The following is a 72,089-nucleotide window of genomic DNA, read 5'->3' on the forward strand; positions in this document are numbered from 1 at the left end:
TTACCAGTAAAAGCTAGTGCCTTTCCTTTATTAGATTATTGTTTCTTTTCTTCCTTTAAGGAATAAATCCTTGTGAAAACAAAATGCAGAGTACCATCTTTTTTATATTTAGTTTCATGACTTTAGGTATTTATTTTCCCAAGCCTTTCATAAAATGTGCTTGGTTATGTATCCTAAAACATACAGCAATGCTCTAATAGCTCTTGTTCTATTTTATTCATTTAAATAAGCCATATGTACCTGAATAGTCATTATACTATGATAAATTACTTTTATAACTCTACACACTGTAATTAATCAACTCTATTCCAGTATAATATCCCAATATAAGCAAAAAGGTTTTTTGCTCAATGTTTGTTCATAATTGGCATAATCCATTAATTACATTAATATGTCCACAATTATTCAAAGGCGAAGCCATAGAAATTCTCCCTGCACAACCTTTTGTGGTTTCTTTCCTTCCAAAAATTATAACATTGTGATTTCATGTTTATATTCCAAGAGTGCTGGTATGAAGACAGGAAGTAGATGTCTTTTATACATAGTCACCCCAGGACAGCTGCAATTTTCTATTACTTTTTTTTCCTCCCTCAATTTCTAGGTTTTTTGGCAGGATATAGAAAATTAATACTATTGACTTATTTTTCTTGAGGCCTGGCACATCACAGGTTTATAACAAGAGAATACTAAGTCATTTTTGCATTAAGTAACAGCATTTTATCACCACAAGTGAACAACTTATCAGTTGGAAGGACAAAGCACTGAGAGCCAAACCAACTCTTTCAAAGCATAATTTCCTCAAAAGCAAAAGGGTATTATTACAATAATGGATGTAAAGAGAAAAATGTAATTCAGAACAAATGGTGGGGCAAAAGACAGAAAACATAGTTTAAAAAATCAAATGTATGATGTGTCATTCTAATTGGAAGAAAAACACTGGAAATGAGCAGATGGTACCATTAACAAAATCAATTATGCGGCCATACTGATGTAATAAGGATTGTTGCCATGAATCATCTCACTAGCATTTACATTCCACACTTTTGGTAATGAGCGTTAATGACTTGGCAAAACCACAATTTTTAAGGTTCTATTTTAAATCAAGAGAGAATAAAATTTGCTTCAGTTCTGAAGAACTGAAACATAAGGTTTTTTAATTTGCTGATTTTTCCAAACATGAGGTGTAAACACGCATCCTCTTTTGATATTCAAAGCCAATACACAGACATTAACAAACTGAAAGTATGCACTTAAGCCAATACTTCCACTAGTATGTAAAAAAGTTTCATAAAAGGTCACTAATTCTTGCTCTTAATGAAATTTCGACCTGCTGAAGATGACATATCATAATTTTAGATGAACTAAAAGGGGAGTGAAGGATGATGGGAGAATATGATCTATCTTAGTGAATTTATCAACAAGAGTCCACATTGAGAAGGAAGAGGGAGAGTACACTTGAGCATGGAGAAAGGCCATGTTTATCAAAACAGGTACTTCTTTAGATGGAAATGTTAAAATTAACAAAAGTACATGCATTCCTAAATAGATCAAAATTGGTTACAGTAGAATGTGGGTAAGTTTTAGACTGAAAAATTTTATCATGTTTTTAGTGAAAGGCAGAAGAAAAAATTTATATAATTTTATAATATATTCTTTACACTGAAACCTCTATTGAAACTTTCTTCAGGCATGAAGCAAATGTAGACATTAAGCAGAATTTCATCATCTAGATTAAAAGAAATTTCTGGAAACACAAATTGTTTGTATTTAGTTTACAGCAACTACTTGTTATCTGTAAATGTGTTTCTTTAATGTAAAAAACTGTAAAGAACAGCACCCACTGTATCTTTTGTTTGTTCTTTTTGTGTTGCTCTTCAAAAATCAGCTTTTCTCACAATCTAGTCATCAAAATGAAGTAAGGACTGTAAGGTCCAAAGGTTTCCTCCCTCTAAACTTAATAAAAAATGTCATTCAACAAAATTATTTAAAATAAGATGGGGAATATAGATAAATAAAAAGAATATTGACAACAACAAAATAATATATTAATTAATAAAATACAAACATATGAGCTATAAAGCAGTAGGGTTTCTAACTGAAAATAGTGCAGAACTGAATACAATGATAAAAAGAGCGCTGAGTACTACACTGCATCGTGCAAATGAAACCTGAACTTTTGTTTGACAGCATTGAGGTGATAGTGAAGAATTTATTGTATTGGATGACACTGTTACGAGTCCCTCCTTTCCATTTCTTTTCTTCTCCTACTGAAAACCCCAAGGTACAGGTTCTTTGCTCTCCTTCAGTTACTGTAATCCCCTGTTGATCGTTTGTTCAGCTTACAAGCAGGAAAATAGGCATTATCTGAGAGACACAAAAAGTTACTTTCTATACACTTTTGACAACAGCAATGGAATTCAATCGTGTCATGTCTTGTGTGTCATACACTACCATTTATGTGAGGTTTTTCTATTATTCCTCTGATAGAATGGTGTGGAAGATAAGGAAAATGCTCCCAGGTCAAGGAACACAGGCAGTGTTTAGTTTAGTCCTCTAGAACACCATATTACTCCATGTTTTTTGCATGTTCTGAAGTTATAAACCCCATTTTGCTATGTTAAAATAGTTCCTGAGGAATTATTTGAGGAGATCATTTGCTGAATTTTTTGACATTCCTGACCAAGCTGAAGAAGAAAAAATTTGGTTGAAAAGAGACATACCACATAGAAAATATGGGGTATATACATTTATTATAATAGTCACATTCCCACTATTAACACATCAAAATGTATAGATTTTATCCTTGCATTGTCATCAATCATCATGCCAGAAATGAGATTTTAATCTCAATCACTGAGATGATGACTTTCTTACTGATATCTTCAGTCTGGGGCTAAAGCAGCTTTGAAGGTCAAGTAGCTCTGAAGGTCACAGGTGTTGTAATCCTGAAGTGTAAAGTTTGATATCTCAGACACATAAATCACTTAAAATGTTGGAGTGGTATTAAGAAACTGAATTTAATCTTCAGATAAATATCTCCTGATTATGGCTGGCTTGTCAATTTACTGTCGGTGTGTAACATCAGTTTTTAATGCATTGGTTTAGGAGTTGCAGTTTCAAAACTTCGATTAAAAAAACCCTGCAAATTGGAAGACTGTTCCTGAGAAATATATCTAGTTATACGTAGGTGTGTTTGGAGGTTTGAGCTGAGATGCTTTTGCAGATTGACCTTTACTTTAGGTAAGTGGAATCCATATCAGAGAAGGTGATATAGCCAAATACCTAGACTCTCTGTACAATAATAGAAAAGAGACAGAAAGTTCCAAGTTCCTGTAGTTTCATCTTTTTTTTTTACTCTGTATACTTTTGTATTAAACCCACAGGTGTTAAGAGATCTCTCCTCATTTCCTTCATAAAAAGGACTCTGTTCATAAGCCTCAATGCTTCCATAAGGAAAACAACTCCGCAAGTGATGGAAGTATTAAATTTTTAGAAGGTGAAGCAGCAGAATTTTCACCTTTATCGCATTCACTGATGTGAATATACTGAACAAGTGCTTAGAAGAAGTAAGAGATAGCAATTCAGTTGCTCAATATTTCTCAGAAATTCTGTGGATAGTGGAAGTAAGTGTTAAAACATTTGAGATTTTATATCCTTAAACTGTACTCTTGAGAATTGACCTTAAATTTGATTTGTAGTGTTGATAGAGTTTTTTAAAAAAACTGAAGACTCCACAGTGTGCATTATAGTGGAGTTAGAGCATGAAATTGCAACAATGAACAGTAAAATGAGATTTTTTTTTTTAGTTTTGTGTGGAAACATTGTACAGTAATTTAACCTACAACAAATTAATGGTGGTATTTACCTCAGAGTATACTTTAACTATAAAGAATTACTTCTTCTTCTGGTGCTATAACACTTTATCAGTCCAAAGACTCCAGAAATTTTCACCTTTTTTCATACTGCACAGTGTTGTACATAAAAAATTCATGGTACACATATTCCTTGAAAAGCACAACAGAAGCAAACATATCTATCTCTCTGTGTAGTTGTAATGGTTGAGATATGGAAAAGTAATTCATCCCTCTGAAAATATTAGCAAGTAATTTCAGAAAAAGAAATGTCAGCTACACCATATGTCCTATAAAAGTCATCTGTAAAATGAAGAATATTTTTATCCAGAAACTGTAGCCTACATTGCTTACCTGAGGAAATTGAAAATAGCTTTAATGTGATTAATTATCTTAAAACCCATAAGACCTTGTTTTATTTTTTTATTTAAAATACTACTCTGCAATGGGAAAATCACTTGTATTATTTTGGGGCTGTATACCTGCCTCATGCAGAAAAACATATCAATAATATATAAAGTATGAATGCATAAATTAGAAGCCCCCCTGAAATACCATATTTTAAAGAAATCAAACCTCCCAAGTTGTCTCAAGTATCTTCAAAGTTTTTCTTTCTGCAAATCCTGGCTATTGCAACAAGCCCCAAAACACATTGTATTGGGTTTTTTTTTTAAAGATATTCTAAATCAAATCTTTTTTGGCATGTCAGACAACAGAAAGAAAAAGTATTTGTTTAAAGATAATGTCTTTGTTTAAAAACATCTTTTTTGCCGTGCTGTTGTTATATTTAGACAATTGGTTGCAGACTACTTAGCTTAGTTTCAAATTTTATTATGTGGTGTATATCAGAACAGGTGTTAACTGTGTCACAGGAGTTGGAATGTGTGAATGATGTGATCTGCCATGGCATATACCATATTAGTTCTCTTCAAAACCTATTATCCAAGACTTGAGATACATGATGGGCATAAATAAGCTGCCATTAGTGCAACAATGTTATCTTCCAAATAGGGAATTTCATAACACCTGGATATATAGTATATCATCTTATCTTTAGCTAGTACAACTTTCCAGTGGAATTATTCTCTGTCCTTAGGGCCACAAAGGCTTCCTTCCCTAGGTCTCCCTATAGAAAATGAAAAAGGTGTTCAACTTTTGAATAGTCAAGATGGTCTTCAGAATTAACTGGGGACTGCAAAGGTTTTCTGTTCTATGAGGTGACTCGCCACAAACAATGATATTCTGAAGACAAAGAAAAAGTAACAATATCTAAGGATGAAAGTATTGCAACTCAAGCTGATATTTGTGTTTACAACTCAACTTTTACAATGTTACCAAACTGGTCTATTCCAAATTTCAGACTAAAATTTGTGAATAATTGTGCCTAGTTTCAAGTGAAACAATAATATTTTCTGTGGAAACAACAATGACAACAACACACAAACAAACAAGCAAGCAAACAAAAACTTCCAATGTAATTTAGTTTCAAAAGCATGGGGTTTTTCTAGCAGAAGTCATTTAATATTGTTAATGGAGAAAAAAAATCAATGTATCTCTGTCTATACCACCTTTTTTTTTTCTCCTAAAGAAAGCAGTTTGTACACAAAACCAAGATTAAAAATACTTGCAATTTTCACTGTTAAATGTTCTGAGAGCTTAAACGAATTCTGATCTTAGAAACAATTTCTTTGTGGCAGGTTATAACTCTGTATAGGCCGATTTTTCTTCTTTTTAATGGTCGAAATTGCTTTGGAAGTTCATATAATTCATGGCAGCCTGTGAGATTATCTTCTCCCAGCCTACTCCACCGTATTGTTTTAGTAGGGGAATGTTGAGTGGACAGCCTGTGGTTCTGCTTCTCTCCCACTACAGAATATTATTTTCAAGAGAAAGTAATAAAGAAAAAAAGAAGGAAAACATCTAGAATGGTGAAAATGAGTTGGCAAAAAAACTCAGGGGGATAAATTTCAAAGTGTGCTTCTTTTTCAAGTGGAAAGATCATGACTGTGTAAAAGAACTCTTTTACAAATAAAGAGAATGGTTTACAGCAAGAAAACAATAGCTTTGAGCTATCTTCTAGTGACTCATAACTCAGCTCTATATTTGGAGCATGACACCCAGAGGTAAGTGTTAACCCTTTACTCAGTTGGGGTCAGCTGTGCCTGCTGTGTCCCCTCCCAGTTTCATGTGCGCCCCCAGCACCACCCTGGTGGGGCATTGTGAGAATGGGAAAAGGCCTCAATGTTCTCCAAGTGCTGTTGGTTTTATGTTTTTAATTTCATGTTCGATAAGAAGACTATTGTACATCACAATGAACTTTGAAGGTCAACGCTAGTTGACAAAAAAGCTTTTCAAGAGAAGATGTGTGTTTTACCATTTATAGGAAAATTTTCATTTCCAATTTGTTAGGAAGTCTTAAGTTCAGGGCATAATGTGACATATTCTTGAAATATTGGTCATCTTAAGACTCACAAATTCCTACGGGATACCTTATATGGTTTGTGTGGAAGCAGGTTATACTTCAATAAACAGTTTATCAGAGATGTTATAGTTTACACTGCAAGAATTCCAGACTGAGGTATATCTAGGCCTTTAGCAGTCGGCTTGGACACTAAAGCCTCAGGACAACATTTCTTCATTACAGTCTTTAAAAATGCTAAAAACCTGAAGGATAAATTTTAAGGGGAAATCTATGCCCACAAAAAAGCTCTTTGGAAGAGGGCTTGTAATTTTTTTGTGTGTTTGTAAAAGGCCTAACACAATGGAAATATTACTCCTGACTTAGAGCTGTTTGAAAGCATCCATGACACTAAGACACAATTTCGATATTGAATTTTCCTTGCTTGATCTTCTTTCAGGAAGCTGATATTACAGATTTCTGTGGCATAACCTGTTGTTAAGGGCAGAAAACAAAGATTCCAGAAAGTGAAGTAGTAGAACTTGTAGAACTTTATCTCTTCATCCAGGCTGAAATAGGTTGAGTCAACAGGGAAATATAAGATTACAGCTGCTAAGGTTCTGTGATAAACAATTTTTAGAAACTAGTAGGCAAAAATTTACACCTCCATTAAAGCAGAGTTCACTTGTCACTGTGAGTGAGGTGCACAGGATATAAAGGCACATATCTCTGTCTGTCCCTGTAAGCCATCTCTCAAAGAAAATAAAAGGGCTTTTATACCTAAAAGGACTACTAATAACTAAAGAAGTCATATTAAAAGTAGGAAGAAATTTCAAAACGACTACTAAAAGCATAGTATTAATCAGATTTTTGTTAAAAAGTAAAATATTATATTGTTTTAGGCAAAAGCAATTCTAAAGACAGAAGTTTGAAATGGCATCCAAGTCTAGTTTCTATTCTCTTGGTCTGATAAAGATTGGCATTTATCTTTGACTTGTATGATTGACATAAATGCAAATTAACAAGTGTTGATTTTAACTGAATGAAGAAATGCTGACTGGTTTACTAATTAATATCAGGATGAAATATAGTTGAAGTTTAAATAAATTTTTGGTAGATTGTAAACTATTGAACTTTCATATGTTTGGCCTAAGATCGTTATTATCCCTTTGGCTATCATTCATACCAAGTTAATTCCTTCTTATTCTAGTCCTGGCTGCTGTTTGGTCATAAAGAGAGAATGGAACAGAACATCAAAATCTGCCAAGAAATCAATAAAGCTGGAGCCTCTTGTGTATATTTATTGGAAAGCCAACAAAGTAATTTGTAAATTTTAAAGGTTCAGTGAAGGGAAAAAAAGGATACACTGAAGTCCAGACTGGTATATAAGCAGAAGTACTTCTGCTTATATGTTGTGGTGTCTGTTCTTGAGCATTTTTTTTTTTTATTGCAATAAAGAACAGATCAAACAGAATGGGTCAGTAACTCTTCATATGTCAAATATGCTCTTGCTCATCTGTTGATACTCCAGACATCTGTTACAGTTTTCAAACTTTTGTAACTAAATCTGCAATTATGTTTAATGTTAGTTTAAGGGTTCTCAAAATTATAGTTTTTCCATTTTCCAGGATTTTTTAAAGAATATATTAACAGTAATTGTATGCTTTAAAATATTAGATTTATGCCTTTATGATACAAAAGTCTTGATGTCTCCTGATTGAGAAATATGAACCTCTTTTGATCAAAGAAAAATTATACCAGACTGCTGTGGCTAATGAAGGGTAAATCTCAAAAGTTAATTGTATGAGTTCAAATAATCATCTATAACCTGATATTTATACTGTTCAATCCAAGAATCAACCATATGAGTTAGAGTAACCAAATTGCAGGGTTTCAGATTTTCATTGCCGTTGTGTCACTCCAACTGCACAACTTCTGTTAGAAAGAAAAACAGGAAGAAACTTCTTTTTTCATTTCAGAAAATACAGATAATGTCCATAGCAGAGAAAAGAAGTGCTGAAGAAAAACTCAGGAAAGGATTTCCAGTAGCCAACAGATTATAAAAAATTCTTAGGCTAGAATAGAAAGAGAAAAATAAACTAGAGTTATCTATTTGAGCACAAGGAAGAATTAATCTGGCGGAATGGAGCTGCCTGTGGGGAGATTGAACATTTAAGTTGAACTAGGCTAGGCAGAATTTGAGAAGTGTTAGGGGAATACATGCAGGGCCAGGATGAAGTGGAAGTAAAAATTTGGCATTAAGATGTCAGACACTAAGTCAGACAGCAATTTTAATAGGACAATCAGATCAATAAAAAATGCATTGTCTGAGAGACAATATATGAGTTTATAAATGAATGGTAAACAGAGCAGAAAGCTACGATCAGTTATGTAAGAGGTAGGCATGAGTTGAAAGAGGATCCAATCAGTTTTGCAATGGCTGATTTAATGTTGGTACTGTAGGTACCAACACTGCAGCATATCCCTGTTTTGTAACACGACAGAGCAAAACATGATACAAAACATAATGCAATGCTACCTCTTTTGCCACTTCATTAGTTTACTTTCTTCTATCCATTATTTCATTATTTCCAGTTGCTATGTGAGGCTAAAAAATTGATATGTCTCACTTTAGTTTTGGACACTGGCAATGGGAAAAGGGAGGATTTTAATTTCAGTTTTTAATTTTTACTTTTTTTTCTACTGCCTGGGAAAATTCAGTTCCCAAAGCCTGAATGACATCCATCATGTGAACTGATATATTACAAGACAGTAAAACTAGAAGTGACAAGGACATTTAGTTATGAAAATCTTTTGTTCTCACAAGAAAAACCCTTGATTGTGTTTCGTCTGTTCTATTTTGCATTAAATTCTGTATTGTCTGCTATCAAAACATCTCTGAATATGAGCTGATGTTTGAAGACAAAACAGTGGAAATAGAAGTCCAGGTGCACTCTGAAATCAATGTTAATTTTTCAAAGCCTTTAATTTCCCATCTTTCATTATTTTCTTTCACAGTGAATATTGCTTCCTTTCAGGACACGTGATAATGAAAATGACTTATTTGTTTTCATCCAGTGATCATGATTGCCACTAGTAGAATTATCTTTGAAAACATCACGCTTTTATCCTCCTGCTTTCATCTTTTTGGAAGCATTAATATTCAGTCTAGGGAGAAAAGCAATATCTCAAGTCAAATCTACTCTTTCACACTATTCAGCTAGCACAGCTATTTTGGACAAAATCTGCTAAATAAATTTGCAATGCATCCTCAAGTGTAGTTAATAATAAATACAGAGTTATGACAGTGAGCAGCAGTATAATCAAACCTTTCTTTTTATTTTTCAAAACTGGCTGACAGCACTGTATATTATTTTTGTGCTTAGGATTATGATCTTGACAAAAAGAAGGGCTGGAGAATTCTTCAGAAATAAATAACTGGAAAAAAATATTTACTGTGACTTCGAAGTTCAGTGCCTTAAAAGCCTCTGATCACACATCTAAGGGATGTGATCCTGGCGTACAGAATGTATATGAACACACAAATGGTCCATAAATAAATGTAATGTTTCCTTATGATCATAGTGATTTGATTTTGCTGTGGTATGGGTATTGGTATTATAGCTATGATGGAAAGACCATGTTTTAGACCTAATTATCTGCAGCAGCCTGGCCCTGTGTAGACATGAGACAGCCTTAATGTAGATTAATTTATTTCTCTGGAAAGATCCATTTACATAACTAAGTCACTAATGTCAGAAAACATTTTTCACCTAGCGTCAACTGCAATGCAAAGCAGCTCATTTCTAGCTTGCAGTCACTCTAAGGTCATGAAGTTTAATTATGAATTTGGTACGAGAATAAATTCCTTGGACTCTTAAGTTCAAAATGTTGAGAACTAATTTTATGGTGTTTTCAACATGTAGCATTTATCCAAATCTGTCATCTATACACAAAGTATATTTTTCATTTGAACCTACATTTGGCTAGAGCTGCTTCCAGTCCAAAGCAAACTAGATAATTCAAGGTGTGCCAGAGCCAAACTGTATTTATTATTTGAGTGATGGAATATAAGAAGACATGGGGGAAGAAACTAACTACCTGACCTTACAATGCAACTGGAGAAGAATTCTCAAAATGTAAACAAAATTAACAGAAACTCATTGGTATTTTTGCCTTAAGGAAAACATAAACTCAATATGTAACTGGAAGCTTGTGAGTTCTGGTCAGTGACAGCATATTTAACGACCTCAGGGTAGCAATTAAATATCTCCCCAAAATATACTGAATCTTGATGCTCTTCAGGGTTTTAGTGACCTAGCCCTGTAAGGGTTGCAACTGCAGGGGCAGAGTACCCTGGAGGAAGAAGAGAGGCTAAAAATACTTTTTCCTCTATTATTGTTACCTCTAGGTAAACAGTCTAACAGGTGAAGAACAAGTAAACATCTTGTTAGTAAGAATTCAAAATTCCCTACTTAACTAATTCCTTGTTAGATTCCCGCATCATAGCCGGATGCTGCAAAGGTTCAAATAGAATATATTGCAGTGATATCTAATCTGTGTTTTGGAAAAAGAGCTACTTTTTTTTTTTTTAATTTTTTCCTCTACATGTACATGTAATTAGAGGATTTTTAAGGTCACTTTGAACCCAAATCATTTTATGATGCATGATTCTATGATTCTGTGGATCTGACCTCTAAAGAAACACTTTAATGTTTAATTTAAAATAAATTTATATCAATTTTTAGTAAGTTTTATTCAATTATTTTATTTTTATATATATATTTGGCGATTGTTTTTACATGTATTTGAATAAAAGCTTTGGGGATTGGTACAGGTCCTTCATACAAAGGTATATTTTCAATTTTCTATTTCTAGCAATTTTAATTTTCCAGTTTTCTCCAAGTAATAATAAAACAAATAAAAAATTCAACTCAGAATAAATACCTCCCTATACTGGAAGCACACATAATGTTTCCTTTATTTATTCCATAAATATAAACTTCAACTATGTGTGGTGGGAAAAAGAGAAAACAAATTGTTAGAGTATTAAGATTTAGATTTTGAATATTGACATCCTGCAAAGGCAGATCAATGTAATTTCAGCTGGTTTCACTGAGGTTCTCTCTTATAAGAAGATTTTCTTTATAATTTCTTTTTGGATTTTTTTAATTCCTTTCTGATATAGATACATCCTAATTCTTATTCTTCTCTAGACATGTCTGACCTTTCTCTGTTTAGAAGAAATGGGGTTGACAGTTGCTCAGCAAGTCTTGACCCTCTTTCAGTGTGTTAGAATTGTCTAGACATTATCCTTTCCTTGGAACAATAAAAGAAAAAGATCTGATTTTCAGTGTGAAAAATCTTCAACATAGACCTGTTTAGATGTTCCTTTGATGTTCATTAAAACAAACATAAAATCTCCCTTACGTTAATCTCTGAGACTGGGAAAATAGTTCTAGATAAAACCCTCTTCCCACTTCCCTTCTCACAGATTTTAATTTAATGCTTGCAAGTGCTCTGGATAGGACATTTATGTTTTTGAGATTGTCTTATAAGAATAGCACAATAAAAGAAGAATAACTAACATGTACAGTATTTAAGGTGAAAGGCTAATGAGATTGGACTGTCTCTTCCACAATGTTCCTAATGTTTCAACACACATATTTAAAGCAATATTTATGTGTGCTGTTCATTGTTGATATTCTTTGATTTATTGTGCAGAACTCATAACAGGGGTTATGGTTTGAATAGGGAATTAAACTTAATCAGAATATGTCACTCTTTGTGGTACTGAGAACCAAGTAACTAAAATAATTTTAGAAATTTTCACAACAAGGTTTTTTTTCTGAAGAGGGACTTTTATTATGTGCATATATGTGTGTATATATATATATATATATATATATAAGTACTAGTACATTGTCATCTTGAATAAGGCAAAAATTCAAGCAGAAGGAACTGATTCTCTCACTTAATCTTTTGCTCTCAATATCATCAACTATTTAAAAAGAACTAATATATTGGCATACCTACAAATACAAAAAACAAAGTAATCTTTTATGTCCATTCTTTTAGATCAAATTTTAATACACTTCATGGCATTGGTTTCTCATCTACAGTATTAGTGTTTTATCATCCCATGAGCAAAAGGATTTCTTTGCTCTCTGTCATCTTTTTCTGAAAAACAGCAGTGAAATATCTGCTATGTCACCTTTATCTAAATGGCAGTAAATAATTCTTTTGTCTTTTCTTTTTTTTTGAGTGAAGAGAAAAGGAAGAAGTGGAAACCTTTCAAGATTATTTTGTATTGTTGTTCAGTTGAAGCCAATATAATAGGATAGACAGGTGGATGGTTTGTAAGGTCAGTTTACACTGATCTCTTTTTATATTATATCTAACCCTAGAGACTCATTACAAACAGTTTTTCTCAAGTCTTGACAGAGGTACTTTTCCTGTGAGGTTCCGGATAGCTTTACTTTTAATGTATCCACAATAAAAAAGACACATACTAACGGAAATAAGCTTTTCTGCAGAAAACTTTTTGATCATGTCACCTGATATTTGTTTGTGTCAGAATATAACATTTTTTCCAGTGGCTGATTCCATTTTAAAAGGCTATTAGCCTCCTCTGATTTTCTTTTGCCCTTTCTTTAAAAGTCATAATCCTGTTAATCTAGTTATAATTCATAGGTGGAAAGAGTCCAATTTGTTCCAAGCTTTTAAGGACTGGAATTAGAAATTTGAATCTTATCTGGCAAATACCAGTAGTAGCAATTATACTGTGGTCATTTGTTCTGCTGCCAATGATTATGACTGCCAGGGAATGATTATCATGTGACAAAATTTGTATCAGGTTGACTTAAATTAACATTGGTCTAGTTTAAACAAAATATATACATTGCCTAGGAATTTTAGTTTTACAAAGACATCTCCTGAAATAAACAAAGATTAAAACAAGTCAGATAATAGGAAACAAATTAGGTGATATGAAACAATTATATACTCTGTGAAGATGTTCAAATTTATAAATCTTTATTTATAAACTATGGGGAAAAAAAGTATTAAGTGGAGAGGCAAAAAAAGATAGTCCATTCTTCTGCAAATGGGAACCAGGAACATTCACAGCCTCATGTTTTTACAATCTGTCTTGACACTGAAGACAGTCATATAAAAATACCCCAATAAAAGAAGACTTACCAATGAACTCCACAAAGGGATGTTTGGAGTGATGGGCTTTCTTCCCAAGACCCTGTTGTGATGTGGCCCTGCTCTTCCGGGGATGGCTCAACACCTGCCTCCCAATGGGGAGTGGTGAATTCCTTGATTTGCTTTGCTTGTGCATGTGACTTTTGCTTTCCTTAATTAACTCTCTCTGCCTAACCCATGAATTTTTTCACTTTTACCTTCCTGATTCTCTCCTCCATCCTGATGGTGATTGAACCTTGTCAGACATTATAAACTGTGTAACAGCATTAATCAGACTGATTTTATGATGACACCACTTTTAGAGAAAGGAGAATGTTGGATTTTTAACTAAAACAGAAGCTTTGTTGCATTCTCAGTGGAAATTATATTAAGACACTTTTGAAACAAAGCACACACAGGCAATTATTTTATAAAACCTCATAAATGGCCTGGACAAACTTATTCTAGTGTCAGTCATTTACTTGATTCAGCATTCCCATAACCTGTAAATGTCTTTCTAATTTAAATGCATTGAGGCCTCATCTACAAAAATAGAACCTTTGCTATGACCAGTATTTTAATCTAAAGTCTAATTTGTTTATCTGAATAATTTTCTTTATGGATAATGTACATTATTACACTTAGTGAAATATTAAGGACATTTAAGATGCTTGCTAATATATTAAAATTATTTAATCTAATTTTACATTGTTTGCATCACTAAGCTTCTACTCAATTCAATCTGAGCCCTGCAAGAAAATGTCTCTAGAGTTTTCCTGTGTCTTTAAAACAGTGTGGCAGGTATCCCCATTTCAAAGTACAGTCACTATATCACAGAGTCTGGATAATAATTGGATCATACTGATAGATATGAATTTTAATTACTGTGTTGACATGAGAGACTATCCTTCCTACTACTGCTTCAGCTACTGATAGGATCTGTCTCTTGCATTTTAAAAATGAAAATTTCAAAGGAGAGCATAACTCCACAGTAAAACACTTGCAATAAAGAGATTCATCAAGAGCAAGATTTACTTTACCTGGTTTACTTTATACAGTAAATTTTACTATTTCTTTTTAATTTCGTTATGCAACACATATTTTCACAATTTCTTTGCAAAATAATTAGTAAAATGCATCCTTTGGCCGCAGATGCTAGATGCCATCAGTAATATATTTTTTTCTCTAGTTGAATTGGGGGGCCTATTCCTTGTTGTGCCCAAGAATTTGGACATAATATTTGGGAAAAGTACGATAAATAAGTCTGACACCTTGGAGCTTGCTCATTCTCCAAAAACAATGATTTTGTCCTGCATCATAGTCATTGGAGTTAAAAGATTGGTCTCTCTCAAAAGCCAGAAGACTAAAAACGGAATTTAAAAGTGTTTTTTTTAGAATAAAAAAAATTAAAGTCTTTTTCTGGACATCAATTAAAAAAATATATTTACAAGAGCATTTGAAACACAAATCAGCATATAATTTAATAAAATACTAAATATAATTGAAATTTAAATTATGTAATAAAACTAATAAAGGCAAGTTATATGAAACATAACTTTAATAATTATTTGGTTTAAATCTTCATTTTAAAGTACATTTTTCAGCTTTAAAACCACTGATTTCTTTTTTATTTTATCACCTTTTTTGGTTTGTATTGAATGTAACCATCACACACTAAAAGTGTAATAGATGATCATGTCTGCCAAGACAGTTAGATGTGGATTTGATACAAATCAGCATGCATGTATTTAGATATTCATGCATCTTTCTGTCATTAACTCCAGGGGAAAGAAAAAAAGGAATAATTTTAGATTAGATTATTTCTTTGCTCTAGTTTACTGTGTGACTGTGGAGCTCATGGTGCTAGGATGAAGGTGGGGGCAACAAACATTGGGAAAAATGGCTGAGGGCATAAGAATGATTGCTTATTTGGTGGAGGAGTTGGCATGTTTCAATTCGTTTTGTGTGTGAAGCTATTGCACAAGCTAAGGAAATTTCTGTCCAGAAAAGTGCACTATCTGCTAAATACCTACTGAGGGAGGAGAGAAACACTTTTTTCCCTTATCACCAGCATGACTTGCAATGTTCAGATTTTTTTGTCAACAAAACCAAAAAACACATGCTGCCTTTTGTGTAGCAGTTAGCAAGGTCTGACTGCATGGATTACCTCAGTCTTCCAGTAAAGGACCAAGAATTTCTGTACATGGAAATAACTTAATCACTTTGCTGCTTTATCAGGTGGTTAATTCTAGGTCTATGATTATCTCAAATTTTAACAAGCTAGCCCCACTGTGATCTCCTGACTCTTTATCAATACTGAATCCCTGCTGACTAAAACAGCACATTCAGTCAGGCTCAAAGTGGCTGCTTTGCCTAAAAACATCACTTCAGTCTGTCACTGAGCAACAGGGGAGCTAGGAGTAACCTTAACAGTGAATGTTATTTTTTTGTCACTTATTTCAGAAATACTGATAGGAGTTGAAAGTAGACTACTACATTTTCAAATTTCCTATTTATTCTGGCAGTATCCATTTTAATATCCAGTCATTTTCAAAAAATATGCGGTTTATAACTGGTATTTATTACAAAGGAACAGTAGAATTAAATATTTCCGAGGCATCTGAATGACTTAAAATAAGCAGAAAGGATTCTGACTCCATTCCAGTTAAGCACTCAAGCTCGTAGAAAGCTAATAGCTTATATATTAATAAATTCATACTGCCATGTTTGCCACTCAACAGCGATGTGTGTGAATACCTACAGCACTCTAAGGTTAAGGAGTTAGCTCACAACTGCTAAGCCACGGTATTTTATGACAGTTGCCTGCAGTTATGTGTCCATGCATGTCATGTCCCTACAGGCGCATTCTTGTCCAGATAATGTCAGCAGGTGTTCTTACGTCAGGGCAGGAAGAAAATGCTCATGGTAAAGTTGCTGAAGCAACTTTAGTTGCCGAAGCAGCTTTATATTTAAAGTAAATTTGCATAAATTTTAAAAGTACAGAGAAAGAGACAGCTGTATTCATGTTGTGGAGAAAAGACAAAAAAAAAAATCCAACACGCAAGCAGATATTTGTCGCAGACATTTCTTCACAGAAATCCTTTCTTTCGGATTTCTGCGTCTTCTGGAGGGCAAAAGGCCTCAGAAGACAAGGTAAACAATTATTATCAGCTGCTGTGGAATGTAATGGCATGCACCTTGATTGGCTCATTTTCTATGTTTATAATTAAGGGCCAATCACCAGTGCAAGCTAGGGGACTGAGTCCCTGGAGATAACTTTGTTATAGATTTCTTTCTATCTATTCTAGCTAGCCTAGCAGCTCTGAAACCTCTCTCTATATTCTATTTAGTATAGTCTTAATGTATTAGATATTATATATCAATAAATCAGCTTTCTGATCAAGGAACAAGATTCACCGTCTCTCTCTCACCAGCAGCGACCCACTCAGGCGCAGTAATAGATATTAGTGTGAAAAAATGGCAAAACTGAAGAGGGAGCAGATGAGTTTTCCAGGGACTGCCAAGTCAAAGGGCAACTGAAATTGAGCTAACTGTAATAATTTCACCAGAAGATATTAACAGGAATATTAAAAGGAAACATGTATAATAACCTCAAATAACTATTCTGACAGGTTCCCATACCTGATCAATTTGTATGAGTAAAATGACCATTTTCAATGATTCCCTCCCAGAGATAATATTGTTAAAATAAATGAACACAAATCAGGCAAGGCGTTAGGCATTTTTTTCCTCACCAAGATAATACACTTTGAAGAAACTGTTTGGACAATCTGCAAGTAAATCCCAAAATCCTTTCTGAATCTGTTAAAAAAATCCATCTTCCTAGTCAATAAAATCTCTTTTTGCTTCAGCTACATTGGAAAGTTACGCATACACATTACAGGCTTTCTTGTTAGTCATGAAAGTAACTGTAGACCTTTAATGTTTTACTGAAGGAAATATGATGTTATTTGATCCTTCCTGAGCTGACTGGTGCCTTGGTTTGAAAATGTCCCTTTTTGACCTTGGAATTTTGAACAGAGTTAGCACTCTCATTTCTGCGTTAGTGTATGTTTGCAGGTTTGTGGGTTTTTTTGTTTACTTTTTTTTAAATAATGTGAGTGCAATTGTTCAGGAAAGCAGGATTTTTTGCCTGACTCCACCACAAGATAATACAAATCTGCCTAGTATATATGGAATCATTCCAGCTAGGTTTTTATAGAAGTGCTAGATAATTTCCTATACCAAGGACATATTAATTCTAAATAGGGACTATGAAAATCAATGCTAATGAGCCTCCGAGTGACCATAAATCTTCTTTTATGTAAGTAAACAGAACTCAGTTAAATAAAAACTTTTGTATCCTTTGATGTACAAATGTGATTTACCACAGCATATTTAGGGGAACTAACATTGTGCTTAGAGTCAGTGAGCTCCTGGGCCAATCTGCACCAGATTTGTGCTTCTCCCCTCCTCTTGCCTCATGTCTGCATAAAACACCATGCTCTGCTCCCATAGCAACTGCTATTGTTTGGGATCATATCTCTGTGTATTCAAAAGGCACCTTGTTTTGCACAAGCCTTTCAGAATAACCAGTAGGAAAATATTTTAAAAAATATTTTAAATTCTGTTGACATGGAAGAATGAAACAAAGCTGCTGGGACTCTAAGCAAAGGATTCTGTGCCAGGCAGACAGGGTTTGTGTTTTCCATCTTGATCCAAATCTAGCAGAGGCACACTGAAGCCAAAATCAGAGAAAGAAGCAGCATTTTTGCAGCTGCAACTGTATCAGTGCTAACTAAGGAGTAACTACAATTTTTGACAAACTGAAATTGATAATGAGAAAGAGCATCAATGTTTGAAATTACTTTCTTCTTATCCTCTATCTTGCTTGGTACTTATTTCCATTTTGGTACCAGCCTGCATTACTGAAGTCTCAAAAATAGTCTATATACAATCATGTAACTGACTGAATGAAGTGACAATTTGAAGCAGCTAGAAATGGGGATGAACCGTAAAAGTGTAGGAGAATATTTATTTCTCTGTATTGATAAAAATTAATTTCCTTTTCTCTATGATGAGAGAATTTGAAAAGTTTGTTTGTTTGTTTTTCTCTCTCATCTGTAATTTCTTGGGTTCCGCACCCAAGAAAGGCAAAGGTACTTTTGTCTTGCACATAATGGAGACTAGAAATTTTGATGAACTGGAACCATTACTGACAGATGGTCATGCATATTTTCATTTTCAGTACTCTGCCAAAACTCATTGGCCCAGCAATAATCAGCAGGCAAATTTAAGCTGGAAACAGAATAAAGAAAACAAAAATACATGCATATATTCATTTTGCAATAATTTTCTTAAAAATTTGTTGCCTATTATTACTATCCTTGATTGCTTATATGTTTTAAAAAACTTTATCCTTTATAAAAAATCTTCAGAACACTGTCTAGTCATTAGTATTTATTGCAAAGCTCTGTTTATTTTTTGTAGATGATTAGTGGGCCATCAGAAGTAATTTCTAAAATTGCTGTGTCATTATAGGTCCTAACTTCATTGAGGACCCATGACCCTGTAGCATGAAATTCAATTCAGACTGCTAGACTTGAGGCTCCAGTGTATACAGAAAATTTTAGCCAATTTAATAGGATTAAATTCTAGATCAAAATGAATAAGATACACCAATATTAGCAACCCTTAAGCCAATTTAAGACCATCTGCACAAGGGATTTCACTGGTTTAAATCAATTTAAGAATTTATTTAACTAAATTGTAACAATTTATTTCTGTACACAGGGGGCAAGTTACGTGAGTTTTATTTTGGGAAGAGTTAATCTCACCTACAATACCATGGATTTAAAATATTATTGATGGAAAGCAAGTAGTTCCTTTTCATTATAAATATTAGGGCTAATGTATAGTGTCTGGGGGATAAGCATGAGTGACAGATACAGGGGAACTGGATAATTATATATCATAAATAGATTTTTCTATCTATGTATATTTATAATAAAGGTAAGATTTGAAATTAAGAGGTCTGGGAAAGCTGTCAGATTCAACAAAGGACTATGAAGTTATAATGTAATTGATGGTGGATAGGAAGTGTCTTTACAGTAAGAAGTTATCATGCATATCAAGTTTTACAATTTTTATTCTTGACTTGCCAAGATCAAGGCTTTCACAGGTATGTTAACAGTGCAGCTCAAACCTCTGTTAATAACCAAAATACTTAGCATTTGTTGAGCAGCTGTTGTATTTCTGTTATGAATACTGGGCACAATATCTAATAGTAACCCTTTTGACAATGCCTACTCAACCTGTGGATAGGTGTTCCTTCAGAGCTAAATGTTCTTTCCCTTGGTAACACCAAATTTCAAACTAGTATTCTGTCATTACAGGTGAGATCTGAACTGATGCTTCTGTTTCACTTCACCCACATCTTGTAAGGGTGGATTGACTGATGTCAGTTGCTGTTGATACATGCCTAATAGACATGGAAACATGGAAAACTGAAACACACATTTCCATATGTTTCAGATGCCTCTATACAAACTACCTCATTAGTTACCAGGCCCCTCAATTTGATTGTTTCTCCTTTCTTTCTTCTTTAACAGAACTGTTGCAAAAATGTAGCAGTGAAAAATAATTTTTCATCAGTGTCCTTATGTTTTCACAACCATTTTCAACATTGAGCTGTGTTTAAGCAGCCATGAAAAATTAAGACTTGAATTTTTTAAAAGCTGTCGTGAAAGTGAAGATGGATGCCTGAAATACAAAGACTTGTAACAGAATATTAAAGAACTGCCTTGAAGATCTTAGCTTCTTAGAAGTCCTTGACTGTGTTACAATCATTATAGAAAAGAACTGGAAGGCAATCTACTCCTCAGGTTTAAGGAAGCCACAGTTTCCTCAAAGGTCTAAACACAAATAACTATTTTATCAATTAAACTTCCATTTTTGAAAGTGCCATTTCAAGGAAGTAGGATGCAGGTGCCCAAGAGCTGCAGGGTCACCCCTATGAAGCACTGGTTTCAGCTGGCTCCAGTATGGACCCACTTCAGGGGACAGCTGAGCCCCTCAACCAGAGTGGTGATACATTTGAGGAAAGATATTTAAGAAAACCATGAAGCAATGAGAGGTGTGAGGAAAAATGTGAGAAACAACCCTGCAAATGCCAAGGTGAGGGAGAAAGAGGTGAAGGAGGTGCTCCATGTGTTGGAGCAGAGGTTGCCCTGCAGCCCTTGGAGAGACCAGATGGGAGCAGGTTTATGCTGAAAGACTGCAGTTTGTGGATGGAATCCATGTTGGAGAAGTGAGAGAAGGAATAGCAGCAGAGTGAAGATGTTATGGAATGATCAGAGCTCCACAGCTCCTCATGAGCCTGTCAGACAGGGGATCAGAGAGAGTCAGGCATGGAATAGTGAAGCTGAATATGAGAAGTGGATAGAATCTGTTCTAGGTTTTGGTCTTGTTTCTCACTCTATAAATGCATTTAAATCAGTAATAGATTACATTGATTTTCACCAAGTTGACTCTGTTTTGACAGTAACCATTAGTGATCTCCCTGCCTTCAGCTTTGCTTCATTTTATCCCACTGTCCTTTCGAGTAAGAAAGAAGCTGGACAGGCATCAGCCAGTCAAGTTTGCCAACACATCAGCATGAATTTTAGTAATGTGGAATGTGCCTATCCTGGAAAGACCAAACTCTGGTAACTTTTTTCAGTATAGATTCTAGAATTTCAAAGTGGTTGTGAAGACAACAACAGTACTTTGACGTGTTCTGTTTTATTTTGATTTATAAGGGTTGTCAAAATAGGAAAAAAAAGTGACTGGTCTTCATACCATCACTGCAGTTAAAAAAGGAAGAACACATTTTTAACTTATATAAAATAGTTGACAAGCTGTGATAATCAAAGTGTAAAGTGCTGATCACATGCTGTCACTGTCATTTGCAACAGTAATTTTAAGAAAAGATCATTAAGGGAAAGAGATAATTAGGTTATGAAGGAAAAAAAATCAGAAATGGTTACAAAAGCTCTTTCTAGCAGGTGTCTGGGTTGTAAATGAAGGCCAAAAAAGTGCATAGGTGACTGTTTCTTTTGGTGACAATAAATCTCACTCAATTGGTGCATTTAATTTATTTAGTTCATTACTTTCAGATTTTTTTTCTTTTACCTTATGGTCAGGTATAAAACCACCTGATATCTTATTCAGTAAAATGGCATTTAACTGACAAGAAAAAAAAGAAATGAACATAATCAAATTCTTTGTCAATTTATCTTTTTTTCAGGTAAATCCTGTCACAACATAGCAACTCTAGCAACTTTATAAAAAAAAGTTTGGATTGGGGCTTTTTGATTTTTCCCCCTCACCCTTGCATTCAACCTAAACTTCCCATCTTGTAGACAAATCAAATTTTTTCAGAAGGCTATGAAAATTAATGTAAATATGAGCTAAAGACAGATGATTCATGTTTTACAGTCTATTTGATAGTAATATCAAAGTTGGAGGGTATGAGTATAACGCAGATATCGATTATTTAAGAAAGATGATGAAAAACCTGTAGAAGCTGTAAAACTTTGATATGGAAAGATTGGGATAATTTTCTGTTAAAGTTGGGTAAACAGGACATAGAAAAAATTTCTTTGTCAGGAACAGGGAAGTATATAATTTAATTCCTAAGTATAAAATTGACCCAAATTAAATGATAGTTTGTAATTAAACTACAGTATTCACTGAAGTGAAAAATTCTTGCATCTTAGAGCTTAACAAAACAATCGGCTGATCTCCTAGGTCACCTAGCTCGGTTCCACAAAGCTGCTGGTAAAGCATAAAAGTTAAACTTACAGTGCTCAGAAATTAGGCAAGCCTTTGGATCATCAATATATGTGCTGGGAAAAAGTACTACTGAATCTCAATACTGTCCAACTTTTACATGTTACACTGACAAGTTTGACTTAATTTCCATTGTTCTGTCTTCAAGGGTATCCAAATGTTCAATATTAAATACAACTCACACACTTAATTGATTTTATCTTACACATTTTTGTCTGATTCCTTAAACACCAGCTTGTTTTAGCAAGATCATTAAGGAAATATTAAATGCAATCAGTCTCAAGATATTTGTAATGACTTTCACAGTTACTCTGATCACAGTTCATTATTTTTTCTTGCAGTAAGACTATTATCATTTCAACTTTTGTCAATTGAAAAAAAAAAAAAATTAAGCTTGTGGTAAGTCCCATCTGTATGTCAAATAAAGATTTTATATTATAAATATATTAATATATTTATACATATTATTTATTATATAAACAAATATATAATAAATATATAAGAATATATAATTAATGCATAAATAATTAATATATAATAATTAATATATATTGATATAATATAATAATAATATACTATTGTATCAAATTGCCCAACATGTAAAGATTTATTATATTTAAGTCAGTGCTTTATTGGTTATGTTATCCATGGTAGATCTGAAAAAAACCCACAAATTTTTGATCTCATCATTTTCTATGGATTCTTTCATTTATTTTCCTTCATTATTTTCATATTTCTTCAGTGTAAGTTCTTGAGTTTTGAAATTTTTGAGATTCATTCTTTACTGTCTTCACAGAATGTTGTGTTTCCTTTCCTCAAATGTTATAATATACTTTTAGAAACTGACATGGCTCATGTTTTGTAAATGTTCTTTGACAATGTGACTTGAATTGCCTTGTTCTTTCACTATAAACATATCCCCTCTTTCACAACTTTTTTACCAGTATGACCTTCTACTTGTGTCTGTTAGATTTTAATTTGTCTATAGGACCTTTGGAAGTATCACTGCTCTTAGAAAAACATGTGAGAAAACTATAAGTGCAGCTTCTTTGAGTAATGCCTAGATTGCCTTTAATATATTACCCATCAAAAATTTGCCTTTTTCCCTCTCATGAATTTATTAATTTTTGCTTAATTTATGTGGTTGAGTAAACTGATCCTATTTGTTTTTAAATCCTTTACAACACTGAATCGAGATTGGTTTTTTTGGGAACTATTGCTGACCACTAAAATAAACTTTCTCTTCTCAGTCTTCTTTTTTTTTCCTTCATATTATTTGAAGGCTCAATACAACTTCTGAGACACTTATTTGCCATTTGAGTTTGAAGTATTTTACTGTAAGAAATACATATTCTAGATAAATTTTACATCTTTTACCAAAAAAAAAAAAAAAATCATCCAAATCCCAGGGTTACAGTACACCTCTCTTGATTAATTTATTTGACTTCTAAGAATTGCCAGCATTGAATTAAAGAAAAAATCCCTGATAACTTTTATGTATGTCAAATTATTTCCTTGTCGCCCAAAGGAAGATTATTTTTCTAGTAATGAGTTTTTTTAAGTGTTGGTATTTCTCCAAACCAAGGAAAAACAGCTTCCACTCTGCTTAGTTCATTGATATTCTGTGAAGAAATCTGATGGATGTCATATTCCAAAGTTATCTAAGACTCACCATAATTAAACTAACATGAAAAAAGTTTAGAACATTACTTATCAAGAACATAAGAACTATTGCAATTAAACTAAATGTTTCTGAAATTTTCTGTTTCCAATGAATGATGTATCCGAGAAAGTAATTTTTCAGAATTTAGCAGTGTTTTATTATGATATCCAGATATAACATTGCATGTTTTGAATGCTATCAGGCCTGGAATGAGCACCATCATAGTGGCACTAGGATACTTGATGTATCCATCCAGTGTTCCCTAGTAGAGGGACAGCTTCCATTCCACCCTGCTTCCACCCCAGCCCTCCTAACCAGAAGCACATCAACTTTTATTTTATACCAAGAGAAGCAGGTCTGAATAATTGCCCTGCTCTGTTGGAATGTTGGAGGACACAAGACAGATGATGGACTTTGGACCTGGTTACCATAAGAGATTTGATAACAGGATGCCGTGGCAAAAGCAAATGGAACTTTGAAAATTAGACCTAGATTGCAAGAAGATTAAATCAAACGGGTTTACCGTTAAAAGAAAATCCCATTAAACTCTGCAAGCAAGAGATGTTGTTATATGCGTAAATTTGTGTATGTGATTTTAACCCAATCACTGTAGTATATATTACTAGTCTTGTTTGTATCCCACAATAAAATGGAATTTTGATCACCCAGTCAGTCTTCCCCATCTTTCTCTATGGCCAACACAGCTCTAGCAGCATGGAGCAAGCAGCAAGGCTGCTTGATAGGACCCCTGTGTTGTCTCACACGATTTCTACCCTTTACTACTTCTCTCCTTGACATTTGACCTCCTTTTTGCCACTCTCACAGCTTACCTTCTCTGCCTCAGCATTCTCCCAGGTAGAATAGGGGATCTCCAATTATTCCCTGCAGTTACATGTGAGACTTGGCTCCTGTAGCCACCCATGAGGATGCCACCATCTGCTTGGTGCTATCCCCACCTCCCTTCCAGTGCTCACACTGTTGGATGTCTGGTCATGCCACGCGTCCAGCCAAGTCCAGAGATTTTTGTGTCACACTCCATTAGTGTACAACAGGCCTGGGACCTGGCCATTTCCTGCAGCCTTAGCAGTGGTGAGGACAGCTCTTTCCATAAAACCATAAAGTTCCATAAACTTCTGAAAAGTATTTCTGAACCTTTATCTAACATACTGGTGCAGGTCGTCAATAGTGTTACTTTTTTTTTTAATCAATTATGTGATCCAGTGTGCTAATCTCATCCAGCCCAAAAATGAATGAACCACAGCTTGATAACAAAGAAAAAAAAATTATCTTGTATTTTTTCAAGTGGATTCCTTTTCCTGAGTGTCACACATTATGATTTCCTATCTATAATGCTGCATTTATCACATTTCGTTTTCACAGACTGTAGAGAAAGACTCATCTACTGTTTTACATTCATGCACTTGAATGCTGGAATATTCAGACGTAGCACTGATAAGAATGACTTTGACTTGAAAAATAGACTCTTCAAAATACATTAACATTTGGGGAAATCAGTGTTCTGAGACTTTCTGATAAGTTTTTAATTCTATTTGAAATATTTTTAAAACTACGGACACAATCTAGGAGAACTCAATTATTTAATACACTCTTGTACAATTTAATGCACTTTATTACAATTTAAGTGTTCCTTCATACAATGGATGTTATAATATTAAGGCTTTGAGCATAAAAGAAATTATGTACATGTAATTTTGTTTTATATTAAGAATTTTCATACAGAGGAGAATCCATAACTTTATGCAGAGAAAAATGTCTCATATCATTATGAGAGCTTATAAACAGTAAATTCTTAATGAGCTTCTGTGGATATAATGAATAAACCAAAGAATAAACCAAAAACTAAACACAATATGACAGTGGTCCTTTGGGGTCCCCTTGAAAAAAATGTCTTTGGCACATTTAATCTAAAAAAATCACATATTTTATGATAGTTTATTTTTGTTGATAATAATCACATATCTCACCATACACTACAAGTTCAAAATGTTAGAAAAATTAGACATTATAATTAAAAGAAATAGAAAAATTAGAAATTATTTGATAGTACTTCTGTTCCGGTAGTCCTTTCCCCAGAGATGCCATGTGTTGAGAGTTCAGAGGACAAATCAATGAACCTGAGCAATGAATCTAGGGTGTCAGGGATAACTTGACAGTGAATTGGTTTGAATTGAACTTGACTTCACATGTACTAAAAGTCCTGATAAAGAGATTTTAGGAGAAAGAATCTCATTAAAATGGATGAACAGGCCTGCGCATGCTGGCGGACAGAGATGCAAATTACCTTTTACTGAACTTGAATGAGCTGTTGGAATTTTGTAAAAGTTCCCCTAAGAGACATGCAGAGGGCATTTACCTTTTCATTACAATTTAGCATGGAAAGAGCAGGCTGAAAAAGCAGTGTTTATTTCAGGAGAGATCGAGTTATATCTGTTTTAAAGAATGAGAATTCCTTCCCAAAATTTTATCCCCATGTTCTCTTTCAGAAAAAAAATTTATTTGCTATATCTTACTTGCAATATGAAGACCTCCTTCTTAACTTCAAAATTATTGACTTTTAATGAATAAAATAGTTGTTCATTTAGTCCTAGAGTTCTTTGCATCATTTTCTGTCTCAAGATTTTTCAACAAAAATTGATTTGGTTTTTAATTTGCTTTAGCTCAGTGACTTACATGAATATGTCCTGAATTGCTTTGACAATAATAAGGTTTAGAGCTGTATGTCGACGTCTGTGTGTACCTGGAAAACTGTCTATCCTATCTCAAACCAGGACAAAGCAAATTACACCACCATTAATAAATCCTTGCTGTTTTTCTAAGTAGTTGCTTTGGAAAGTGTTTTCCAGTAATTAAGCAGAGTTAATCCTGATTTACACAGGCATGCTAAGAAAACCACGGCCCACAGCTGTATGCCGCAGACCTAATATTTCTTGTATGCCTTTTCTGATATTGATGTATATGAGCTCTGTTATTAAGATGTTAATGAAATGTACACAAATAATGGCAAATGTTTAAGTTAATTTCAGCAACTAAATTGAGCTTACTGAGTTCCATGAGCACAATAAGGCTGTTGCAGAAATATTTATGCTGACAAAAACATTACAACCCACATGTGTCATTAAATTTAAGGAAAAGGGGTCCCCCGGAAAGAGCTCTTAAATATTTAGAATAACAATTGCTGTTGTGAAAATTTAACTAAAAAGATTAACAAAGTACGTTTTTAGAACAAGATTTTAGTTTTCCCATAAGGACAATTGCAATTGCTTAATAAATAATGTAAATGCCCTGGGATGTTAGAAGAGATTTAACTTTAGCTTTTCTAATTGTTTTATAGGGATTAATTGCAACCTCAATTTCATAAAATATAACAACATAAATAATTAAAAATTTGATTAAAGTAGTTTCTTTGTAGAAGAGGTTCTAATTTTGTAAACTGAGCATAGTCTTTTTTCATGTGTCTTTATTTTGGCTGTGATGAGGAGCAAAATTGCAATATTATACGGATTAGCAAAATAAAATATTCAAATCTGCTCCATTTTATTTCAGCATATAATTTGTATTTTGAACAGTTTGTGATAAAAGTAAAGGTAAGTTTTGATGGAAAGCTTGTTTGAAACTGAAAACCAGAAGCCACTTCTGAAGCTATATAAACTCCTAACTCCTCTATATCTCTTTGAACTACTGCAACAGAAATCTGTCCTCTCACCGTACGAGAAATATACGAATACAAAATCTTGAGAAATATTTCAGTGCTGCAAAGCTGAAGTCCCAGATTTCCAAGTGACTTTTTTGCCTATAGGTTGCTTTGAAAGTCAGTGAGACTTAAATTTACAGTATCTGGAGATTATATTTAAAAACAGGGAACGTAGGGATGGTGGTTCTGTCTACCACAATGAATTCCTATTCCTCTCTATCAGGACAAGGATTTCAGAAGTGGAAGCTTACGTCATAAACTAGATAATTATTTTCATTTTAGGTATCTAATAGGTGAAAATTCAGTTTAGAAAAGTTTCATATTTCTAAATATTTCACTTAAATGTTTAATCATCTTTGACTCATCTAAGTTTAGTAGAAAACTGTAAATTTACCTCAAGTTTAGCCCATAGCTACCACTGTAATCTCACTGCAGGCCTCTTGTCTGTCAATACAGTTACTTGCATAGCTTATTTCTAAGGAGATTACTCCAGACATCACAAAAAATCATCTGATCATCCATTGAACTCCACTGTGATTTGTGTCATGCTCATTTGTCCTGTAAATTTTGCCTCTGGAATTTTATCCCCAAATACTGTGCTGTAACTATTTTATCAAAGTGACACTCATGTGGCTTCAAGAATTAAGCCAAGAAAAAAACATAATCCATGTTCTAAATTGATTTTTTTTTAAGTCAAAACAACATGTCTCTAAAATGTTGGTATGCAATTACAGTATCACAGTTATTTTCCTTTCACAACTTTCCTTAAAAAAGCTGGAGACAAAATATTTCTTCTATTATTCATCCTTTTATCAAACATATTTGGAATACATTGACTTTGGATTTTTAGCTGTCCTTCAACACAGTCATTTTCTTTTCCCTGATAAAGATTCTTTAAAAAATTCTTGAATAGAAAAGTTCAAACACCTTATTGTATGATTTCTGTAACACGTATTCTGAAATGAGCCACCTGGGAGTGTCTTTGAAGCTGATGCTTTGATGTGTCATTCATTTTCTTTCATGTTTAGTTGAAATTGCTTCAAAGTCACTGCATTTTGTCCTTATTCTACTTTCCTGTGAATTCATTTGATGTCTGTAGAATCTGGTGTTATCACTGAACTGGTAGAATAAAGTGAGCAAAATAAACCATGACTATTTTCAGGACAAGAAAAAAAACATCAAAGTGTTTAGAGTTATTTCAATGGCTAGTAATGATTGATATTGCACGGTAACTGGATAACAAGTATATTGACTTTCTTCCATTTTATTTTGAATTCAAACTTTTCAGAGACAGTTTTAGATCTGCTTTATCGAAATGTCAGTATTGAAATAAAAGGCAGTTTCTTATTTTTTCTTCTTGACCAATATATTCATGTGGGAAAGAGGCACCCAAAAAAATCAAATCAGTTCATTCTCCACTGTAAGAGATGGATACTGCATGATCACCTGCAGTTACAAAAAAAAAACCCCAAAAAACAAACAAATAAGCAAACCAGATATGGATTTACTGAAATATTTTGATATTTCATCACTTATTTCCACTTGATATTAATAATAAAAAAGCAACATCTTATCAGTAAGATGTGAGACACCTACTGCTTGGGGAGACTCCACTTGGACAGAGGAAGGCACAGGTTCAAGACACTGATGCATATTTTACATAAACCAAGATATTTTAGAACTAGCCCATGTGTGTCCCTCTGTTGTGGGTTGACAGCCTTTATCCCAATATCGTGTGTTGTGTCTGGCAGCTGTGCCTTTTCTCTCTCCCCGCCCCAGCCGTCTTGCTGCAGCGGGGCGGGGAAGAGAGGAGGGAGTGTGTGACCAGGCACTTTTGCTTTTGGCTTTTGGCTGCTTGGCTTGGCTAGCCGCTTGCTTGCTTGCTTTCTGCTTTTTTGCATTTTTTTTTTTCCTTTTCTTTTGTTCCCTCTTTCTTACCCTCCTCTGAAGATACTGGACCGGCTCCGGACCTGACCTGAGACGTCCAGGACATCCGGAGCTTGCGAGAGAAGCTCAGCACCCTTCACAACACAGTCTGGTTTCTTCTCTTTTCTTGTGTTGGGGAGTGTTCTTTTGTTACTTGTAAATAAATAGGTTTTGTTTTCCACTTTGCTCCTCTGAGAAATTCCTTCCCGAACCCAGTGTTGGGGGAGGGGTGGTTGGAGGTTTGTTTTGTTTTGGGGGGCTCCCTTTTGGAGATTTCCCCTAATTTGTCCTAAACCAGGACACCCTCTTTATACATCAGTGCTCTAACTGATGATTTCTTACTGTTGCTGCTCTGGTCCTCATCTTTTTTTCCTTTTACGGTGAATTTCACTCTAGGTCTGATAAAGATCTGATGAATTTCATTACCAATTTTCTTCCAAAAGAAAAGAGTGTTTTTCTCAAGTTCCTCAGTGGCTTTGCTATTGACACTCTAAATATACCCAAGAATCAAGTCTTATGTATTAATAACCTACAGTAAGTAGTATATTATAAATTCTAGCTACAGCTATTTTCCTCAAGGTGACATATCTGAATAAACTTCTTTATTATTAAACATTATTAAGGATGTGTTCAAGTTGACAAACAATTTAAATGACAGCAGAATTCTCTCCACTATTTCAAGATAACACACAAATGTCAGATTTAGCAGGCCAGGATATTTCATCCTTATGAGGAGCAGCTGAGGAGCTGTTTAGCTTGGAGGAAAGGAGGCTCAGGAGAGAACTTAGTGCTCTCTACAACTACCTGGAAGGAGATTGTAGTGAGGTGGGAGGGGTGGTCTCTTCCCTCAAGTAACTAGTGACATGTCAATAGGAAATGCCCTCAATTTACACCAGGGAAGGTTTAGATTTGATAGGAAAAAGTTCTTCATGGAAAGGCTGTCAAGTATTGGAACAGGCTGCCTGGGGAGTGGTGGAGTCACCATCCCTGGAGGTAATAAAAAGATGTGTAAATATGGCACTTTGGGACATGGTTTAATAGTGGACTCGAAAGTGTTGGGTTAATGGTTTTCTTTGACAATCTTAGAGTTCTATTCCAACCTAAATGATTCTACATTTATATGACCCTGGGGGATCTGCATTTCAATCCAAGCATTCAGTATATTTTCCTTTTTTTCTCAAAACCAATCTTATTACACAGATTCAAATGTACTGATGACAGTATTTTTTGAAACAGCAGATGCTTTTTATTCTCCTTCTAGGATTGAGCTAGCAATTGAGTTAGCAAAGATAATCCAACCAGTCTCAAAACTATTCCCAGGCAGAATTTTTTTAATGATGTATGATATATATATGCATATGTTTCTAAAGGTAAAGGTAACTATGTACATATTTATGTTTTCAAATAAATGTATGTGGATACATCATATTCTGAATCAGTATTTTCACAGTGATCTTTCATTATTCAACTACACAAAAGCCTCCAACCTTTTCTGAAGATGTGAGAAATTAAAAACTGGCATTAAATGATACTTTGTGAATTTGAATATAATCCTCCCTACAAGGATTGTGAGTTCAATTTACATTACTAGCAATTAAACTCTCTTAGAATGATCTCACTACAGTTTGTTTTCATTGTGTAAGATGCTTCACTCTGTAATAAGTGCATAGAAAATAGAATGTTTTTTGATTATTCAGATATGAATGGAATAATCAAATTATTGTTTATTTGTTTATTATTGTCTAAGAATTACAGTTCTTAACATTGCACTGTAAAGGAGGTACCTTTTGCAGTGCAGGAAGTTTTAAACCTTCCTTCATTTTTAATTTTATGAAGAAGTTCTAGTATAGAGAGGGTCTTATTTAAACAACATTTTTATAGTGCCCGTGGTATGGCTTTGATTTTTATTCCTGAACAAATTGCAAATCTATTAGCATCCTTATTACATTTAGAATGGGCCAACTTTGAAGCCAGTTGGAGGGAATTCCTGGCACAAAAGAAGCATATATTCCATCAGAGTGTAGTGTAGAAAGCAGGTTTTTGTAGGTGACTTTCACTCCATAGAATGAAAGAGAGTAAAAGCCCTTGATTTTATCAAATTTCTAGAGATGTTGAGATTTAATTTAAATGCACTCCACAGTCTCTACAATGCTCTCTAATACTATAGAGCATTAAGGGACTATAAATTTGAATTTTGTATGGAGGTCTCTCATCCTCTATGTTATTTCACTAAACCTTTTCCTAGCTTTTTTTCGCATTAATACAATTACATAAATAGGATTCCTTTCAGTATAATTAAAATAGTCTGGCATTGCATGCTTCCAATGTGTATTAAAATGTATTAATTGCATCTTTATTTACACATGAAAACCTCAGAACTATAATACTATTTTTCTTTCTTTTTGTTTTTTAAAGTGTTCTAAGCATTGCATTAAGATGAGTAAAAATCAGTGTTTATAATCAATGTAACTTGTGTCAAGATATGATTTTAAACATTTATTTAGGAAGCTTAATTTCTGAAGGAAAGTTTTTGACCTTTGACATCTATTTTATCTACATTTGCTCTTCAAAATTTTGAGATCAATGATCTGTTTACTGACATTTAAAAATTGCTGTTATTTAGGAGAAAAAATTAGGAGGAAAAATCTCCAGCACTACTTTTTTACTCTTACTTGGAAGCTGAAGTAGATTAAGAATATTTAGTACTTTTCAATATTTTGTTTTATTTCAAGCTATTATATTAAAATGATATTTTGGTAGTTTCTGAGCTTCTAGGATTTAAAAGGAATTATTTTATTTTCATGAAGGAGAGTTTTATACTATTAGGGAATGATCTATTACTACACAACATAATTAAAACATGATGGGTTCTATAATCGTGTTAGCTGGTATGTTTGCAATGTCACTGTAGACAATATCTTGTCTACAGTGCCAGAATAGAGTTTATGTGACACAAATGTTTGAACAGATGTTATTAGTCATAATTAAATTATCTCATGTGCTTACATTATCTGTGGTAAGAAACACTCCTTTTTTTTCTGGTGTTTTCTGAACTATCCAATAAAGCTGAATTATCAGCAAGGTCCTTTATATTATGACAAAGTAAATATTTCACACTTTGCTTGAGGAAAACATCAGCAAATCCTGGAGGACTCTATGTTCCTCAGGGATTTTTGCTGGATCCTGTGGATGAGCTGGGAGTTGAGCTAGAAAGAAAAAAACATGAACATATTGTTTCTTAACCTACTGACTATCTGGCCCCTTTTTCCTGTGCAAACTCAAATACTGTAAAAGAAAAGGTGGGCAAAACAGCTTATGTCAATTGTTCTTTGTGAAGATTGTTATAATTTTCCCATGGTTGTCTTTAATAAGAGTGGTAACTTCCTATATTAAAAATATTAGCATTTAATCCCAAACAAATAAGTAAAACCACATTTTTATCTCAAAGTTTTCTACTTAGGTCATGAAAATCTTGAAGCATAAACCAGGTATGTAAAACTACATAACATGTGGAAATGTGATTGTTGCTTGAGGCCGGGATATTTTTTACTGAGCAGTCACTGAAAAGACTAACTGGTTATTTTATGTAAATGGGTGGGAGTGGGTTGAGGTAAACCAGCTTAAGGACACTACATGTGTGTGTGGGTGTGTGTGGGAGTGTGTGCATGCATTTTTCTGGGGAGAGAGTAGGTTTACTGAGGTAATATAAAGAACAAAGAAGTGCTTTGCTTTATCTATACAGGATCATCAAGCTCTGGTAGCCGCATTGGAGTGCTGTGTCCAGTTCTGGCTCCTCACTGAGAGACATGGAGTCCCTGAAGCAGATCCACCAGAGGGTGACAAAAATTATTAAGGCACTGAGGCATCTCTCTTATGGGAAAAGCTGAGAGTTGGGTCTGTTCAGCTTTGAGAAGAGAGACTGAGAGGGGACCTTATAAGTGTCTATAAGTATCTGAAGGGACAGTGCCAAGAGAATGGATCCAGGCTCATCCAAGCAACAGAACAAGAGAGAATGGACAGAAACTGATGTACAGACGTTACACCTAATTATGAGGAAATGCTTCTTTACTTTGTGGATGACTATGCACTGGAACAGGCTGCCGAGAGAGGTTGTGAAGTCTCCCTCACTGGAGATATTCAAGAACCATCTGAATGAAATCTGTACCACTTGATCTGGGATGACCCTGCTTGAGCAGGGAGTTTGGACCAGACAATCCACTGTAGTGCCTTTCAACATGACCCATTCTGTGATTCTGTAGTTCTGTGAAATAACATAACAATATGAGGATATCTTGAGTTGTTCTATTAAGATACAGTGAGAGGGCTTTAAATTGACACAATCAGCACTCTCATGAAGTGTGATAAGTCACTTATGGATGATGTTTTTTTTTTCTTTTTTAATACTTAACATATAATTTAATAACTTTAATAACTTTTAATAACTTTTTAAAATAACTGATAACTCTGTATGTCAGCCATAACACTGCTTAAAGTCACTGTCATATGCACAAAGCCTAGAGCTTCAGCGTGATTTGCAGACGAAGTGGAAATGGCTGCTGTCAGCTTCAGAACAGATGAGGAACAAAATCTGTCACAAACCTAGAGAACTTAATATATCACTAAAGACAGTTAATTTAGCAGCCATGACCTATGTAGGCAACAGAATTAATAGCAAGTCTGTTCAGCAATGATGTTCTCCCTGCTGTGCCATTGGGACTGCAAGTCAATATTCTGATTTCAGCAGTGTTTTGTGTACAGCCTGTTCTGGCTCTGCTTCCCCACCACATACATCTCCCTTGCTGTCATGGTAGCCAGCCACCACGTTTCTAAACTGATTGCGTGTTTATTTTGATTAAAGAAGTATTCTAACTCTGTGGTGTGAATTGACTGAAATGGATTGTGGGATTAAAACATGAAATAGACCTGGGATTGATTAAAATTCCTTTTATTGTTGAGCACTTGTATTCCATTTAGAAAGTGCTAGATTTTCTCCTGATATCCTATGTCTTTTTATGTGAAGTAAAATAAAATAAAAAACTGGGACAGGGCTTTTGTCACAGGTGTCTCATGACTGTGTAATGGTAAGGCTACTTTTGCAACATGTCCAGATTTATTTTCCCAACTCTTCTTGAGGATTTTTTTGGGGTTTTTTTCTGTGAAGAGATCTCTTTGCAATGCTGCTGAAATGAACTTCCCAAATATACATCTGGATGAAACAACAGCACAAATAAATATAACAAAAACTGAGCAAGTTTCTATTCAGACTATGTTAGAGAGCAGTTTTCTTTGCAGAGAGTAAAATTGTCAAATCCTGAAAGTAGTTTTATCTGTTTTGATTGATACCGAATCACTTTCACATATTTAAAATTCTGTAAATACGAATAGGTTATTTAACTACTGAGTAAATAGCAAGATTTCTAAAGTACTGTCTATTGCAAATGTGGCTTCATATAGTATTTGAAAATAATGACATTTTAAAAACTGTCAGGAATTTTTATAATTTAGAACAGAATTATATGTTTCAAACACTAAAATGTGCTAGTTTGAAAACAGTAACTGTAGCAAGACTATTTGAAATACAGAAATAATGCTTCACCTTATGTACTGCATGCAAGGGAAAATGCAACTCTAGCTTATATATTAAACAGAATCAAAGTAATTAAATGTCTTTTAATGCATGTCTTTAGTTGCTTAAGTGCAAATATGTGTTTAAGCAACCTTATCTCAGAACTGGAGTCACATATTGATTTAAAGTTTGGCATCCTTTCTTTCTTTCTCTTTCTTTCTTTCTTTCTTTCTTTCTTTCTTTCTTTCTTTCTTTCTTTCTTTCTTTCTTTCTTTCTTTCTTTCTTTCTTTCTTTCTTTCTTTCTTTCTTTCTTTCTTTCTTTCTTTCTTTCTTTCTTTCTTTCTTTCTTTTTCTTTCTTTCTTTCTCTCTTTCTCTCTCTCTCCCCCCCTTTCTCTCTTCCTTCCTTCCTTCCTTCCTTCCTTCCTTCCTTCCTTCCTTCCTTCCTTCCTTCCTTCCTTCCTTCCTTCCTTCCTTCCTTCCTTCCTTCCTTCCTTCCTTCCTTCCTTCCTTCCTTCCTTCCTTCCTTCCTTCCTTCCTTCCTTCCTTCCTTCCTTCCTTCCCTCCTTCCCTCCTTCCCTCCTTCCCTCCTTCCCTCCTTCCCTCCTTCCTTCCTTCCGCCACTTCCTTCCGCCACTTCCTTCCGCCACTTCCTTCCGCCACTTCCTTCCTTCCGCCACTTCCTTCCTTCCTTCCGCCACTTCCTTCCGCCACTTCCTTCCGCCACTTCCTTCCGCCACTTCCTTCCTTCCGACACTTCCTTCCTTCCGACACTTCCTTCCTTCCTTCCTTCCGACACTTCCTTCCGACACTTCCTTCCTTCCGACACTTCCTTCCTTCCTTCCGACACTTCCTTCCGACACTTCCTTCCTTCCGACACTTCCTTCCTTCCTTCCTTCCTTCCTTCCTTCCTTCCTTCCTTCCTTCCTTCCTTCCTTCCTTCCGCCACTTCCTTCCTTCCGCCACTTCCTTCCGCCACTTCCTTCCGCCACTTCCTTCCGCCACTTCCTTCCGCCACTTCCTTCCTTCCTTCCGCCACTTCCTTCCTTCCGCCACTTCCTTCCTTCCGCCACTTCCTTCCGCCACTTCCTTCCTTCCTTCCTTCCACCACTTCCTTCCGCCACTTCCTTCCGCCACTTCCTTCCGCCACTTCCTTCCGCCACTTCCTTCCGCCACTTCCTTCCGCCACTTCCTTCCTTCCGACACTTCCTTCCTTCCGACACTTCCTTCCTTCCTTCCTTCCGACACTTCCTTCCTTCCTTCCTTCCTTCCTTCCTTCCTTCCTTCCTTCCTTCCTTCCGACACTTCCTTCCTTCCGACACTTCCTTCCGCCACTTCCTTCCGCCACTTCCTTCCGACACTTCCTTCCGACACTTCCTTCCGACACTTCCTTCCTTCCCTGAACACAGTCAGGTTTACTTTTTGTTTAGACTTCCATGTATTTATTATTACTGTACGTTTACACAGCTTCCCTGAAAACTCAGTACCCCAACTGTACCTCCATATGCAATGCTGGTATCCTGCATAAGCTCAACAGTGTCTTTGAATGAATGTAGTCTCAGGTTTGAAAAAAAGCAGAGTTAGATATGTAGGGAGAAGGTTAAATGAGCTGATATAGCTTACACATGATAAATAACAAACACTAAGGGAGATTTCAGACATATCTCACCTCCGTAGAGATAAAGATCTCAAATGGGAAAAACAGGAGCTAAGTCTAAGATGAGAACAATGGTTCTTTTGGACACCCGTGGACTAGTAGAAGTATTATGAAAGGGAAAATAGCTGATATGGCGTATTCCTTCTAAAGTTTTATTTATAGCCTCTGAAACAGTGAGATTAACTAAAGATGGAGGAAGGAAGGGTCAGAAGAGAGAAACATTGTAAAGAAGAAATCTTGTGGAGATTTCTGAGCACTGGGATTGACAATAAAACAGGGAGGGATACTTCTGTGGAAAATGTTCTCCCATCCATAGGAGTTCTATGCTTGCTGGTGTATGGGTGTGTTCAGCACATTTTCCAGCCTGCAATATGGATTGTGACTTCCCTGAGGGCTGAGACAATGCTCCAGATGGCAGCCGATAAGGGTAGCAACACTGGCAGAGTGGGGCTGTTCAAAGCATTTGAGCTCCCGAGCTCCCTCTAAGTATTTGGGAATTTGGTGTTTAAAAGAAGCCCTTTATCCTTTAGTAACTAGGAGTTAGGATAGGATTTTGAAGATTACACTTTCCAATATAGGCATATGAATTTTCTGCAATTCCTTGGTGAATTTGGGCCACAGTAATCTTTTCTTTGTTCTTCTTGTCTTTGAAACTTAATGTATGCTTCTGTCAAACATACAGCATCAACATGAAAACTATAAGCAAAAGAACAATTCTACCTAAGCTTTCTTGAGGTGTTCTGTGCAGGGCCATAAGTTGAACTTAATGATCCCGGTGCCTTCTAACTCAGTGTATTCTGTAATTGTACAAACATAAAGAAATACACCTTGCCATGGCCACATACTGATAGAAAAGAAAACATCAGTGGAAAATCCAAAGTTAGGTCATCATCGTACTACTAAACTGATGTAATTCTGTTATTGTGACCCTTGTATATGGTCTCTTCTTTGTTCTTCAGCACAGCTGTTTACAGAAATACTTCAGTACAGAATTGTTTTCTGTCCTGTACTTTGTACTTGGTGGAATAGTTTGTTCTTGAACTTCCAAGTCTTGCTTTCATATTCTTATAAACCTTGAACAACATTTATTAATTATGCATCCCCCTCTCCTATATACTTTTTCTTCTGAAAATTTATGACTCTAAATTGTCAATGTACTACAGTGAATGAAAGTGTAGGTGAGAGTTCAACAAACTTACACATAAAGAAATGCCACAGTTAACATTTTCAAAGGCTTCTGGAGTAATTTATATTATTTAGGTTAGGTTATTTTCCAGATGTATCAGATATGTTTGGCTCTCCTCTAATTTTTTTCTTTCATATGATCCCATTTTTCTAGCCTTTGTCTAACTTTGACCAAGGAAGCCCACCTACAACTATTAGCCTAGATAATCACTAAGCTTGACTACTTTCCTTTAAGAGAATTTACTACATCACTGCTTTGTGAAAGAACTGGTTAGTGAAATGTAGTTTGATATCACAGAATCCCAGAATGGATTAGATTGGAAAGAACTACACTGGGTGATCCACTCCAACCTCCCTGTTCAAGCAGGTTCATCCTAGAGCGCATGGGATAGGATTCTGTCCATAGAGTTCGTGAATATCTCCTATCTACACCTGCATGGCTATGAAAAAATACATGTAATAATTGGCTTCCAAATCTTGTGTTTCACCTGTACAACTAACTCATTCAGTTTTAAAACGCCAAGGACAAGCTCACACATTTTTTAAATGATTTTTTTTTTTTTACATGTGAGTAAGTAGAGAAAATATAAGCCTCTATTCCAGGCACAAAAGGGGCAAAAGACAGTGGTTTTGGAGAGAGATTCATCAACTTTGTAGTACATCACCTGGAAAGGTAGTGTCTAAGCATATGAGCAAATCAGAGCGTTACTCTAACATCATATACCATAGCGGTATTTCTACCAGTTCTAGAGCTGAATACTAAGATGTTCATGTTAGATATTATATATATATATTTATACATACACATACTATTATTATGATGTTATTATGTTAATACATATTGTGCCCAATTTTCTCTTATTCTGATTTTTTACAACATTGTCCTAAGATCTCAGTGTTGTGAAAATAAAGTTGCATTTTCTTTTAAAAAAATTTTGCAATTAAGTTGCAGGAGTAGCAAAATATTTATTCATTATTCCACACTAAGTCAGATCTACAGCCAGAAACTGAATCAGTTTTTGCTTTCACCATTTTACATTTTACATTGGAATGTCCTCAACTTTCTTAAACTCTACTTTAGTTTATTTGGACATTATTTTTATAGCTTCTTTTCCTCCCCTTGCCCTTCAAATTGCATAAAGGGAATGGCATGAGAAGAATGATCAGAGAGGTGGCGCAGGGGAATATTTGGTAACTTTGAGCCCGTGATGCAGAAAAGTGAGCTCTGTTCTTGGTTTTTTTATAGAAGTTTTTGGTATGTAACAATAGGCTACTGATTATTGCTGTCTTATTGCTGAAATGTTCCATTTTAATCCTATTTTGCTGTTATTATGTTTGAAATGTTTGAAATTGTAGCGCACACTGCAAACATTTCTATGTAATTCAATAGCAAGATTACAAGACATTTAATTAATACTTGTTAGCATATCTGTAGTGTAAATGAAAGGGACTGAATTTTTTATAAGCAGCTGTACTTCCAATGTGTCTGTAATTTCCTCAATCCCTCACTGCATGCTTTTTGAATACTTTTCTTATGCATTAGAACAATTTCCTTTTGTTTTTTTTGTGTGAGGCAATCTCTGAAAGAAAGAAAGGACCTTAAGGAAGAACAGTAGGAAGCTATTCAATAGTATTTATTTATGTGTCTTTATGATATATAGTAACATAAATGTTGTCAAAACACTGGGTGAGCCTGGCCAAAAGAATACAGAGTTTGAAAAGCAAAATTACACTTGAAGAGGAAAAAATGAAGATTTGGCATTTGTAGCAGGCATACCTAGCAATGATTTTTAATGTTTTCCAAGAGGGAAAGATAAAGGTCCATCAACATATATTACTAAAGCAAAGGAATTTCATTTCAAGACCTTTAAAATTTGAGTTTGTTCTGATTGGTAGTGAAAATAAGCAGCAGGTAGACCCTGGGACTGACATGGCCACTGTAAGGTTTGTGCTTTCTTGGCAGGAAAAGCTCTTGTGGTTACCTGGCCTGCAGTAGAGCAGTTTGGGAGCCCTGAGCTGCTTTTCCTTAAAGAGCATGCTATCCTCATCTGTGCTACAATAACAATGAAGTTCCTCAGTATTGAGCCCAGTGATGAGTTAATACAGAGATTCAGACAACATTAGGTTGTTTCAAAAGTTATTCAGATTATGAATTTGCTGAGTAAAGAGATCTAGGATTTAGATGAGTTAGGTTGTTTCTGGAGTTGCTTGGTAGACCAGAGATAAAATGGATGAAAGCTACAAGGAGAAAATTAAGAGTTAGAGAAAATATTTAAGAGATCGAGATCCATCTGCTGCTTTTTTCTCCACAAGCATACAGTATAAAGTCAACCTTAATGTAAGAATATTTGTGGAAACCTATCCTCCATTTCTGTAAGGCAAGTGTTCATGCTATGCTATTTCTATGATAACATATATGATATTGCAAATAATAATATGCATATAAAAATGCATATATGATATTGTATTTTAATTCCCTCAAATATTTTTAAATGTAACATATCTATTTAAAACTTTCTTGACCTTATTTCAAAATTATGTCAGTATATTTTCAAACATGACAACAATAAATAATTGAAAGCAAAAAAGCAAATTCAGAATAAAAAATCTGTTTATAATTAAGCAATGGGTCTCGGAAATACATTCCATTTTTCTTGTTTTATGAACCAAAATTAGCTTAAATCTTATCTACTTCTCAATTTATTCCTTTCCTTGTATAAAATCTTCCCAAATATCTTTTTCATCTGGGCTTGCCAGCAGCAGACTTTTCTCCACGTTCAGTTTAAGATGTGCTTTATCTAGCAATGCAACATGAATCCTCACAAAGTTTTATCTGTTTTCCTGTCTCTTGTCCCAAGAAGTGTCTAATCCTTCTTCTTTTTCCTACCTTCAGTGTTTTCTTTTCCAAGGAATATTTTTAACACATTAAGAACCAAGACATTTGCTAGTAAAATATGAACGTAGAAGAATAATTTGGACTCCCTAGGAAATAGAAGATATTATGTATGAAAGAGCAAGACAAATCTGTATTAAAATATATATTATTTACTTTTCATGTCTTCAAGTTTAAAATACTTGCAAACTCCCTTTCCCATCCCAAAGCTCTATCTTGGTTCAGTTGTCTAAACACAGCCATCTGGTCCCTTTGGGGCAATTTGTCATTACCCAGGATAAATACACAGAACTGGAAGAGAGGTCATAAAACCTATGTGACCCCTTCCTGAAGGAGAGCCAACCAGGATAGATTCAGAGACCACCAGTAAGGCAACCAGTGAAAGGTCATGAGGAATACATTCAGCTGAGCCTAGGCAGTTATTCAGATTACCCTAAACTAGTGGTTGATTAACAGAGTAACTTTCCAGACTCCATATTCAGTGCTGACTCTATTTTAATGGATGTGAATTCCAAGATAGATATGTCTTGCCCATTCATCTGAATGTAGGTGTCAATCTGTTGCTGGATCTCATCCTAGGTGATGATTCCACGTGGCTTTCAGGGACATGGTAAAACTGAGGGGCTGCCCCAGATGACAGAAGACTGCAGATGGTAAATGAAGAGATTAAAAGTACTTGGAGCTCGGACTTCAAATTAGTGTAGCATGAGGCTACAGAGGACACCACCTAAAATTCAAAGTGAAGCAGGAATAGGGAGAGAAAAAATGAACAAAATGAGAACAGAGAATTCTGTCTTTAGAAAAAGCCGGTATGTAGTCTAAGTGAAAGAAAAAAGAAATGCTAGTTTTATTAAAATTATTTATCAGTATGTATACATAAAGTATCATAAAGTATCATAGTTAAGCATATCATAAAGGCATATGATATAGTTCACAGGAGATATAAACCTGCATAAACCCTTGTGTATATATACAATCCATTATATGTAGAGAAATACAAAATTCACAGCATCTAAAACACCCAAAATGTGATCACTTCTGCTTGTGTGACTTATTTTGCCATGATAATGAAGAAACAATTGCTTCCTGTTATGGTTTTTTTTTTATTTAATAATTTGAAGCACTCCATCCAAATGCCACTGCACAGTGTAATCTGAATTTCTGAAAAGCTGAAAAATTCTGAATGCTGTAGGCTCTCTTTCTTTGCCTCTCACACTCATCTATGTGTATTGTAAGAATGTGTGGGAAGACTTTTCAGAATTCACATGAAATATTTTACATAACAATATTGTAACAAATATATGACAATAACTTTCCATTTGCCTATTATAGAATTTCTCCTTAAAGAAGTAGTATTTCTGGATTAAATAGAGCCATATCACGCTCAGGAAGACTCAGCATAAAAAACCAGTACATTTCAAACTCCTTTCAACTTTTATACCTGGAGTGGTCCTGAGGAGTTTCTATGACATATATGAAGTTTGGAATAAAACTTTATTTCCTAATGAATGTTTTCTTTTTTCTGAGCTCTTGCCTCATAGTAACAGGAGAGAAGTCTTTTGAACATTCAGAATTCATCTTTATTTACCATCAAAAACACTAAGTGGGAAGTAACCTTTAAAAAAGGTAGGAACAAAATTATTTGAATTCCCATAGATAAAAAAATGACATTTTGAGTTACACCTCAAAATTAATCACAAAGCACCTCAGACTCTGAAAAACTTTCTTAATAAAATGAGAAACATTCAAGGAAGTAAACAGTAAGGCTCTCTAGATATAAGCAAAATGCAAAGGTCTATAAGTGCACATTTGTTGTAGCAAAGCCTGCACTCCACTTGAACTTTATATTTGATGAGCATTTTTAATCTTTCTGTTACAGCTGTCTGTCAGAGTCTTTTGCTTATCTCTTTCCATTTCTACATGGCTCATGGCAATGCAGAACTGCTCTTGTGTATTGTGAAAAAGGTCTCCATAGATGTTCATTTGTGAATGATTCATCTTTGAAAATTAAATCTTTAGAATACAGCTGGCCATAAACTGATAACTTTACTTCTTTTTTTAAATGCTCTTTCTGTTCTTTGCAGTTCATACTTGCAATTTAGATTGCAATTTTAAAATAAAAAATTAGCCAGCTGAACTAAAAGAATTGATACATAACCACACCTTTTTTTATGAGTTCCTTCAAGGAAATATTTAGGCAAGAGAGATATTAAGAGGCATTTCCTTAAATAAAAGACTTTATATTTGTACGTGTATGTTGGCTAGGAAGATTTGAATTATATGCAATTATTTTTAACCTAAAAAATATGTGAAATATTCAGTTAATGAATGTTTTTCTAGGCTTTTAAAAATATAAAAGTTGTATCAATTTTTCCTTTTTAGTTCTTTATGGATATTAAATTCTGTGAAAAATTAGCCATCCATAGAAATCCAGCAGGATCTCCCAGAGAAAAGATTGGTAGAGAAAAGCAATGGAAATCAGAGATGTGGGTTTTTTTTTTTGCTCTGGCTGAGGAAGATAAGAAACAGTGAAAACTTGTTTCTTACTGAAAAAAGATAGGGAGGAAGGAAAACAATGAATATTGGAGAATTAACCATGTCTGAATCTTTCTGTGAGAATAGGTGACACATTTGTAGAGGGTGTCAAGAGAGACATAACTTTTGTGGTAATGGGTCTTAAGTAGAATCAAAAGGTCTTTGATTTAGCTTTTAGAGATGTTATGTCAGTACATAGCATACAGGACAAAAAGACATTTTGGAAACTGCCTCAGATATCATGAACAGAATTTTTGTTGATAGAATTTAGAATATAAAATATTTTTAAATCCTAATAGTTTTGTTGAAAGGTTTGATAGCTCTTTCAAGAGTTTAGAAATTTGTTTTTAATGACTGAATAAGTAAAAGCATTATCCTTTAGACAGGGATAAATATTGTGGTTTTGCACCCAGTTAGCAGCAATGACTTCTGAGAAAATGGTTGTTTTCGGAAGGGTAAGGTGGAAATGTTAATGTGACCTGAGTAAGAAAGGAGCAGGTTATAGACTCTCCTCTTTACTCAAGACATTAGTTAGGGGTTTTTTTAGAGGTTTTTCACTTAGTATTGTGAATGAGGATGTGACTGAGGTCTGCTGCCATCTCAGTCTAGCTGTTCTGGAATAGAGACACGTAGATTGCGCTAAAATTGTGATGTTAACAAGGTGTGAATAGACGGAACGGTTTGATGTTCTATCAGCGGATGAATTGATGTCAGGTGTACAAGTAGTAGTGAAGGACACTATTGTATCAAACGGAGATGAAAACTACATTTTTTTTTTTCATATGTCTACTTATTAGGAAATGGAAAATTAAAGAGTGTATATTGGTTTAGTGTATTGCAATTGTACTGAAAATCCTTTTGAGTACCTTGTTCCTTTCTGTGTTTTCTTAAAGAGGGAAATCTGGACTGGGTTGAGTTTTTAGGCTTTTTTTTTTTTTTAATTTATTCTTGAAAGCAGGAAAACTGTTCTTTTCCAATTTGCTTAAAAGTTACTGTGCCTTAATGCAAATCTTAACCTTTTGCTGCAGTTCAAATATATAGAGAAAGAGATCAAGATGTTATTTTGACAACCATTTTATGTGGGAAATTTTTTCCTCCACATCTCTGTCAAGAATCTCTGATGTTTCTATAAGAGGAATTTTTAAGATGCTTTAAATTTACAAAGGACACATTTTTTTTCACAGATTACCACTATGCTTCAGGTATAGATGGCAATCAAATGTATCATATTCTACAATGAGGTAAAAGTAAATGCCTTCTACTGAAACTAAATATGTATATTTGTTTGGGTATACATAATTCAGACCTCCAAAGGACAGAGATAGAATTGTTTTGTCCTTTATATGGGGTAAGTTTTGCCTTTTAATGTTTCTACATACATGATTCATTAAATGTTACATCATTTTAAGAAAATTCCCATTATGACTCCCTGCGGAAGAGTTTTATATCTATTAAACAGTTTTATTTTTATTTCCTTTGTAAATCTGACATAAAGCTGGTTCAGACTGAATCATCCAGTTAATTGAACTGCATGTTTTATACTACAGATAAATGGAGATCAGCTAGGAGGAATCAGGACTTTTCCCCCTACTATTGTTATTTATTAGGCTATACATAATGTTATGGGAGAAATCTTTTCTTTTTCAAAAGCTAGCCTTAGAAAAAATGGCATTAAAAATTAGCCTTGAAGTATGAGTTTAGTATCTTCAGAGTACATACTTTTTTTGTAAAGAAATAGAGGTAAGACAAAATTTTAATCAACAGTTATCTCTTGCTAAAAAGAAAAAAACAAAAGCACATGACATTTTTCTTCTTATTAGGATAATGGAGAGATTTACTGTTCAAGTATGAACAGTCAGGGATGTTTCAACAACACAAAGTTTGAGAAGATATGTGTAGAACTGATTTTGTGAAGTCATCCTGGAAACTAGATGAATTTCCTCTAGAAACATGTTGTAGGAACAGCTTAGTTTAGAGATTGTTTAACTCACTAGAAGATGTGACTCTGAAATCCAAGTGGATCCCAAGTAAACCTGAAAATAAATGCAGGGCAGTTGTTTCTATGTTCACTTGCAAATTCCTGACATAAAAATTGATCTTTTATAATAGAATTTTCTGTTATAACATTCCTCATGAAAAAGTAGGATCAGTCTCTATGTTTGAGCACACTACTTTAGGAATTCTGTGGTGTAACATTCTTACATGAGCTCCAGGCTTATATTTAACACACAGAGTTTCTAGATTTTAGGTAAACAATGAGGATCTAGATTCCTATTAGATTTTATGATCTATATTCCCTTTATCTCTGTAAGCAACACCCTTAGATTGAACCTTGCTGCTTTCTGGCACTTCTGGCAAGGACAATTGCCTTTGCTTCTGTGCTGTTTATGGTGCCTCCTGAAGCATCTTAATTGCTGCTTCCTACCTTGTCATTCACTCCTCTTGGAAGACCACATGTTGGACTAGACAACATCTAACTCAAAGACGAGGAATTCAGACACCAGTTTAGGGCGTGGGAGGCCCTGAAGGTTCTGGAATGGGATTTCTGAATAGAACCAAGTTGGGCTGTGAGACTCGGGCATGGGTCTCAGTGTCTCTGGAGTGGTCCAACACACCACATGAGTGCTATGTGGACAAAGAATCCATATATTCTCAGGTGCTGGTCAGGATGGTAATGAGGAATTACAAATAGAGAGCTGGTGAAGTGCATCTTGGGATTTTACTTTGAGGAGAGAGAAGTAGCCTTTTACCACTGCATGGGAATAACAAGCAGGTAATGACTGTGTTCTATTATGTCATTAAATAGTTTCAAAAATAAGTGGAAAGAGGTCATTGTATCTGGGAATAAACAAAATGTTCTGAAGACATGACTTTAAAAAATGTATTATCAAATCACTTTAGGCTATTGGACTATCACTTAAGAAAACTTTGTGTGGCAAAGTCAACTACCTCCACAAGGAGCTTTCATGGCCCAACATCTTAATTTAGCATTTTCTCACATGTGGTAATGCTTACAGAAACTGAATTTGAGTTTAGCAATTTTTCTGGTTCAGTGATTATTAAGTTCCAGTCTAACCAATCTCATATATGCAACACTGAATTTAAAAATCCCTAAGCAATTTTGAAATTGATTGGTTTGCTGTGTAGACTTGATCTTTATTTGTAGGTGAGAGTTTTCAGTAATCCTGCAGCAAACTGGAGAGCTATCAAGAGAACTGAGATTCATTGTGTGCTCTCAGAAAAATTAATCCCAATCCTATTGGATTCAATCTAAATCTTTCTACTGACTCCAGTGAGCTGAAGAGGAGAGCTATCTTTTAGGGGAGGATAGATTAAAGAGCAGTTCTTCAGATATCTAAAGTTTCTAGGCCATTTAGATCATATTTTCATCTAAGAGAAAAAGAGAAGATAGGTTTGTTGTTGTTTTTTCCCTCCCATGAATCAAATTAGATCTATACTAAAGGTGGCAGAAAATAGACTATATATGTGATGGAGAGGTAGAGATAAAAAGAAACCTTCTCTTCCTTATTTTTCTTCTTGTCATTAAATCACTGCAGTCAAGCATGGAAATGGCAAGGTGAATGTCAGTAAGTTAAACTTCATGGGTGGCAGGCAAATTGATAAACATCTTTTATAGCACCACCTGTGGAGCTCCTTCAGATGTGAGCTTGTCTGGTGTTGCGTTAACTTCTCCATATAATACTGGAAAAGGAGTGAGAAAAGAGGACATATGAGAGTCAGAGTTTAAAATAAGGTGAAAAAGTATGGCTAAGTGTTTCTATTATGGATGTAGATTGACACATTGACAAAAGTGTTTAGCTGGTGAAATATTAAGAGACAAAGGAAACCAAGAATCAGGACAAGGAAAACATTCTGTGTATGTTTTTATGTGAAAATGGAAATTTATAATATATATATTATTCCAGAGTAAATCCAGCCTTACATCAAAGGCTGAAAGTTGTCCAAGTGACCATTAATTGGCAAAAATCACATCCTTAGAAGAACATGTCCTTAGCAGACTAAGGGTATCTGTAGGCAAAAGGAAAAAATCTTTTTGCACTATTAGTGAAACAAGGTTTCAGTTTTTCACACAGTCAAGCCTCTGAGTATCTCTCTCCAAATAAGTGGTGTGACTGAGTGATTCGATTCTGGTCATGGCTTTTTCCTCCAGAGTTCTCATTCTGATACTTCTGGCAAAGTTATTTGGTTGAGATATCTTGGCATATATAGTAAGGCTCTGTAGTGAGAAAATAATTTTCATGTGAGAATTGTCAGGTAGAAATTTTGTATATGAATTTACATTTTTTAAAATTTATGTAAGCTCTGTACATCAGCTGAAGTGCCATTTATTTATCGCTTTCTTGACACAGTTTCCTAGTGTGCATTTTTGCAAAAGGAGGAAGAATTTGCTCTTTTCCATGAAGTTTCAATTAAAGATAATTTTTCAGAACTCAGTTGTTGATGTTGGAGCTGAGACTCCTGAAAGAAGGAGGTTTCCTGTGTCATTGACTTACTGTGGAGCAAATCAAGGACATAGATTCTATAAATAAACATGATAAACAGATTTCCATGTCACTGCCTTTTCTTCCATCAGAAAACTGCCTCTAAAAGGTCAAAATACCAGGTACTGCTTCACAAAAGGGCAATAGAAGGTACTCCATAGGTTTTTGCCAGAACTTAAAAATATGAAAGCCTCAGAGGTAAATAATAAGCTGACTGGAGTAAAATGTCAAGGGCAGAACAGGAGAGCATGTACTTGATTCTACATAATGATAACCACAAGTGGATCAACCATCAGACAGATGTAGCTCGCTATTTTTATAGAGGTCATTGGAACACTGGACATCAAAGAGAGTTTACAATAAAAAACCTCATGACTCTAAAGTTTTGTTTTCTTTTTCTCTTATGTCTAATTTTATGGGTTTAGCAAGGCAGAGGAAAATATTTTTTCCTCTCGTCTTGTGATAATATAATCTAATTACATCTGGTTTCCCAAGCTTTAAAGCAAGTAGCCCCATATAAAATCTTGCTTCAAATGGCATAGCTTACAGGTTTGCTCCATCAGACCCCACTAAAGAAGAAGTTCAGGATTCTGCACAGAAAGAAAAGCTGAAGATTTCTCAGGGAAAAAAAAAAATTACAAAAGAAGATGAAGGTGTGGTGGTCACCTGTAGGTGAACATGTTGCTAGATTTGCGAGCAAGAATCTTCATGTTTACTCAAAAGTATATTCTTTCCACCATTATAAAATAACTTAATTAGAATATGTCTCTTGCTTTAACAAAAGTAAAGTGTCCTTTTATTTTTGAAATTATGAAATTAATTTAAAATGCATTTCCATCTCTTAATAAAATATCCCATTTTTCAAACTAAAGTCAATTTCCTTTACAACTTCATCTTGTAAATGACTGCTTAGAGATAAAGTTAAAATTTATGGAGTTAAAAGGCCTTGGTAGATTTTCAGTGGGATGGAAGTAAACTAGAAAAATTAGAAAAAAATCGTTTGCATGGGTCTTGTATGTAGATAAAATTTCAACCCCACAATAAGCAGCCCAATAACTTTTGACCTGGGATTTCCTTTGGTTGTCATAACAAAGACTACTGTGAAATATTTCAAGATTAAATTAGCAGAACCAGATGTCTTTCTTGTTAAAAGGAAAAGTTTGTGTAGTATACATAAGTTCAGAGATTGTTGAATTGCTACACAGACACAAAAAATTGTTTTCTTACAATAAACAGTAGAAAATAACTGCTTTTTATTTTTCAAATCAGGTCTCTTATCTATTGAGATCCAAAAACATTGCATATGTAATTTTTATCTTGATCTTCCCAAGACCAAAGGCTTCTGAATTTTTCAGGTTTTTCCAAATTCATATAATCATAGAAGTACACTGTTGGAAAGAACCTCAGAAGTTTATTAGTCCACCTTCTAGCATGACTAAAATTAATTTTTATTAAAACTAGTAATGTCAAAAATTCCTATATGCACGTGTAATGCTAGAAAATTTGAACCTGAAACATTTTCTCTAGATGTTTAAGAAAACAACTTAAAAGTTCTAATACTACCTGTGGAAAGGATGGGTAAGTAGAATTTACAATTATTTTTTTTTTTTTAATTAAGGCAGTAGTTTTGTCATTGAAAGTCTCTTTTTCTTTAGATTTTCTAGGAGATCTGAGAAAGTGAAGGTAGAACATGTCTGTGCGATACAACAGAGAATGCTGCACATTGATCCATCCCTAAAATCAAAAAAGCACAGCAGTGTTGGTTCTACAGCAGCTGCAGAGATTGAGGCTGTGATAAGCTGCATGCTGCATAAAGTTTTGAAGTTATCTACTATCTCAGGTCAAAACATTGAAATTCAAGCTCTCATGTGTCTTTTGTTCAGGTTACTGAAACCTTTAATGTAAGCTTTAGTTCTTCTAGTCCTTGCTCTTAGATTAGCTTTTATCTTATTTCAGCACAGACAAACGAGTGCCTCCTCAGGGTGCTGCACCATATTAGTGCACTTGAGTGGGTGCAGCTTCACCTAGTCTATTTCAAGACTATCCTTCTCTCCTTACAAATCAGACACTGAAATTTCTTACACATTTAATTTTATAGCAGAATTTGTCAGCCTCAGCATTTCTTAACTCCCACTTTACAACTTGTCAAATGATTACTGAGGCATTAAAATAATAATATAAAACACATCCCTGGAGCTTTATTTTTGTTTGCAAAAAGGAGGCTGAAAATTAGCTTGTCCTTGTCAATAAAAAGAAAATAAAATGCTAATAAATTAGCATGTCAAAAAGAAATAGGAAAAATATAAGGACAATGAACACCTTGCTAAAACAACTGAGTACTAAATATAGAACTATAATTTGTAGAAGGCAAAACTATGCCTGTTGTGACAATGGCCATTCAAGCTGATCTGGGACTTAAGTGAATTATGGTTTTAGGAATGAAAAGTTAAATGACTATGAAAGAGGTTGCTTAATACTTTTTATTTTGCACTGTAATGCAAAATAGCAAGACCTTGCTCCCTTTCTGTTTTAAATAAAATATGTAACTATTTATTTTTTTTTTTTGATAATTGAGAGAGTAACATCGTTCATTCTGGTGAGCCTTTCTGACTTTAGAGCAGAAAGGAATATCTAATTATCAAGACACATGAATAAGAAAAAATCTCCCACATCCATATGCAGTAAACAAGCTCAAAACTCAGAAGGCCGCAATCCAAGCTTTTAATACTACTTCTCTAAATTTCCCTACATCATAGAGTTAGCAGAGTCTCTTTTAAACATAAAATGAATGAGAAGAAAAAGACATTTTCTCTCTTCTCCTCTTTTCAAATGTTCCAGCTGAACCTTCAAAGGCCCATGACAATGTTTTCAGTGCTGACAAACTGACCTCAGCTTAGTTTGATTGAGATATTCTTAGAGTTCAAAATTACATGCTAAAAAGAATGCCCAAGACCTTGAGTTATAAAATATATTAATTTTTTTTCTGTGATACCTGCTTTTATGTCCAGAATTCATGTTTTTCAAATATCTTTTTTCCCCTCTTTTTATCAGGTAGGACAAAGAAAATGCTGTAAGTGGTACTTAAAAGATGAGTGAACATAATAACAAGGGTGATTCATGCAGGTCACAAGAAGTGAAAATGAAAGTACTTTAAAATAATGTAATCAAAATAATTTGCCATAGAAATTTTATGACTGATTCACAACTGAAAGAAACAGTTCACAAAAACAGTGACTGCAAATACTTCTCTTACTGTCAATAGGAAGCATATGAAATTTTACTTTTTCCCATATAGACTTACTTTTCTAAGGGTCCCCTCATCCTCACCCTGAATAATCCCATTTTCTCTGAGAACTGAAGCAGTTATGCCAGATCTCAAGGAAACATCTGCTGGATGCCAACTCTGAAGTTTACTCTGGGTCAGTCTGCAGGCACTGTTGGATTTTCCTGACTGATCAGGCAGGTCTGTGACAGGCTAGAATAATTTTGTTCACAAGGTTTTAACCTCCATGAATGTAGAAGCATTTGAAATCATGAATATGGTGTAAATATAGAAGCAGCACATTTGGGAGGTTTTTCAGTGAATTTCTCTTGTGTCTGATGATAGACTCCTGTTCTACTAAACATGCAGTGTGAATTGGATCTTCATCAGCAACCACAGAAACCTCAAGAAGACAACCTCAAAATGGACTATCTGGTGTCTTAGAAGGTACAGCCTCCAATTACATTTCTCAGTGTTCCACGTTCCATGACCTGGGTCCTGACTATAATTTTGTTTGAACTCACAGATGACACTGATTGACTCACTGATTGCACTTCACTGATGACAATAATACAGTTTCTATTTTCCTCCTCTCTCCAGCTGCCTAGTTTCAGGCATTGAATCAGAAAACGCTGTCTTTGAAATCCGTCTTCTGTATGTCAGTATATCAAATTAATATTAAATTATATTAATTAATAATATTACTATACCAATTTAGAATAAAATAAATCTAGGCCTTTACCATCCCTGTCTTCCTTAAAATTTATTTAATATTTTTACATGGTTTAATGTCAAGGGCAAGCAGAATTTAGAATTAACAGAGACAACCATGTCCACAGAAAGTTATGGTCAAAAAAAATTTGAGAAAGCTACATTAAAAAAAAGTACTTAATAAATGCATTCAGTGGAATACAGAGCAGTTGAATCAATGTCTGCATACATACATGGGAAGTAACACCATAAACACATAGATTTGTTAGCAAGTAGACTAGCAAGTCTATTGAGACAGGAAGAAATTTATACTGAGACTGTGGGCCCTAGGGGGAAAAGCCATCTTTTGAAATTGTCTAATCTCTAAACCCATGCTGTAGTGAAAAAAGCTGGACAGACATTATGGAACCATCTTATCGAGCGGTTGCCAAGGCAACCTTGAATGAATGTGTAAGAACAGGACAACTCATCACTTTGCTGGGATGTGTGGAGTACACAGAGGGACTAATCACTGCTTAGAGGTCACAGTCTAAGGTAGTCTGCTGGTTACAATGGAGTGAGCATGTAATTGTACAAACCCAATCATTGCTGGTCCTCAGATGTGTTGGAGTAAATCTAACACACAAAACTTCCTGCTATCTGCAATTTTAAATTTTGTCCTTACTTTTTGGGTTGCAAAATAAATAAAATAAATATAGAAATAAATAACTCCAAAACATTTTATTAATATTAATTTTCTTGAAATGCAAATGTTGTACTCTGAAAGCTCGAAATATGAATTATTCTTAATTATTCTTGCACAATATGCATAAAAACTCAGTACATTTCCATGCCTTGTTTGGTTCCCAATGTGTAAATTTTGAGAAATTAATTCTGATCTTTTTCATTTGAAGTAAATCAAAATCATTAATATTTTGATCTGTCTGAAATCCCTATTCTGAGATACAAACACTGTGTATGGTTATATGGTAAAATATATCCCTTTTTTTAAGAAACATTGTGTAAAGCTTATAAATAAACACAACTTCAAAGAAAAATTTATCAAGAGCTTTGATCTGTAAATCATATTATTTTAAGTAATTCTGCCACTATATTGCTACCCAAACCATAAAGTAGGATAGAATACACAACTTAGATGAACACACATTAACTGAATTTGAGCCCATCTTGAAACCTTGAACTCTTTCTGGTTGCTCACATTTTTTCATATATCTCTAACTTTCTTTCCATTCAACAACAAAAGAGGAAATGAAAGTACTTGCTTAAAAAGTGGATATGTGGCTTGGTATATACATGTTTTAAATGTCACAATTCTGAAAAAAAAAAAACAACTTTTTAAACACTCTTGGAGTCAAGTGTTGTTTGTGCTAACAAGGTTGCATTTGCACATTGCTATGTACAAGATAAGTACTGCTAAAGAAATGAGCTTTTTTCTCCTGAACCCTTCCACTTTGCCTCACATTATTTTCTTTTCAGAGATGGCTTGTACTGAAACAGCTCAAAAAGCAGACAGCATAAACCCAGGTCCCACTGCAAAAGGTTAAGTAGAGCTGCTCTTCTCTAATATTTTGACAACACCTATAAAGTAAATGTTAAGCCCAGATACCTTCTGCTAAGCAAGTGCAGGACAACAAAAGTTATCCTTTCACTGTGCCAGTACCACATTGCTTCAGGGCCTCCTTTGTTAGTGCCCGTCTTTATCTGTGTCTTGCTATGCCTGAGCTGAACAGAGGTGCCTGACCTGGAGCCTGAACCATACTCAAGAAACAAGAGCCTAGATGCTTATATATCTTTATATGCCTTTTAGCAGCCAGGACTCAATGCCCTTCAGAAAAGGCAGGCAAAATGTGACTATAGCCAATTGTTGAAAGGAAATGTATTTAGGCTTTTCCTCAGAATAACAGGAAAAGCGCGGGGACTGGGAGTCAGAAAGTTTACATTGAATGATACCGTTGCATTTCACCTAAAATGGGCTTACATTGTGCTTGTCACACTGCTTTCTAGAAAATCACTTGGCATTTATCTCATGCTGATCTACTGCTTGGAAGTGCTAAGTCTTGAAGGGATAATCTAAGAACTGAGAAAAAAGTTGGTAAATGTAATTTCTTTATGAATTACTAAAGCAGCTTTAATTTAATTCTTATTATTTTTGTGACAATGTAGAAAGAGCTACCCGTATCTAAGACTCTGAAAAGTGTTCCTATGGAAAGAGACTGTCATAACATAAATCAGCTGTAGTATGATTCACCAAAATGCTTTGGTGCATCAGTAAGGGCATAGAAAAAACCAATCACCATCATGTTTGCCAAAGTGGTGATAGGAAAAAATCTGATGGAATTAAACTTCAGTAACATATGCTAATATTTTTATTGTAAGACAAAGATTGGTCATTGCTCATGGTTGTTGTTGACAAAAACCCCAAATAATTTGGATGCAAATGCAATGAATTGTCACAATTCTCCACATCAAAATAAAATGGGCACAAATTAATACATTATGTCAGTAAAAGAATCTACATTTTGTTAGTATTTTGTCACACTTTCTCTGTGTTTCTTCTCATTATATGTAATTATTTCTTAGGTTAATGGGAGCTTCATTCCTACTAAAACTTTCAAGATCAGAGTGCATGCACTCATGATTGTGCTGAAGTTTTGTTACTCCACTGACTTCACTTCAAGAAATACTTGTTCTAGTAATATTGTTGTTATCCTATTGTATTTCATATTTCTACAGTCCCATACTGTTGTTATTATATTCTTAAAGTCTTTACCTTCTAGCTGGTTTTCTACCAAGCAGCTTTTCTCTGTTGTGCAGTTCTTCGTGGCTTCACAGGGACTCCTCCACAGCTCTCAGCCCACCCCTTTTATCCCAGTTATCTTTACAAGCTACAGCTGCTGCCCAACTAAGGACTTCGCAGCTGTAGCTCATCTGAAATAGCTAGGACCCACTTATCCAATACATAGGACTCTCACTACATTTCCCCCCTTTTTTCTATTCAAATACAATATGGATATTCAAGTACAATATATTCTTACAATACATGTTTTATCCCGAGACTCAATGGCCTCATAACCCACACAAGTACAATACACACATTCCCCCATGACTCAAAGGTCATGTACAACACACACAGCTTCTTGACTCAAAGGCCATATTTCTCACAGCTCCTGGCTGCCACAGCTCCTTGATTCAATGGCTGTATTCTTCTCTACAGCTCTCAGGCTGCTACACCTATCTTCCACAGCTCTTCAGGCTGCTACAGCTCTCAGGCTGCATACCTCCATCACACCGGGGTCACCAATTGTTGTATTAATATTGTTGTTATTATATTCTTAAAGTCCATACCTTCTAGCTCATTTGAAATAGCTAGGATCCACTTATCCAATACATAGGACTCTCACTGCAAATACTGAACACTGCTAATAATAATAATTAACAATATGCACCACCAACCCTTCCAGCCTGAGCAATCAGCCAGTACATGGAGCCCTTTTAATTGATTGCCAGAATAGAAATCATTAACTGTATGGTTCCAAAGTATCATAGGCTAAGTTATTTTGTTTAACAATCTTGCCTTTCTTCTAGTATGTTGGGAGCAAGCAGGGAGAGCATCTTAAGATTCCCAGATTTGCCTTTTCTGTAAATATCTTGGCCAATGGAAAATATGCTGTTTAGCTTTCCCCCAGGTGCATGCAGGACACACCATGCACCACCCGCCTGTTGGCCTGCTGCTCCACTCACACAGCTGCAGCCGCTGAAACCACGGGGATCTGCGTTTGCTTTTCCAGCTCACAGTTTTGCTCTGATGGCTGAGCTTTTCACTAGCCTTTCCAAGCAGCAAGCTGCTGTGCATGTGCAATGCTCAAACCCATTCTTTGAGCATTTAATTACCACTTAAGAGTGATTTATTTCCTCCTTCTGTTTAAACTGACTGAAGGGTGGTGAGTAAGCTTCCACTAAAATATTCCTGTGGAAGGGGCAAACTGATTGGGCACACAGTGAAATACCTAAAAAAAAAAAAAAAAACGAAGATGTGTTTGAAGGCTAATTATATGGAAAAAAAATGAAACCCACCCACACATACTTGATTTCTAATTGTACCTCCAGATCATTGTGTCTGCATGTATGAATATGTGGTATACACACAAATAAAATTAGGTAACAGGAGACTTTCGAGACGGAAGTTTCTAAATTTCTTATTACCTAAGGTTTCCAATTTGCAGATACACTTTTTAAGCCAAGTCATTGAAGCGTGCAAGAAATCTTTACCTTGTTGGATTAGAATGCAAAACAAGGCACTGTTTTTCAGGACTATGCCTGCTCGGTTTCTTTTCACCTAGATAAAATCTTCTGCTTGTTTGAGAGATAGTGGGGTAAGACCTTTGTACTTTGCTATTGATGATGAGAGGAAGAAAGTGACATTGGCTTTAGCATTTGCAGTAAAAAGAAGGGATTGATGTGCAGAGAAAATCTTGTTTGAAGTCAGATTTTATATGTGGATGAGGTGATGGGGACATATTTTCTGTCTTTTACATGTTGTTACCCTAAAAGATCCTCACATCTCCAGCAGGAATTCTGTGGCAAAGATAGGTTTTGGGAGGCTAACATTAAGTCTGTACACCTTATGTGTGATGTGCTCATCTCATAAAATGTTGAAGAAGACTGAAATAGTAATCCAAGATAAGTGTAATTCTTGAAGAAAGGAAGTGATGACATAATCCAGAAAACACACCTGGAGAACATTAATAATGCTTTTTAATTAATATACTTAGATTTATATATTTAATTTCATATTAATATGCTATTGATTATTCATTGTATTAAAATACAATGCAATTATTTTCAATATGCTGGTTTTGCATCACAAAAATGATGTTCTAAGAGAAGCTGCTAGCAGTTTCCTCCATGTCTGACAAAAAAACGATCAGTAATTAGCTTTGAGAATTGGCAATCTGTTAAACCACTGAGAAAGCTGATACAGCTGTTATGAGCAGAAAACTTGTCCATTTTTTTTTAAAGGTTGCAGAATTAACAGGTTAAACCACTTGCTGCTGAGTTGGAGTTCTAACTATTTGTTGTTAATAATTTCATGTTGCAATCACCCGTTGTTAATAGTTTTTATTTAATTACCTGTTTTTGATGGTTAGAAATCCCCTTTGCTGAGTATCACTCTGCTGCTTCCTGGAAGATGGCACCCAGGACTGTGAGGAGAAGGTGACATCGGGGTTGGCGTGCAAATGAGGAAACCCCTCACCAAATCTAGCAGGAAAAACCCCTAAAAACAATGAGCCACCATGAAATTAAGAGATCTAAGTGATGTCTAGAGGTGAGGAACAGACTCCAGTGTCTGCTAAGACCCTTTTTACCTCTCACCCTAATCTAAAAGATGTTGGCTAGAAAGAGGACCTTGAATGTCAAACTGAAAAAAACAGGAATCTCCTGGTGCTCTGGTGAGTGTGGAAGCCCCAGCTCTGCCTGCAGACCAGTTGACACAGCTGCACTTTCTTTTCCTCCGTGCCACTCCTGAGAGCAGTGGCGGCATGTGCGCAATCCATTGGTTCTTCCCACTTGAACTGATTTTTAATAAAGGCATTAAAAAGAAGAAAGATCTCCTGCCCTATTTATTTCATGGCTTTGTGAACACTCATGTTAAAAACTAAAAATCCCAGGAATGCTGCCTTTTCCTTTTCTGGCCTGAGAGCAGGTAACATGGCTGGCCTGGCCCTCACCACCCCCATCTCGGCTGGGCCATGCTGGGCCGGACAGGCTCTGCCAGGGGCCCAGGCCCCATCGGCTGCCAGGCACAGGGAGAGGAGGCCGAGGGTCAGAGGCCAGGCTGGCCCTCAGTGGCTGCAGGGCAGGGGCAGGGAATGCCATCGGCTGCTGGGTCCAAGCCTGGCTGCTGAGATCCTGGCCCTCCTCATACCTCTGAAAATAACAGACGTGGCTCTGCCGCCATGCAGAAAGCAGCACCAAGCTGGGCCAGCTCAGCCAAGATTCTACCAGCACTGAGAATCACCCACAAACACCAGGCAAGGGGCAGGAGACGCCATCAGCTCCTGCCTGTGCCAGCTGCTGAGTTCTGGCCTGGCTGCTGAGATCCTGGCCCAGTGGAGCCGATCCTGGCACAGCCCCATCACCGTCACTACAGAACCCTCCACTGTAAAACAGCCCTGGCCACAAGCTACTGAGCCCTGCTGCAGTAGGGCGACCATCTGCAGGCTCTGGGAGAGATAATAACTCTTTCAGTGCTTCAAACCACCCTGGAGCGAAAGAAAAAAACAAAATGTAGGCACATAGAGGACCAACATGAGGACACTGAAGTCAGTGAAGAGGAAGTTGAGTCCCAGATGGGAGGGATGAGGAGATGTCTTCATCGGGGGGCTAAAATCATCTTGTAAATCTATGGAGAAGAATTTAATTAATCCATCAGACTTTTTTATTTCCCTATAATGCATTGAAGAATTATGGTGGGATGGATTGTTCAAACCTGTGTTGAAGCAGGCAAATATTGAAAGAGCTGTGAATTTAATAAGAAGTTTGAACAGAGCTAGAGAAGAGTAATGAAGACCCTGTGCCCCAGGGAGAGGAGAAGACCTCTGTTCCCAGAGATGAAGGTGATCTCTGAGATAAAGAGAACATTTGTTTTTGAACAGCTCATCCTTAAAATAGTATCCCAGAACCTGACATCGCCCATAAACACAGCTGTGGGAAACTCTGTGAAAAGAGGGAGGGACTTCACAATTGCGGACTTTTTCTGAGCAGCTGCTATTAAAAGCCACAAAAGAACTGTTTTCTTGTGGAGAAGTCTCCAAAACTTTACTAGAGGAACTTCTCTCCCTAAGTGAACTGCAGAAAGACTGTTCTAGAAGTGATAAACTGACTGAATTGTTTCTGTACATTGTGAGCGGGAAAGAAAAGGTTATGGGGTGAGAAGTGTTATAAAAGTTTTCTTCTAATTCTTATTATACTTTCTCTTTCTTTCATTACTGTTAATAATGTTTTTTAATGTTTTTTCATTATTGTTAATAAAGCTTTCATTATATCCTTTAATGTTTTGATCCTGCTTTGCCTTCCTCTTAATCCTATCTCACAGCAGGAAATGAGTAAGTATATTCTAGTGGGTGAGCTGGCATTTGGCCAGCACTGAAAACCACTGCATTTATTGCTGCATTGGCTGGGAAATCTAGAGTTGGTGAACCAAACCCACTGCATTCTATTATTTGCATATAGTTCCTTTGATGCTAGTCACCTTGAATACTGAAAGTCATAGGGTAGTTCCCATGTAGGTCTTCCATGGGAGATGACTCATCCCCACAAATACCACTGGTCTGCTCTTTAGGCTCTGCTCCTGCATAATAGCTTTGGCCTTTTGTGGTGACCTGGAGGCCAAACACCCCTAGGCTTGGGAGGTACACTGTATGATCAGCGTCCCAGGAGAAGAAAGGAAACCTGAGTGACCATGTGTTGTGGCTGTAGATGTTAATGCTTCCCACCAGTAATTCCTCCTTACAGCCACAAAGCAAAAACCCAGACATCGGACTCTTCCACCTGGTTTCCAGATATGTCCATCTGAAGTATGCATGCCCCTACCATGCACAGAAATCGATTTAAGTCCCTTATTTATTACCCTGCCACACCTGCCTTACAATGTGTACAACCAAGATCTTACCTGGAAGAGTTAAGTAGCAATGGAGGAATATGCTCCCAGCTGAGCAGATATAGCCTGGTGTTTATATGGAATTCCAAGATTATAAAATTCAACACAAGGTAGCCGAGTGTACTGTGGCTTTTGACAAGACCTCTTACCTGCCCTCCTCTAACCCTTCAGTTTATTTGAAAAGAAATATTTAGTTGAAACTCTTTGAGATAGCTGTTTTGTAGCCTAGAACTTCAAAAGAGCCTTCATGTTTCAAATTATTATCAAGGTCCATTTTCACTGTCACTCACGTCCAGATGTTTATTAGATAAACCATTTTATTTTGATCATAGTATTATCAACTGTATACAGAAGGAAAATTTTAATTAAAAGTATTTTATTGGGATTTCAGAGAGAAAAGCTAATAAACAATTTAATAATACTGAAAAAACTTCCAATATGTATGAGACATTCATATCTTTCACCATAAAAAGATAAAAGAAAAAATAACAGTGGGAAGGCACAATATTCTACTGAAGTGTTATAACATTTAGAAAACAATCCTGAAAGTTCAGGTTCAGTAAATCCTGAGAGCAGATGTTTAACTCTCCCTATACACTTCTAAGGGGTTTTGTCCTTTGGTTGAGCTGGCTGTGCAGGAAGAGCTACATCCCGTCCTTAGAAGGAATCACTCTGTCATGAAAAGACAAATTATTGGACGCTGCTTTAGGAGAATACAGAATTATTGGTGTTTTGCAGACTTTCAGTACATCAAATGCACATGTTAGATTATGACATCTAGCTTCTTGGTCAAGCAGAATTGAAATGGTTTTTGATATTCATTTTGTAGTAATCCATTCCAACAAGGAACTGAGCAGCCCTTGGAGGTGGCCATCTCAGATACCTGAACTGCCTTTCAGGAAAGGGAATGAAATCTTGCGATTTCAATGAGGATTATTTAGGCAAGCTTTGGTCCATTTCCCTGCACTTCTTGGCATCCCATTCACTTTCTGAAACCAATTCACTTGGTTTCAGAATGTTCCCATTTGTTTTTTTAGCATTTCATTTCTTTCAAGTCTTCTCCTCCATGTTTATTTACATTTCTTCCCTGATTTCAGGATTTGAATTAGAATAATTTTGGCAGGCTTTGGTCCTTTTCCTGCACCTCATTTCCTCTCAGTCCATTTGGTTACAATCATTCAATTTCTGAATTTCCCATTTTTTTTCAATATCCTTATTTTTTGATCATGTCTCCTTTCCAGCATGTTAGTTCGACTTTGTTCTCTGGTTTCAAGATTTCATTCCCTTTTCTAAAAGGAAGGCAGTTTCAGGACTAAAATAAATTTTACTTAGGAGCAGCCCCAATGCTGTAAAATATGGCCCTCTCTGCACTGAACAATGTAGGTGGAATTCTTAATTTTAATTTTTTTTTTTGGTTTCCAAAGTTTAGTAGCTTCAAAACATGATACAAGCAATGCTTTCTTCCACTGTCATTTAATTCTTTTAGAGGTACCCCTGTTTTATCTTGCTTTGTCCCACTCATCTTTTAAAATAGCTTCTTCTCTAGGAGTTTTCTTGCAAACGTTAAGTTGCATTTCAGGGAAACACTCACTTAAATGTCGGGGGTCGCTTAAGTGGCTGTCACTATCTCAAGTGATTTGAGTCATTGTCCTGGTTTCAGCTGGAACAGATTTATTTGCAGCTGGTACTGTGCTGTGTTTTTGATTCAGTATTAGAATATTGCTTTTGTTGTTGCTAAGTAGCACTTACTCTAAATCCAGGACTTTTCAGTGTCTTGTGATTGCTCAGCCAGTGAGCAGGTGCACAAGAAGCTGGGAGGAAGCCCAGCTGGGGCAGTTCAACCAAACTGGCTGAAGGAATATTCCTTCCCAAGGGACAAAATGCCCAGTATATAAACTAGGAGAGGTACCCAGATGGGGTCAATTCCTGCTCAGAGACAGGCTCGGCATCAGTCACTGGATCGTGAGCAATTCTGTTGGGCTTCTCTTACTTCTCTTGGGTTCCCTTACATTCTGTCCCTCTCCTTATCAATAAAATTACTATTATTAAAATTATTAGAATATTTTATTATTATAAATAATAACATTATTATGATCTTGTGCTTCCATTATTAAATCTTTCTTGTCTCAACACACAAGTTCTGCCAGTTCTTTCTGATTGCCCTCCCCAAGAGGGGGCTGAGTTGAAGTGGGAGGCAGTGAGCAAGTGGATGCATGATACTTGGTTGCCAAGTGGGTTAAAACCACATCAGTTATTTTGTAGCCTATGGTTTTAATTTTGTAATTTTAAAGGTGGGATGGATTGACTGGAACAATTTTTTTGCATACCAATACTGCTTCAAGCTTTGGATTTTCATTCTTTGTTCATGTGAAAATATTATTTTAATTATATTGATAAAAATACAGTAGCTTAAGTAAAACTGACAGCCTGCATTAGGGAGGTCTGAAATTATTCCCCTGATCTTCCACTGACCCCTTCCTGGTGGTCCTTGGCCACCAACAGATCGGCTGGGTTATATCCGTGTCTCTGTGAATGACCAGAATGGCAATGTCCTCTTCTTCAGGATTTTGTTGCCTGCCTTCCCGGCCCTGCCCTGTTGCCTACATGAACATACAGATTCTTCCATGGCCTGAAGGTCATTTTAACCAGTCCTTGAATTAAACTGTGTACTTGCAATACAGGACCTTGAACGGGATAGCTTTGAGATTAGCTGTAGCACTGAATTCAGAAAAAAAAAAACCCTGAGTATATTCCCCACTGCAAACTAGATGCTCTCAGCTCTATGGCAACATTGGGTTTGCTTTCCACATTAAAGGGATCTATGAGCATAAAAGCCTTCATGTATGGCATGTTCAGGTACTTTCATAATGGGGAATACATACACCTTTATAAAAAGTGATATCAATGCATTATTTATAAAGCAACTGGATGCTGAAGAATAAGATGTAGAAGCAAAGTGAACAGCAACAAAACTCCTCTGTTGCTCTGCTTTTTATTTCTTGGAAAAACAATACCACTGAAGCTATGATGATTTGTGCTCTCTATTACAGCAACTGCATTTTAGAAATATTTAGCAAGTGCAAGCTGCAAATGCTTAGCCATAACTATAAATATCACCAAAGTAAACAGAAAGCTCAAGCGTTGTTTAATAGCATGTCTCCAGACAGACAGCTTTCATAGCTGAGTAACTTGGTTCCCCTGTTATTGAATTTCTGCCCCAGAAATATTATACCAATAAAAATGCTATGCTGACTTTTGCCCCAGACAAAAAGATCATTACATATTGGAATGAAATTCACTCTCCAGACCTTGGAAATATTTTGTTTCTTAAATGAGAGAGTATTATGTTGAAATAACTCTATAAAAGCAGTATAATTTTGGTTTAGGTGAACAACAATGTGGCTGAGCTTTTATGAATATGTTTTGATAGTAAAAAAAGCATTCAATGACTTAAGTTTTTAAAGAAGAGTGACCACTTTTTTAATATTAAAATAATGGATTTTTAAAGAAAACTAATTTAATCATAATTAAAATTATATATATTAATACTGTAATATTTTCATAGTTTATTTAAATCTTTCATTAATACACAAATATTTTGACATTTTAAAAATATTTACATTGTTATTTCTGCCATGTTATCTCTTTTAGAATGAAAGAAAAATCAAAATTTCAAATATTGTATGGATTCATGGTTTCCTCCCAAAAATGTCTCTGCCTTTTACTCATAATCTGAGAGTAGAAGCTAAGGTTTAGCATCACCAAAAAACTTATATAGTATAGCCTTCAGAGTTTGAGAATGTATCTGCTTATGGGTATAAATAATTTCATAATGATCATTGGTAATTTTTGCTAAACAAATGGTTCATTCATAAGGTCAGAAAAATCTATTTTTAATATGAATTCATTCAAACAAACAATATGCAGCCTTAATAATGTTAAAACTGGTGTTTACTGAGCCAGCTGTCGATTGAGTTTACAATTAATTTCATCAAGACACTTCAAAATGGCCCCTGAATACTCATATAGAAACAAGACAAGCATGTCTGTTTGCATGTGATGCAAATTAGATAATAATAATTTTTAAATCTTCGTTTCTTTGTATTAAGGATGAAATTAAAACATTGTCTTGCCTACAGTCTGGTATCAATTTTCCTCTTTCAGATAACTGGTGTGGGGAACAAATTCCGGGCAGTGGTAATGAAATCACATTGGACCTCTCAAGAATGAGGGCAAAGAGATGATTGTTTACTGTGACTGAAGCTTGAATGGTTCTACATCAGAAAAAAAATAAAAGAAAGCAAATGTGCCTCTTGCCAGGCAGAAGGTCACAGGATCCTCTGTAGTGGGAGAGGATATGTACACTGGAGGAATGGAGCTCTATATATACACTTCTTATAATGTTTTATGTGCAAGAAAAAATAAATGAATAAGTAATAAACATGTTTTCTACATGTAGATTAGAGAGAAAAAAATAGAGATTAGAGAGAAAAAGCTAAGCATCAAAAGACTGTCTCTTCTTAGCCTGTGATTTAAATAACAGCTCAAGAAAAGCCTGAATTAGTGCAGCATTAAATTTACAAACCCCCAGAAAAAAAAATAGACATGAAGGATTTAGTTCAGAATGATAACTCAAAGTCGAAGCAGATAAAGTGCTACATAATTAAATCTTTCCACAAAGACATTACAAAAGACATTGTAAAAGACATTCTTTTTAAAAAGGCTTGAAATGCTACCAGATATCCAGGATAAAACCAAAGCAGTCAGGGTAAGAAATCAGTAATTTGGAGGTCAAACTATGAACAGGAGTGTTGTGTCTATTACTATCCAGGCAGACATAAAACCATTAGAATAGTTTTGAGTGTGCATGATATTTAGACTTGTGTGAGATTCATAAATCATGTTTCTTACATGAACTAATTCTTTGTATCTGTTGACTGAAGGAAAAGCCATATATTGTGTTGGTATATCTTTTTTTTCTATTATGTAGTATAAAATCTACAAATTGATGTTTTGAAAGCATCCTGTGTTTAAAGCATGGGCTCCCTCTGTCTGTATACTTGAAGCTTGCATTAAACAGGTGTGTTTTTTCATAAAAGAGTAAGGAAACTTTCTCATTATTCCTCTACTTTCTTCCTTGCGCATTTTCAATGTGAAAATATATGCATTTTATTACATTTCTTTTAAATTTGAAAATCCTATGGTTATAAAACTGGACATCATATGCAACTTTGCAGTTGCTTAAGTCTTCTCACATGAAATATTATATTGTCTTAGGTTATTGAACCTGATCATTTGTTATTGACATTAGGTTTTGTATTGTAAGATGCAGAGAAGTTGAGTATCTGCCTACATTTCTGGACTTAATGTGTTCCGTAGTTAAGGAAAAAAATTAATGATTTAACAGCTTGGTCATCTTTTCCTGTTTTACATACATAATCATCACTTCTAACATTCTTCTCTTTCCTTTTTGTTTTTTCCTCTGTGACTTGCAAATTTGAACAAACTATCTTTGATTTTCCTTTGGGTTAAACATATTCTTCTTTAGCAGTAGGACATCTCTCACAGTGTAGCTTGATACTGGCAATTATAAGGAAAAAAATAAAGTGATTGCTTTTATTTTTGGTTTCTGTACCTTCTTAATTGGTACACTGTGTCCTTCCCTACTGTGCATCATGCAGTGCAAGGTGTGAGAATATTGACCCCTTATACAGAGTTGGTGTGCCATTGTAATTCTGTGTCCTCCTGTAGAAGAATAATGAAGTAACCCCTGCTTAGTGTAGATGTCTCAAAATATGCATTTAACACATGGAGAACAGTTTCAGTGAACAAGATTTCTGCATGGATTTTATTTAGACTATTTTTTCCTTTCCAAGTGAAAACAAAACTTCACCAAAAAAAGGAAAATTATAAAAGACAAACTGAATAAAAAAGCCCAAAGCTCTAAAATTCTGAGTATTTATAATAATTCCAAGAGAAACAAGTTAGTTTTAAAAAAGGCCTGAAAAGAAAGGAAGTGTTGAGTTCTGATGGGCAGTGACCCATTTGTAAATAACCCTGTCTGAAAAAGATAGATGCTACATGCTCATAGGAAACTAAAGGACCTGAAGACAAGGAAAAAAAAAAAAAAAAAGAAAAAGAGATGGCAGATAAATTGGTAACAGAAGTAAAAAGTCACACCACGGCCACATTCAGCTTTGGTATGTAACAATGCCTGAGAGATGTATAAGAGAGATATATAATACAAAGGTGGCAGTAGGTGTCAGACATATCTCTGAAGCTTGTGGCACTGTTACAGCTATCCAAAATAAAATCAGCAAGTGCAAGGGACTTGTTAGATAAGGACTTTGTCTCTTGGCAAATGGAAATCATCACAGACTAAAATAAGCTGCTTCCAGGAGCTGATACATTAAAAGGATATGTCAATACTTGTCATGGATTTACTGCCCTGGTACATGTACTTTTAAATGATACCTGCTTCTGAATAAAACAAATGTATGGTTCTTGAAAAGGGAAACAGATTTATGACAATTTTTCAAAGTGTAACATTTATCAAGTTTTCAATTGGCTGATTAGTATTGTGGTGAAGTTTATATCTGAAGACTCACAGTTTCCAATACCCCAGCAACCTTCAATCCCCGAGAACACTGTTATAACAAAGAAGGGAATACCCTTCTAAATTTCTTCTCATTTTCTCATTTTTTGAGAATTACAATGAATAAAAAAATAAATAATGGACTGTTTTTTAAATATTTTTCTGGATCAGGATTAATCAAGGCAGAGGTAAATGAGGGATTGCTTGTTGTGTGTAGTCGTAACTTCCTGGCTTCTCTGGGGACTCCTGGGAGCTACTGTGGTTAATATGCAGAGATGGTTTTCTGTATCTAAAAGCTGCAGGAAATATTATCTTGGACTGATACTCTATTCACCTTCTGAATATTTTAATAATCTGCCACATTTATTTGTACATATCAGTGAATTAAAAAAATAATACGTGATCTTCAGTTATTAGATGGAGTCCAATTGATTCCCTGAAACAGCTGAAAATTAGTTATTTTCTATTTCCTCTGTTGATTTGCAGTAAATCAACTTGATACTTTGTACAAGGGTTTTCCTCTTTCCCGGTAATTTTCTGCTGTTGTAGGAAACAACAATCTCTAAGCCTGGACTGCTGTGAAGCCTTGCTTCCCGTGAATGACAAGCGAAGATTGCTTTGCTCTTGCTTCTGCTTTTTTCTCCTGCAGAAGAGGTGTCAGTGGAAATTCTCCAATAGACTAACTCCTCAGTGAAGAGACATACTTAGAAAGGCAAATGTTCAATGCTGAGGTGTGTTTTTGATCATGCCCAGAACTGAAGGCCTTGGTGCAAGTGTTTTGTTGCTATGAGGTTGGCTGGCACGTGTTCCCTGGAGGCCATGCTCCAGGTGCCCTGCAGACCAGCTGGCTTATGCTTCAGTTATTGCATCAGGTTTCATCAGCTTTTTAATAAAAAAAAACCCTGATATTTTTAGTTGTTTTGGAAGGTTGGCAGTCCAGATCTTTATTTTTCTCTGTTTACATTAGTCCAACTTTGCTAGGGAAATTATAGCACAGGGTGCTCAAAACTATTGTCAATGTTAATCATTTGCACATTACTCTGCTCAAACAATTGTTAGAATCTATCAACCTTGGTATTTCATTTCCGATTTAAACATTATTTACTTAGCCATCATCCAAATTGTTGCTGCAAGTGAGCTATTGGATTAATATTTTTGTTACACTGATAGTAACCTAGGTTGTTATGGATATATGATTTTTTTGCTTTATTCAATCAGAGATATCTAGGTTGTGAAATTAAAAAATACAATACATAGGAAACAAACCAATAGGAATTAAAACCAATTACAACTGATTGACCAAAAGTACATTTGGTTAAATTTATAGTGACAAATAAACAGACAGTATGAACCTGTCTTGTATGATAAAAGCACTGTCCCATACTGCACTCTTAAATTACCTTTAAAACTGTAGTATTCATTTTAGGTGTTTTGGAAAAAATGATCATCAGCCTATGCATGTTTACTGAGTGGATGAATGAAACGTAACTGAAAGGGATCTGCAGGCATATTAAGTGGGTTTAAGTCTTTGCTCTACAAAAAAGTTGAACAAAACTGGCCAAATGTAGCATACTGACAGTGAAATCTTTGTCTTTAAACTAAGCAAAGTCAAATGGTGGGGGAAGTGCTGAATCATAAGGGAGAATACCCAATTATTCTTGTGCTTGGATTTCTCCTGGCTGCCACTCAGTTAACCCACAACCTACTGTTCTACGATCTACTTTTAATTTTTTTTAAGTAATCTTACAAAAACATGAGCATAATTCCCCACAGATGGTAGAGGAGATGTGACAGTGGTGAATGTGTCTCCATTTCTTTCCCTATTGACACTGGTTTTCATATTTGAAGCAGGTGTATAATTTTAGAACAGCCTAATGGAAGCACAACATGGTCCATGCAGCACAACTTCATTATCTGCAAGAAAGTTATGTGGAAGGTAGATTCTAGTACAAACCATTTTATTATTTTTTTAAGAGCAACCTTCATACTTTGCAAGTACACTTCCAACACAGTTTTGCTGCAAATTTATTTACTATTGGCATTGAAAGGACTTAAATGTGTTCATGTCCTAAGAGAAAAAAAAATTGTAACTTTGCATTTGACATAAGACATTTGAAACAATAAAGTTAAACAGAACGTTCCTCAAGGTCATACATTTTATACTTCTGTCTTTGTTGGAAACTCTGTTCAAGCCACATTATTAACTAGTATATAGTCCAAAAAATTGATTTTTTAAATCTACTTTTACCTATCTTCAAATATTCCCAAGAAGAAAGTGCTTCACATACATTTTAATTTTCATCACAGTTAAGCCCATATATAGACGATTATACCATGCTGCATTTACTGTTCTGTACATTTTTTTGCCAAAAGTATTATATAGAAGACTTCAGATACCAACTGCTCTGCTAAAATCAAACTACTTATTTCACTAGTACCATGTGAAAGTTTAATGACATATAAATACATCATATATGTTGATCAGCAGCATAAACAAGCATTTACATTTAAACAATAGAATCTAATTTATCACATGAAACTTCTCTTGTGTAGTTCTGTTTATATTTGTTTGAGTGTAACTGGTGAGTGTTAAAGGTTATTTTGAAACAACTTTCATTCAAAGATCTAAGAAAGGTTGGTTGCCTACCATTTTAATATGTGGTATTTCTCTGTTTGTCAAAGTGATTTTTCCGGTGCTTTTGTATGAGGAATGTATGCAAAAGTATTACCCAAGGAGATAAAAGAATAGGGTTTTGTATTTAAAGTAAAAATGAAAGAGAAATTTATAATGAAGTTATCTAAATTTTTGTTGTACTGAATGTTAGGGTATTCTTTACAGGGAAAAGGGGAGAGAAGTGGTTTCTTGCTTACAGTAGCCGTCTAATCATGCTTTAAATAAGGTGAAAGAGAGACAGAACACTCTTTAGTGGACCTGCATATTTATCTCAGTATGGCTTGATGAAATGATCAGTTCTGATGCCGTAGAATGGTTTTGTGAGATATCCAGTCCTAGATCACAAATACTATTGTGATCTAGGTTCTTTATTTTTCCAGTTGCAAGTTGCATGTGATTTTTGTTAAAAAATATGCTTATAACTGCAGAAGTTTTTCAGCAGATGCAATGACTGGAATCAGAGCATAAGATTTAATTAAGGAATTCAGGCCACTGTCTTACGTATGCTATATATATGATAGTAGAATGCAATATATGTGATAGGGATATATATATATATATATATATATACACACTATATATATATAATATTAATATAATGCATGATTACATTGCACCCTTACATATATATAATATATATAAGGGTGCAATGTAATCATGATTGTTCAATTAGAACAGTATTAGGTTTTCTGATAGCTGTCCACATTTAGGACCAAGAAAAAAGGATTCAGTTCTACACCACAGCATTTTTGCAACTTTCTTGATGTAAGTATTTCTTCTCCATTCTGCTCCTGAGCATATATTACATGCAGGCTTTATTTTGCACAACCAGTAGTTAAACTCAGAAGTTGTTATGCTTATAGTCACATACACTCTTTGCAAATGAGTTAGCTTTGACGTAGATAATCACAGAAATAAGGGACAAATTGTAGACTGCAGCATTAATTGCAGCCTGCCCCTGTGTAGAAACCATATGGTGGCACATGTCTCATTTATGCTCCCTGTATTCCAAAGACTCAATAAAATCAACCTGCAGTATTTATCAACAGAGTATAAACACTGCACATGCCTACAGAGAAATAGCTCCTTACAGTGCCTTTTATCTGATTTGTCCCTGTGGTTTGCTTGAAGGTATTTGCAGAATATTAAAATGACCTCCCTAGACCACAGGAGTATGGGTAAGATAAGAATTATTTTGATTGATTAGCTAATTACCCCAAAGTACTGTAGTTTATAGTTTGCATATTAAGAGGCATAGTATTAGGCGGTGGAGAGAATTAAAAAACTTTAAATACATCAAATGGAATAAATGTGCACAATTAGATAAAAAAAATTTTTGGAAGTCTTATTATTTTTTGTTTACTATGTATGTTTTGTGGTGTGGAAGACAATGTTTATTTCTTTATTTATTTATTACAGTTTTTACCACTTTTGCTTTCATTGTATTCATTCTGACTCTTCTGGGGTTTTTTGCTACTTGACTTACATCTTTTTTTATTAGTGTCTGTGGCAGTCACTCTAAATCACTCTAAACAAAGTAATTTGAAATGACACATATTGAATAGGTCAATTATTTTTTTATCATTACTTGGTCTCTGTGTTTGAGACCTGTATATTTACCGTGGTTAAAGTGCTTTGATGTGATGGTGAACTAAACACATTATTTTCCTCTAATGTTTGCCTGCACTTGTGTTATGTAAAATCAATTAAGAAAAAAAAAAATCCTTCTATAGTCTGTGTCAAAGACATGTTAAGATTAAATACAATACTTTGCAAAAACATTTATTTCAAATTTGACAATGTCAGGTTTAGAAACTCTCCAGTGCTAAAGTAATATGAAAAGGATGTTTTACTTACAGGAGTATATTTGTAACTTCAAACATAAGAGAAAGAAATACAACTTTACACTTCATCTCAGTATGCTTTTGGAAATAGGAAAACTAAATCAAGGTACCTGGTTAGGTGTAGGCAACCAGATTAATTACTTTGAAGAACGAATCCTGCTCCATTGGCTGCAAGAAAAGGTGAATATCAGTCAGCTGAAGATCCACACAAATACATTTTCCCACTAACTAGCTCTTCGGCACCACCCAGTGCCTAACCCTGAATATGCATTTCTTTGTGATGCACAAAGTGTGAATGAAACCTCAGCCACAGCCATAATGGCACATCAGCCAAGGAGCTGAGCAAACTTGTGGTCAGGACTACTGCTGTAATTTACGTTCTGTAGTGGCTGCATGGAATGCTGTTTCGATTTGAAACATATGTTAGCTAGCCTGAATTCCCTGAGGAGTAGCATCATGTTAATGCTCCACAAGTTTCATTTATGTAGCTTGTCTTGTGCATCCTCATGAAAACAGGTCATGTGAACATCCTATTGCTCTGAAAGTATTTAAGACCTGTTCAACACAAAAGTATCAAACCCTCAAAGATTTCCTTGATTTTTAAATCAAAAAGGGTTTTTTGATATTTTAGACAGCTTTACAGCATAGATGAGCAGAATACTCATTCAATGGCAGTATGTCAGAATGGTTTTGAGCTGCTTCTTTTTCAAACTGCTGCCATAAAACAAAGCAAGAGCTGAGAATCCTCTGTTTTATCCAGAAGCTCAGTCCTAAGATCACAATCCTTGCAAATATGTTTATTTATAAGGAACTCTGGGAAAAAAATAGTAAAAGGTGAAGTTTGTCATAACACTGATCTGTATGGATGCTTGGAGAAGTCCCTGCATATCATTACCACCAGTGATAGGAGAGAAACTGCTTTTTAGTAACCAATGTTTTGATTCATCATGATTATTCCTTCTTTGAGAATATTTAGGGTAAAATATTAGACTTGGTGCAGCTCATGCCCATTGTACAGTAAATGTCAGCTGCCTTATCTTCAATGGAGTACTTTGAGAGTAAAAAAATATTTATATTAATTCCAAAATTATCTTGTGTCAGGTTTGTTTATTTTTTCCACCCTCTTTGTGTATTTTACATATCTACCAAACTTTGGAGATTTTTGCAGTGCAAATGTTTATGAATTTTCATTTTCTGTAGAAAAATAGCAAGTTTTTCCATTCTTTCCTAAAGCTGATTTTAATAAGAGACTTAATGCAGATCAACACCCCACTGAGCAGTACTTTATTCACTAAGCATCTAATAAGCTTTTTGCTAAGTTGCTGAATTGGGAATAAGAAGAACTCAATCTCTATAAATTGACCTTTTAGCTTCAGCTGAGCAGCTCTCTCCTGAATAATAATTGTAAATAAATAAACCTAAACAAAATGACAACA

Source organism: Ammospiza caudacuta, chromosome 1, assembly GCF_027887145.1.
Source record: "Ammospiza caudacuta isolate bAmmCau1 chromosome 1, bAmmCau1.pri, whole genome shotgun sequence".
In the NCBI taxonomy this organism is placed as follows: domain Eukaryota; kingdom Metazoa; phylum Chordata; class Aves; order Passeriformes; family Passerellidae; genus Ammospiza; species Ammospiza caudacuta.